The sequence below is a fragment of the Triticum urartu genome, chromosome 7A (genome assembly GCF_056163025.1).
Source record: "Triticum urartu cultivar PI428250 chromosome 7A, HENAU_Tu73, whole genome shotgun sequence".
NCBI classification, from domain to species: Eukaryota; Viridiplantae; Streptophyta; class Magnoliopsida; order Poales; family Poaceae; genus Triticum; species Triticum urartu.
Genome location: NC_141879.1, coordinates 609,255,365 through 609,326,652, shown reverse-complemented (window position 1 = coordinate 609,326,652; position 71,288 = coordinate 609,255,365). Strand labels below are relative to the sequence as shown.

The 71,288-nt window shown below is 45.2% G+C and overlaps 4 protein-coding genes across 11 annotated transcripts; 1 reads left to right on the top strand and 3 right to left on the bottom strand.

Moving 5' to 3' along the window:
- Positions 1–26,801: 26,801 nt before the first annotated feature.
- LOC147960667 (uncharacterized) lies at positions 26,802–29,978 on the bottom strand. The gene is made up of 4 exons (XM_087533473.1): positions 29,902–29,978; positions 27,482–27,770; positions 27,224–27,361; positions 26,802–27,134 (listed from the first exon to the last, which is right to left on the bottom strand). Exons 1-4 carry the CDS (start codon positions 29,976–29,978, stop codon positions 26,802–26,804), a joined length of 837 nt encoding a protein of 278 aa, XP_087389599.1.
- A 4,585-nt stretch (positions 29,979–34,563) lies between these two features.
- On the top strand, positions 34,564–36,180 carry LOC125520666 (chloroplast thylakoid lumen protein). The gene is made up of 4 exons (XM_048685626.2): positions 34,564–35,308; positions 35,402–35,541; positions 35,637–35,709; positions 35,796–36,180. The coding sequence occupies exons 1-4, from the start codon at positions 34,579–34,581 to the stop codon at positions 35,903–35,905; spliced, it is 1,053 nt and encodes a 350-aa protein (XP_048541583.2). The 5' UTR covers positions 34,564–34,578; the 3' UTR covers positions 35,906–36,180.
- Positions 36,181–36,289: 109 nt separating this feature from the next.
- On the bottom strand, positions 36,290–48,209 carry LOC125520667 (uncharacterized). Of its 6 annotated transcripts, XM_048685628.2 has the most exons (12): positions 47,815–48,209; positions 47,371–47,475; positions 46,552–46,657; positions 44,685–44,935; positions 43,898–44,017; positions 43,631–43,771; positions 43,226–43,504; positions 41,404–41,509; positions 37,947–38,129; positions 37,202–37,678; positions 37,008–37,091; positions 36,290–36,620 (listed from the first exon to the last, which is right to left on the bottom strand). In XM_048685628.2, exons 7-12 carry the CDS (start codon positions 43,346–43,348, stop codon positions 36,616–36,618), a joined length of 978 nt encoding a protein of 325 aa, XP_048541585.1. In that variant the 5' UTR covers positions 43,349–43,504; positions 43,631–43,771; positions 43,898–44,017; positions 44,685–44,935; positions 46,552–46,657; positions 47,371–47,475; positions 47,815–48,209; the 3' UTR covers positions 36,290–36,615. The 6 variants fall into 6 exon arrangements, with proteins under 6 accessions (XP_048541585.1, XP_048541586.1, XP_048541589.1 ...); XM_048685629.2 differs by having other exon boundaries at positions 43,898–44,935; positions 47,371–47,453; XM_048685632.2 differs by lacking the exon at positions 43,226–43,504 and having other exon boundaries at positions 43,898–44,935; positions 47,815–48,208.
- A 697-nt stretch (positions 48,210–48,906) lies between these two features.
- LOC125524780 (putative pentatricopeptide repeat-containing protein At5g40405) lies at positions 48,907–52,863 on the bottom strand. Of its 3 annotated transcripts, XM_048689810.2 has the most exons (4): positions 50,467–52,863; positions 50,148–50,382; positions 49,586–50,051; positions 48,907–49,152 (listed from the first exon to the last, which is right to left on the bottom strand). In XM_048689810.2, the coding sequence occupies exon 1, from the start codon at positions 52,810–52,812 to the stop codon at positions 50,584–50,586; it is 2,229 nt and encodes a 742-aa protein (XP_048545767.1). In that variant the 5' UTR covers positions 52,813–52,863; the 3' UTR covers positions 48,907–49,152; positions 49,586–50,051; positions 50,148–50,382; positions 50,467–50,583. The 3 variants fall into 3 exon arrangements, with proteins under 3 accessions (XP_048545767.1, XP_087391059.1, XP_048545766.1); XM_087534933.1 differs by having other exon boundaries at positions 49,237–50,051; positions 50,148–52,863; XM_048689809.2 differs by having other exon boundaries at positions 50,148–52,863.
- Between the last annotated feature and the right edge of the window lie 18,425 nt (positions 52,864–71,288).

The window sequence follows — 71,288 nt, the reverse complement described above, 5'->3', positions numbered from 1 at the left end:
CTAAGCATTTAGGATTGCAGGTAAGGTATCAACAGTTGTAGCAACAATGACAGGCTATGCATCAGGATAGGAATAATGGAAAGCAGTAACATGCTACATTACTCTAATGCAAGCAGTATAGAGAAGAGTAGGCGATATCTGGTGATCAAGGGGGGGCTTGCCTAGTTGCTCTGGCAAGAGAGAGGGATCGTCAACACCGTAGTCGTACTGGGTAGCAGCGGCGTCGGTCTCGGTGTCTAGCGAGAGAAGAGGGGAAGAAACAATGAATATAATGCAAACAGATGCATTGTGATGCATGACAAGACAAGTAGCGGTGCTAGGGGTGCCCTAACGCGGTATGAGGTGGTACCGGTGAAGGGGGAAACATCCAGGAAAGTATTCCCCGTGTTTCGCGTTTTCGGACAACCGAATTGGAGGAGGGAAGTTGCGTGTTCGCTATGCTAGGGATGCGTGGCAGACGAACGGCTTGTGTATCCGGATTCGTCTCGTCGTTCTGAGCAACTTTCATGTACAAAGTTTTCCCATTCGAGCTACGGTTTATTTTATATTAATTTTAAAAGATTTATATCATTTTTAGGATTTATTTAATTATTTAATTCAACATTATCCAGAACAGTGTTTGCTGACATCATCATGACGTCAGCAGTTGACCTGGTTAACCTGACAGGTGGGTCCCACTGGTCATAGACTGTTTAGTTAATTAACAGTAGTTAATTAGTCATTAGGTTAATTAATCATAATTAGTTAATTTAATCAAAATTAATTAAGTTAATTATTTATTTATTTATTTATTTTAATTATTATACATATTTATTTATTATTTTTTTATCCTTTTCGTTCTGGGGCAAGGGCCCACTAGTCAGTGGCTCTGGGGGGGCATAGCGGGCGCGGGCTTACGGGTGCGCGGGCTATAGCCCGACTGGGGCACTGGCCCAGGCCAGTCACGGCGAGGCTCGCCGGCCGGAGCAGCAGCAGTCAGCGACTGCGGCGGAGCGGAAGCAAGGGGGCGAGGCCGCAAAGCGAGGGCGGCGAACACGGGAAGCGCCGGCGAGTGTGAGGCGTGGTTCGGCGGCTTCTAGCCTCAAGCGGCGGTGCGAGTGGAGCACGACGGTGGGGACTGCACGGGAGGGGCCGCAGGCGGGTGCGGGACGGCGTGCACGGCGATGGGTGAGGCCTGCGAGGTGCGCACCGGCGCACGCGCGCGAGTGGTGGGCGATGGAGCGCGGCCAGGGGAGGCGTCGACCGGTGCGGCAGGGCGCCTACAGGGGGGCGAGCAGCAGGCACAGGGGAGGCGGGCTGGAACGGCGCGACGGGGCGGCAGCGGTTCGCGCACGGGCCAAGGCGTGCGGGTTGGCGCGGTGCAGCCGTGGTGGCAGCGCAGCAGCGGGCAGCAGCGCAGGCGGGTGGCGGCGCGGGCAAGCGCGGGCGCGCGCGAGTGCGCGCGGGCAAGCAGGGGAGCGAGGCGGCGGCTGCGGTGTGCGCACGCGGAGCGCGGGTGCGGGCGTGCGCGAGCGGGGCTGCGGCGACGAACGCGAGCGCGCGCGAGTGAGAGAGAGAGAGAGGGAGCTAGGTTCACGATGGGTCGTAGGGACGGGGGCAGCGGGGGTCGAGGTGGGGAGACGGGGACGGTACGGTGGAGCGGATGCAGGCCGGCGAGGGGGGGTCCGGCGAGGCGACATGGACTCCGGGCGGCGGTGGCGTTCGGCGACGACAAGCGGCCTCATCCTCCCGATCCAATCGGGAGAGAGGGGGAAGATATTTCGGGGGGGAGTGGGGGTGTGTCGGTGGGGGACCGGTGGAGTGGGGAGGGGATTAAGGAGAGGAGATGGGCCGGCCAGGTGGGTTGGCCCAATGGCCAACTGGGCCAGAGCCCGGGGGCAGGGGGTTCTCTTTTCCTTTTTTTCTTTTTGTTAGTTTTTTCTTTTCCCTTTTTCTTTTATTTATTTCTATTTTCTGTTTTATTTCAATTTAAATCATTTAGGCATTTTATAAAAGCATGGATCCCACACCATAAATTTCTAGGCATTTAGTTGCACACCCTGAACATTTTTGTTTTAAGTTTTGAAATAAATTTATTGTTGACAATATTTTGAATTTAAATTTTGAAAAGTTTTGATCCAACACGATATTAACAACAGTAATCGGGGAGACGTGGCACCATTAACGTGGGATTACTGTAGCTTAATTACCCGGGCGTTACACCAGGTCCCTCAATGATGGCCGGAGTGGCAAGATCCGCCGCGAGCGACGAGATCTGGCACCGCGCGCTGATGCCATCGCCCAAGCCCGCCGTCGACCGATCCCACATACATTTTCTTATGTATGTGGTTACCATCATGTTTCTTCAAGTACAGGATATTAATCCGTCGTATAGTTGGGGAACTCATGTTTCATATTTGTCTGCTTCCTTTTGTTTGTTTTTTTCAAAAAAGGAGATTAAACCCCCGGCCTCTGCATCAATCGATGCATGTAGTCGTCTTTATTAATTATTTCACAAAGGTCTGATAAAAACATACATGCATTCATCTGAAGCCATCACTCACACCTACAAACTCGATAATGTGGTGTGCTCTCACTCCCCATATCTAAAATTGGTGTCGTCGCCGATCCATCCGCATAACATATAGGGACCAACAGCCGGTGCGGCCTACCTAAAGCGCACACCACATCCACACATTTTAGAAGCCGTCATCATCATAGGACCCCTGAACCATCTTCGGGAGAGATATCTGTGTCATCGTTACCAGTCTGGACATCCGTCGACGCCACCACGGTGCCCAACGGTGTCACTGAAGGAAATATGCCCTAGAGGCAATAATAAAGTTATTATTTATTTCCTTATATCATGATAAATGTTTATTATTCATGCTAGAATTGTATTAACCGGAAACATAATACATGTGTGAATACATAGACAAAGAGATTGTCACTAGTATGCCTCTACTTGACTAGCTCATTGATCAAAGATGGTTATGTTTCCTAACCATAGACATGAGTTGTCATTTGATTAACGGGGTCACATCATTAGAGAATGATGTGATTGACTTGACCCATTCCGTTAGAATAGCACTTGATCGTTTAGTTTGTTGCTATTGCTTTCTTCATGACTTATACATGTTCCTATGACTATGAGATTATGTAACTCCCGTTTACCGGGGGAACACTTTGTGTGCCACCAAACGTCACAACATAACTGGGTGATTATAAAGCTGCTCTACAGGTGTCTCCGAAGGTACTTGTTGGGTTGGCGTATTTAGAGATTAGGATTTGTCACTCCGATTGTCGGAGAGGTATCTCTGGGCCCACTCGGTAATGCACATCACTATAAGCCTTACAAGCATTGCAACTAATGAGTTAGTTGCGGGATGATGTATTACGGAACGAGTAAAGAGACTTGCCGGTAACGAGATTGAACTAGGTATTGAGATACCGACGATCGAATCTTGGTCAAGTAACATACCGATGACAAAGGGAACAAGGTATGTTGTTATGCGGTTTGACCGATAAAGATCTTCGTAGAATATGTAGGAGCCAATATGAGCATCCAGGTTCCGCTATTGGTTATTGACCGGGGATGTGTCTCGGTCATGTCTACATAGTTCTCGAACCCGTAGGGTCCGCATGCTTAAAGTTCGATGACGGATATATTATGAATTTATGTGTTTTGATGTACCGAAGGAGTTCGGAGTCCCGGATGAGATCGGGGACATGACGAGGAGTCTCGAAATGGTTGAGACGTAAAGATTGATATATTGGACGACTATATTCGGACATCGAAAAGTTTCTGAGTGATTCGGGTATTTTCGAGAGTACCGAGGAGTTACGGGAATTCCTATTGGGCCTTAATGGGCCATACGGGAAAGGAGAGAAAGGCCTCAAAGGTTGGCCGCACCCCTCCCCATGGGCTGGTCCGAATTGGACTAGGGGGGCGCCCCCTTCCTTCCTTCTCCTTTTCCCATCCCTTTCCTTCCCTCCTACTCCTACTACTTGGAAGGGCACCTAGTTCTACTAGGAAAGGGGGAATCCTACTCCCGGTGGGAGTAGGACTCCCCTAGGGCGTGCCATAGAGAGGGCCGGCCCCTCCCCTCCTCCACTCCTTTATATACGTGGCCAGGGGCACCCCATAGACACAACAATTGATCTCTTGATCTCTTAGCCGTGTGTGGTGCCCCCCTCCACCATAATCCACCTCGATCATATCGTAGCGGTGCTTAGGTGAAGCCCTGCGTCGGTAGAACATCATCATCGTCACCACGCCGCCGTGCTGACGAAACTCTCCCTCAACACTCGGCTGGATCATAGTTCGACAGACGTCATCGAGTTGAACGTGTGCAGAACTCGAAGGTGCCATGCGTTCGGTACTTGATCAGTCGGATCGTGAAGACGTATGACTACATCAACCGTGTTGTGCTAACGCTTCCGCTTTCGGTCTACAAGGGTACGTGGACAACACTCTCCCCTCTCGTTGCTATGCATCACCATGATCTTGCGTGTGCGTAGGAAATTTTTTGAAATTACTACGTTCCCCAACAGTGGCATCCGAGCCAGGTTTTATGCGTTGATGTAATATGCACGAGTAGAACACAAGTGAGTTGTGGGCGATACAAGTCATACTGCTTACCAGCATGTCACACTTTGGTTCGGCGGTACTGTTGGATGAAGCGGCCCGGACCGACATTACGCGTACACTTACGCGAGACTTGTTTTACCGTCGTGCTATGCACACAGGTGACTAGCGGGTGTCAGTTTCTCCAACTTTATTTGAACCGAGTGTGGCTACACCCGGTCCTTGCGAAGGTTAAAACAGCACCAACTTGACAAACTATCGTTGTGGTTTTGATGTGTAGGTAAGAACGGTTCTTGCTAAGCCCGTAGCAGCCACGTAAAACTTGCAACAACAAAGTAGAGGACGTCTAACTTGTTTTTGCAGGGCATGTTGTGATGTGATATGGTCAAGACGTGATGAGATATAAGTTGTTGTATAAGATGATCATGTTTTGTTGAAGTTATCAGCAACTGGCAGAAGCCTTATGGTTGTCTCTTTATTGCATAAGATGCAAGCGCCAAATTATTGCTTTACTTTATCGCTATGCAATAGCAATAGTTGCAAGAGCAATAGTTGGCGAGACGACCATGTGATGACACATTGATATAGATCAAGATGATGGAGATCATGGTGTCATGCCGGTGACGATGGAAATCATGACGATGCTTTGGAGATGGAGATCAAAGGCACAAGATGATGATGGCCATATCATGTCACACATTTTGATTGCATGTGATGTTTATCTTTTATGCATCTTATCTTGCTTTGATTGACGGTAGCATTATAAGATGATCTCTCACTAAATTTCAAGATAAAAAGTGTTCTCCCTGAGTATGCACCGTTGCCAAAGTTCTCCGTGCCCATACACCACGTGATGATCGGGTGTGATAATCTCTACATCCATCTACAACGGGTGCAAGCCAGTTTTGCACACGCAGAATACTCAGGTTAAACTTGACGAGCCTAGCATATGCAGATATGGCCTCGGAACACTGAGACCGAAAGGTCGAGCGTGAATCATATAGTAGATATGATCAACATAGTGATGTTCACCATTGAAAACAACTCCATTTCACGTGATGATCGGTTATGGTTTAGTTGATTTCGATCACGTGATCACTTAGATGACTATAGGGATGTCTATATAAGTGGGAGTTCTTAAGTAATATGGTTAATTGAACTTTAATTTATCATGAACTTAGTCCTGGTAGTATTAGCATATCTATGTTGCAGATCAATTGCTCACGTTTAGCTCTCCTGTTTTATTTTTGATATGTTCCTAGAGAAAACTAAGTTGAAAGATGTTAGTAGCAATGATACGGATTGGATCCGTGATCTGAGGATTATCCTCATTGCTGCACAGAAGAATTATGTCCTTGATGCAGCGCTAGGTGACAGACCTATTGCAGGAGCAGATGCAGACGTTATGAACGTTTGGCTAGCTCAATTGATGACTACTTGATAGTTTAGTGCACCATGCTTAACGGCTTAGAATCGGGACTTCAAAGACGTTTTGAACACCATGGACCATATGAGATGTTCCAGGAGTTGAAGTTAATATTTCAAGCAAATACCCGAGTTGAGAGATATGAAATCTCCAACAAGTTCTATAGCTAAAAGATGGAGGAGAATAGCTCGAGCAGTGAGCATGTGCTCAGATTGTCTGGGTACTAAAATTGCTTGAATCAAGTGGGAGTTAATCTTCCAGATAAAATAGTGATTGACAGAATTCTCTAGTCACCATCACCAAGTTAGTAGAACTTCGTGATGAACTATCATATGCAAGGGATAACGGAAACGATTCCCAAGCTCTTCGTGATGCTGAAATCGACGGAGGTAGAAATCAAGAAAGAACATCAAGTGTTGATGGTTAACAAGATCACTAGTTTCAAGAAAAGGGCAAAGGGATAGAAGGGGAACTTCAAGAAGAACAGCAAGCAAGTTGCTGCTCAAGTGAAGAAGCCCAAGTCTGGACCTAAGCCTGAGACTAAGTGCTTCTACTGCAAAGGGACTGGTCACTAGAAGCGGAAACACCCCAAGTATTTGGCGGATAAGAAGGATGGCAAAGTGAACAAGCTATATTTGATATACATGTTATTGATGTGTACCTTACTAGTGTTTATAGTAGCCCCTGGGTATCTGATACTTGTTCGGTTGCTAAAAATAGTAACTCGAAACAAGAGTTACAGAATGAACAGAGACTAGTTAAGGGTGAAGTGACGATGTATGTTGGAATTGGTTCCAAGATTGATATGATCATCATCGCACACTCCCTATACTTTCGGGATTAGTGTTGAACCTAAATAAGTGTTATTTAGTGTTTGCGTTGAGCATGAATATGATTGGATCATGTTTATTGCAATACAATTATTCATGTAAGTTAGAGAATAATTGTTGTTCTGTTTACATGAATAAAACCTTCTATGGTCATACACCCAATGAAAATGGTTTGTTGGATCTCGATCGTGGTGATACACATTTTTATAATATTGAAGCCAAAAGATGCAAAGTTAATAATGATAGTGCAACTTATTTGTGACACTGCCGTTTAGGTCATATTGGTGTAAAGCGCATGAAGAAAATCCATGCTGATGGGCTTTTGGAATCACTTGATTATGAATCAGTTGATGCTTGCGAACCATGCCTCATGGGCAAGATGACTAAGACTCCGTTCTCCGGAACAATGGAGCGAGCAACAGATTTGTTGGAAATCATACATACTGATGTATGTGGTCCAATGAATATTGAGGCTCGCGGCAGGTATCATTATTTTCTGATCTTCACAGATGATTTGAGCAGATATGAGTATATCTACTTGATGAAACACAAGTCTGAAACATTTGAAAAGTTCAAAGAATTTCAGAGTGAAGTGGAGAATCATCATAACAAAAATAAAAGTTTCTACGATATGATTGCAGAAGTAAAATATTTGAGTTACGAGTTTGGCCTTCAGTTAAAACAATGTGAAATAGTTTCACTACTCAGGCCACCTGGAACACCACAGTGTAATGGTGTGTCCGAACGTCGTAACCGTACTTTATTAGATATGGTGCGATCTATGATGTGTCTTACCGATTTACCACTATTGTTTTGGGGCTATGCATTGGAGACAGCTACATTCACATTAAATAGGGAACCATCTAAATCCGTTGAGATGACACCGTATGAACTATGGTTTGGCAAGAAACCTAAGCTGTCATTTCTTAAAGTTTGAGGTTGCAATGCTTATGTGAAAAAGTTTCAACTTGATAATCTCAAACCCAAATCGGAGAAGTGCATCTTCATAGGATACCCAAAAGAAAATGTTGGGTACACCTTCTATCACAGATCCGAAGGCAAGATATTCATTGTTGAGAATGGATCCTTTCTAGAGAAGGAGTTTCTCTCAAAAGAAGTGAGTGGGAGGAAAGTAGAACTTGATGAGGTAACTGTACCTGCTCCCTTATTGGAAAGTAGTTCATCACAGAAATTTGTTCCTGTGACTACTACACCAATTAGTGAGGAAGCTAATGATGATGATCATGTAACTTCAGATCAAGTTGCTACCGAACCTCGTAGGTAAACCAGAGTGAGATCCGCACCAGAGTGGTACGGTAATCCTGTTCTGGAGGTCATGTTACTTGACTATGACGAGCCTACGAACTATGAGGAAGCGATGATGAGCCTAGATTCCGTGAAATGGCTTGAGGCCATGAAATCTGAGATGAGATCCATGTATGAGAACAAAGTATGGACTTTGATTGACTTGCCCATTGATCGGCGAGCCATTGAGATTAAATGGATCTTCAAGAGGAAGACGGACGCTGATAGTAGTGTTACTATCTACAAAGCTAGAATTGTCGCAAAAGGGTTTTCGACAAGTTCAAGGTGTTGACTACGATGAGAGTTTCTCACTCGTATCTATGCTTAAGTCTGTCCGAATCATGTTAGCAATTGCCGCATTTTATTAAATCTGGCAAATGGATAAACAAAACTACATTCCTTAATGGATTTATTAAAGAAGAGTTGTATATGATGCAACCAGAAGGTTTTTGTCAATCCTAAAGGTACTAACAAAATATGCAATCTCTAGCGATCCATCTATGGACTGGTGCAAGGATCTCGGAGTTGGAATATACGCTTTGATAAGTTGATCAAAGCATATAGTTTTATACAAACTTGCGGTGAAGCCTGTATTTACAAGAAAGTGAGTGGGAGCACTACAGCATTTCTGAGAAGTATATGTGAATGACATATTTTTGATCAGAGATAATGTAGAATTATTCTGAAAAGCATAAAGGAATGTTTGAAAGGAGTTTTTCAAATAAAGACCTCGGTGAAGCTGCTTACATATTGAGCATCAAGATCTATAGAGATAGATTAAGACGCTTGATAAGTTTTTCAATGCGTACATACCTTGACAAGATTTTGAAGTAGTTCAAAATGGAATAGTCAAAGAAGGAATTCTTGCCTGTGTTAGAAGGTGTGAAGTTGAGTAAGACTCAAAACCCGACCACGGCAGAAGATAGAGAGAGAATGAAAGTCATTCCCTATGCCTCAGCCGTAGGTTCTATAAAGTATGCCATGCTGTGTACCAGACCTATTGTATACCCTGCCCTGAGTTTGGCAAAGGGAGTACAATAGTGATCTAGGAGTAGATCACTGGACATTGGTCAAAATTATCCTTAGTGGAATAAGGATATGTTTCTCGATTATGGAGGTGACAAAAGGTTCGTCATAAAGGGTTACATCGATGCAAGTTTTGACACTGATCCAAATGACTCAAAGTCTCAATCTGGATACGTATTGAAAGTGGGAGCAATTAGCTAGAGTAGCTCCGTGCAGAGCATTGTTGACATAAAAATTTGCAAAATACATACGGATCTGAATGTGGCAGACCCGTTGACTAAACTTCCCTCACAAGCAAAACATGATCACACCTTAGTACTCTTTGGGTATTAATCACATAGCAATGTGAACTAGATTATTGACTCTAGTAAACCCTTTGGGTGTTGGTCACATGACGATGTGAACTATGGGTGTTAATCACATGGTAATGTGAACTATTGATGTTAAATCACATGGCGATGTGAACTAGATTATTGACTCTAGTGCAAGTGGGAGACTGAAGGAAATATGCCCTAGAGGCAATAATAAAGTTATTATTTATTTCCTTATATCATGATAAATGTTTATTATTCATGCTAGAATTGTATTAACCGGAAACATAATACATGTGTGAATACATAGACAAATAGATTGTCACTAGTATGCCTCTACTTGACTAGCTCGTTGATCAAAGATGGTTATGTTTCCTAACCATAGACATGAGTTGTCATTTGATTAACGGGGTCACATCATTAGAGAATGATGTGATTGACTTGACCCATTCCGTTAGCATAGCACTTGATCATTTAGTTTGTTGCTATTGCTTTCTTCATGACTTATACATGTTCCTATGACTATGAGATTATGTAACTCCCGTTTACCGGGGGAACACTTTGTTTGCCACCTAACGTCACAACGTAACTGGGTGATTATAAAGGTGCTCTACAGGTGTCTCCGAAGGTACTTGTTGGGTTGGCGTATTTCGAGATTAGGATTTGTCACTCCGATTGCCGGAGAGGTATCTCTGGGCCCACTCGGTAATGCACATCACCATAAGCCTTGCAAGCATTGCAACTAATGAGTTAGTTGCGGGATGATGTATTACGGAACGAGTAAAGAGACTTGTCGGTAACGAGATTGAACTAGGTATTGAGATACCGACTATCGAATCTCGGGCAAGTAACATACCGATGACAAAGGGAACAACGTATGTTGTTATGCGGTTTGACCGATAAAGATCTTCGTAGAATATGTAGGAGCCAATATGAGCATCCAGGTTCCGCTATTGGTTATTGACCGGAGACGTGTCTCGGTCATGTCTACATAGTTCTCGAACCCGTAGGATCCGCACGCTTAAAGTTCGATGACGGTTATATTATGAGTTTATGTATTTTGATGTACCGAAGGAGTTCGGAGTCCCGGATGAGATCGGGGACATGACAAGGAGTCTCGAAATGGTCGAGACGTAAAGATCGATATATTGGACGACTATATTCGGACATCGGAAAGGTTCCGAGTGATTCGGGTATTTTCGGGAGTACCAAGGAGTTACGGGAATTCGTACTGGGCCTTAATGGGCCATACGGGAAAGGAGAGAAAGGCCTCAAAGGTTGGCCGCACCCCTCCCCATGGGCTGGTCCGAATTGGACTAGGGGGCGCCCCCTTCCTTCCTTCTCCTTTTCCCTTCCCTTTCCTTCCCTCCTACTCCTACTACTTGGAAGGGCACCTAGTTCTACTAGGAAAGGGGGAATCCTACTCCCGGTGGGAGTAGGACTCCCCTAGGGCGCGCCATAGAGAGGGCCGGCCCCTCCCCTCCTCCACTCCTTTATATACGTGGCTAGGGGCACCCCATAGACACAACAATTGATCTCTTGATCTCTTAGCCATGTGTGGTGCCCCCCTCCACCATAATCCACCTCAATCATATCGTAGCGGTGCTTAGGCGAAGCCCTGCGTCGGTAGAACATCATCATCGTCACCACGCCGTCGTGCTGACGAAACTCTCCCTCAACACTCGGCTGGATTGGAGTTCGAGGGACGTCATCGAGTTGAACGTGTGCAGAACTCGAAGGTGCCGTGCGTTCGGTACTTGATCGATCGGATCGTGAAGACGTAGGACTACATCAACCGCGTTGTGCTAACGATTCCGCTTTCGGTCTACAAGGGTATGTGGACAACACTCTCCCCTCTCATTGCTATGCATCACCATGATCTTGTGTGTGCGTAGGAATTTTTTTGAAATTACTATGTTCCCAACAGTCACCGCCCTATGTTCATCCGCCCAGATGCGAAGACTCTGGAAGATCTGTCGTGCGTAGCACCTGCCAACCAGGCATGACTCAGCGTAGCACCTGTCGGCCAGGCATGACTTGTCAGCTCCACCGAAGCTCTGTGCAAGACGAAGCCGCTCCACCTCCTGCCTCTGTCCTCCAGCGCTGCTCCACAAATGATGCTCTCGAGAAACGACACCGTAGTACCGCCATCGTCCGATCTGGAAGACCAGATCCTAGGGTTTCCCCCGAAACAACACGAGTGGATTGACAACAGTTACACGACGATGCCTTCATCAAGGTAACGACGCAAAAACGCCGCCACCGCCCGCCATCGGCTCGGTTTTTACCGACAACTATGTCTCCCGACTCGTAGCTGGAACTAGATGACGAATCTCGAGATCCGACCACCCAGCCGCAGGTCGACCACCTCTGACGGAAGAGATGACCACCACCACCGACTGCACCGGTCAGAATAGATCTGACCGGAGGTGCCGCCGCTGTGACCACCAGGCCCTCCACGCCGTCACCGCCGATCCAAAGGCAGATGGCACGCAACCGCCGCCGCCCAAACAAGGCTGGCCGTCGCGCCCATAGCCCGCACCGCCTCCGACGCCGCTGCGCCATAGCCACCATCGTTGCAGATCGAATCGGGCGTGCCTCCACACGATTCGGGGCCCTGCACAACCCCAGATCCGTGGGAGAGAGGCGATGTCTTCCGCCACTGCCGTCGGGCCCCGGGCTTAGACCGGCGCCGTCCCTCGGCGGCGACGAAGGAAAGGGAGAGAGAGTATGCGCCCCCGGCGGCTGGGTAGGGCGCCGCCCGAGTCGCCCAGCGGGGACGACGCGAGGGCTGCGTACGGCTCTTTTCCTGGAACAACTTTTCTGTTCGACATATTGAGTCTTTCTAATATCAAATTGTACGAACTGGAATCTTACGATGCTACTTAAAGCAGTGGTACTAAATATATTTATGTAAAATGTGTTCAAATAAGTTACAACCCTTGAAACTTCATTTTATGAAGGGTTAAAGGCAAGTTACCTGTAAATATTTTTTTTGAAAAGAAGGATAATCCCCGGCCTTTGCATTAGAATGATGCATCACTGGTAGAAAAGGGCCTATAGTCCCGGTTCGTAAGGGCCTTTAGTCCCGGTTCAGGAACCGGGACTAAAGTGTCGGTACTAATACCTCCACCCTTTAGTCCCGGTTCAATCCAGAATCGGGACTAAAGGCCCTCCACGTGGGCAGTGCGCAGAGCCCAGTCAGGAGACCCTTTGGTCCCGGTTGGTGCCACCAACCGGGACCAAAGGGTCTCCTGACTGGGCTCTGCGCACTGCCCACGTGGAGACCCTTTGGTCCCGGTTGGTGGCACCAACCGGGACCAATAGGCATCCACGCGTCAGCACTTCTGTGGCTGGGGTTTTTTTTTGAAAGGGGGGGGGTTGGGGGTTTTAGGGGGTTAATTTAGGTGTTTCATATATTGTGTTAGCTAGTTATAATTAATAGAGAGAAGTGTCCTCTGTTATGTCTATGCTTGGTCGACGCTACGTACTATACATACGTATATAGAGAGGACTAGACACGCTAGCTAGCTAGTAAGCAAACGAAGGAAACAGAAGATCGTCATGAACATATATGCATATATACAGAGAGAAGTGATATCGACCACCTCTCCTTCTCCGAGAGATTGGTCGAACAACAAGTTCTCGTATATCTATCTGACACTACCGGCTACATATATACAGTAATTATCTCTTACAAATATAATCATACGGACTCAGGGTTAACATAGAATTCTCCGTCTTCAGGGATCACGTGGTCAAGAAAGAATGCCGCCAATTCCTCTTGAATTCCTCGCATGCGAGCTGGTGCTAGGAGTTCATCCCGCTTCCGAAACATCTAATTTAAAGAAGGGGGTCAATACATATATATATGAATGAATGAAACTCAACACAAATGATGGTAATAAAATAAAATTGTGAATGTTGTTATTTACGTACTTCATATTGTTCGTCAGTGTAGCCCCGCTCACAAGTCGTGTGGCGGATGGACTCGCAAACATAGTAACCACAGAAATCATTCCCTTGTTGCTGCCACAACCACTTTACAAGAAATAGAGGTTAATCAAACTGATAAGCAAGAATGCCAAATGGTATTGATGAAACTAGCGCTTGAATGACTAGTAGATGCGCTTAAAATGCTACTATAGCTAGTACTTACTTTCGGGTGTCTAAATTGCAGCTCCTTCGGCAGTCCCGGAGCTTTTCTGGTGAATTTTCTCCAAACCCTGCCGGACAAAGAAAACAATTACTTGATATATCAGGAAATGAACAAAGTTGCTGATATGGTGGATAATGATCGATTTAACTTACTTCTCGAGTATTTGAGTCATGTCTGCATAGTCCTTGGGATCTTTTCGTCTTGAGTCTAAGACGGTTACTAGTCCCTGCTCAATCTTAATATGTAGGAGAATATAGTGGAAACTGCACACGCATGCATAACTCATCAATTACATTACTATAACCTTGACTAATATATAAGGGAAACCGAATACGCACAAGATAGTAACACTCACTTGAAGTTGTAAGGAAAGAGTATTATATCTTTGTTTTGATTTATTATCAACGATTCTAGCATGCTGGCCTCGGTTTCTGCGGCATGAAATTTAACCTGAGTTGCATCTATGAGATTTGTGTTAATGAACCCAATATCACCGACTTGTCTTTTCTTCAATTCGATGATCTTCAATCTGCATAATATAGTGAGGATGATTATAAATACATGCAATGAAAGAGCTAAGCTATATAGAGAAACTTAATGACAGAAGTAGTACTACTTACAGACAGTAGCAGGTGACAGTTGCTTTATCGAGGGCCAATTGATTGAAGAACTGATAGAACTCCTCAAATGGAACAGGCAACAGATCAATTCCAACGAGGTCATGCTCCGGTTTAACTCTCGCATACAAAGTACTCCTCCCCCCAGAGTCTCTGCAGATTTTCAAGTACCAATCATGCAATCTTCACATCATCGTTGATAGAGATCTTTCATCTTTGACGAGAGGCTTCCCGTACTCGTATCTTTGTATCTGCACGTCCATGGGGTCATAATGTACTTCGTCGGGCAGGTAATATGCAGGATTGCTATAACCGGGCACCATCCTCGGATCATTATCGACGTTGTGGTTAGGCACCTTGAGCGGGGGGCATGATTGCTTCGCTTGTTCGCCGAGCTGGGCAATTTGTTTCCCAGCTCGTCGTTGTTTCAGCCTTTGATCACTGACAGTACTTCCCGACCGCTCCGCTTCGGCAAATTCCTTTCCAATAATGCGGTCATAGTTTCCTTTCGGCGAATCAGACTTCGGTGTTTTTGTCAGGGCAGCCAGAGTGCGCTTCACTTTCACCCGATCTACCTTCTCCTCCGGAGGTGGATGTTTCTTTGCTTTCACCCCTTCAAAGAATTTCTTCACTTCTTCTCGCGCGATCTCGGCGTTCTCCTCCTGGGTCCTCTCGTATGGTAACCTCTCTGGAGTCTTCAGAGAAGGACCGAATCTGTATGTCCTCCCGCCTCTGGTTGTACTGCTAGACACCGACCGAGCAGACGTAGCGGTTGTCTTCTTTACTTGCTTAAGCGGCGGAGGAGAAGGACTACGACGCGCCGGAGCAGCTGGAGCGGCGGCAGGTCTCTTCCACCCTTGCTGACGAGGCGGAGAAGGAGGAGGCGGGCTGCTCGGGCGCGTCGGCGCAGGCGGAGAAGGAGGCGGAGTGCCGCCGCGCGCCGGAGAAGGAGCCGTCCGAGGGCCCTGATCGTCACTCGCCGGAGGAGGAGGAGGCGGTGGAGGCGGAGTGCCCTGACTCGCCAGAGGAGGAGGAGGAGGCGGTGGCGTCCAGTTCGGAAGGTTGATAAGGTCCTTCCGCCATAGGCATGGAGTCTTCAGAGCAGACCCCAGCCGAGTCTCCCCTTCACCGGTAGGGTGGTCAAGCTGGAGGTCCTCAAATCCCTCCGTTATCTCATCCACCATCACCCTAGCATATCCTTCTGGAATCGGCCGGCAGTGAAAAGTTGCGCCGGGTTCAGTAGGATAAACAGAGCCAACAGCTGCCTTGACCTTCAAATTCATCCATTGCGTCATAAGGTGGCAATTTTGAGACTCCGTGATAGCATCCACGGGATAGCTGGCAGGAGCCGTCAAGGCATGCTCTAGCTGAAGCAGCTCGGTGGAAGCCACGCTGCTTCTGCGCTGAGATGGCGGGGTAGCTTCGGGGGAGGCTTCGGCAGTACGTTTGCTGCGATTTGCTTCTCGTTCCTCTACCGCGTCCACCCTTGCTTGCAGCGCCTGCATTTGGGTCTGCTGCACTTTTTTCCTCCTCTCATGGGATTTGTAACCGCCTGCGTCCGGAAACCCAACCTTCCACGGAACGGAGCCTGGCGTGCCTCGTGTCCGTCCAGGGTGCTCAGGATTCCCGAGGGCCATTGTGAGCTCGTCGTTCTCTCTGTCTGGAAAGAACGTCCCTTCCTGCGCTGCTTCGATATACTGCTTAAGCTTACTGACTGGTATGTCCATTTGATCGTTCGTCCAAATGCACTTCCCTGTTTCAGGGTCCAGGGTTCCGCCAGCCCCGAAGAACCAAGTCCGGCAACGGTCTGGCCAGTTAATTGTCTCTGGTTCGATCCCTTTATGAACCAGATCATTCTCGGTCTTGGACCACTTAGGCCGGCTACGAGGTAGCCACCTGACCCCGTGCGATGGTGAAGCTTCTTCTTCGCAGCATTTTGCTTGTTTGTCGCCGACATCTTCTTACTCTTTTCCGATGTCTTGTGGGCCACAAATGCGGGCCAGTGATCTTTGATATTCTCATATTTTCCCTTGAATTCTGGTGTCTCATTATTTTCGACAAACTTATTCAGCTCTTTCTTCCACCTCCTGAATAGTTCTGCCATCCTCTTCAGAGCAAAAGACTTGATTAATTTCTCTTTAACTGGGTTCTCTGGATTATCCTCAGGTGGTAGGGTGAAATTTGACTTCAGCTCAATCCAAAGATCATTTTTCTGCATATCATTGACATAAGAGACCTCAGGGTCTTCTGTAGCCGGCTTAAACCATTGCTGGATGCTTATCGGGATCTTGTCCCTAACCAGAACCCCGCACTGAGCAACAAATGCGCTCTTTGTCCGGAGGGGTTCAATAGGTTGGCCGTCGGGCGCGATTGCTATGATCTCAAACTTTTCATCCGAGCTCAACTTTTTCTTCGGGCCTCGTCTCTTTACCGAAGTTGTGCTCGATCCGGAGGGCTAGAAAAAAGAACAAAGACTTAATTAATATGTGTACATACCAAAACAATGAATGCATCAATCAGCATAGGCTTAACTAATATATATACCTGGCCGGACTCGGTTCGGTCACCGGAGCCGTCCTCATGTTCTTCTTCTTGCACCGGCATTAGGTCACCGTAGCCATCTTGTTCACCCTGTCCTTCCAGACCATCGGTTTCGTTGAGAAACAACGAGATGGCATCACTTCCTTCTGCGATTATGTCCCTCAACAACGCTTCTTTTGTTGCTTCGTCTAGGGCGGTGTCCATAGTTTCTACAAATATTTACAACATGGCAATTATTATTCAAACATGATAGATGGATATATTAGTGCCAAACGTAGAACTAGCTACCTAATCATAGTAAGCTATCGGGAGGGGGTATATATCGACAACGACGACACTACATCTATGTCCCTCGACGACCCTCGTTCCCGATAAAAAAAAGAGGAAGAAGAAGAAAAATAAGAGGAGAAGAAAGAATAGAGGAGAAGATCTCCTCTATTCTTTCTTCTCCTCTTTTTTTCTTCTTCCTCTTCTTTTTTTATCCTCTTCTTCCTCTCATGTTCGATAGGATCGCCGAGGGGTCAGGAGGTTGCGTAGTGTCTCAGGATTCAACAAAACCATGTCTTCATCATTAGGCGAAAGTAACATGTGCATGATGGTACGAAGCTCTTCAAAGTTGTTCTGGAACGGACTCCCAGATAGGATAATCCGCCTTTTGGTACAAAGTTCAGCAAGAGCCTTCCGAATATCGCTATTTGGAAGGCATTTGCTGAATTGGTACCAAAAGGCGGATTATTCTATCCGGGACTCCATTCCAAAACAACTTTGCAGAACTTCGTACCAACATGCCCTGGTTACTTCCGGCTAATGATGAAGGCATGGATTTCTTCAATACTTTGACACTAGGAAACCTCTCTCGGCCCCTCGGCGATCCTCGACCCCTCGAACCCTCGACGACCTTGGAACCCTCGACCCCTAGACGACCCTCTTCTTCCTCTCATGTTCGAGAGGATCGCCGAGGGGTCGGGAGGTTGCCTAGTGTCAAAGGATTCAACAAAACCATGTCTTCATCATTAGGCGAAAGTAACATGTGCATGATGGTACAAAGCTCTTCAAAGTTGTTCTGGAACGGAGTCCCAGATAGGATAATTCGCTTTTTGGTACAAAGTTCAGCAAGAGCCTTCCGAATATCGCTATTTGGAAGGCCTTTGCTGAATTCATACCAAAAAGCGGATTATTCTATCCGGGACTCCATTCCAGAATAACTTTGCAGAACTTCGTACCAACATGCCCTGGTTACTTCCGGCTAATGATGAAGGCATGGATTTCTTCAATACTTTGACACTAGGAAACCTCTCTCTACTTCCGGCTAATAATAATAATAAGAAGAAGAAGAAGAAGAAGAAGAAGAAGAAGAAGAAGAAGAAAAGAAGAAAAGAAGAAAAAAAAGAGGAGAGGAAGAAAGGAATAGAGGAGAAAAGAGAAGAATAGAATATATTCTATTCTATTTTTCTCTTCTTCTCCTCTATTCCTTTCTTCTTCTCCTCTTCTTTTTCTTCTTTTTTCTTCTTCTTATTTATTTCTCCTCTTCTTTTCGGTAGAGGAAACCCTAAATAGCTAGCAAGTATCGTGGGTGTGAGATACATGTGGCCCTCGGTGTCGGACACTACATCCACGTCCCACAAGTGACGTGGGGGTCGAAGCCCGCGCCACTTGTGGGATGTGGATGTAGTGTCCGACACCGACGGTACATGTATCTCACACCGACGATACTTTCTATTTAGGGTTTCTCCTCTACCGCTCGGCGACCCTCTCGACGACCCTCGTTCCCGATAAAATAAAGAGGAAGAAGAAGAAGAAAAAAGAAGAGAAGAAAGAATAGAGGAGAAGACTTCCTATTCTTCCTCTCCTCTTCTTCCCCTTCTTCCTCGCCTCTCTCATGAATGTCCGGCGTTCTCGACCCCCCCCCCCCACGTGTCGAAGAAAAAAAAGAAGAAGAAAAAAGAGGAGAAGAAGAAAGGAATAGAGGAGAAAAGAGAAAATAGAATATATATTCTATTTTTCTCTTCTTCTCCTCTATTCCTTTCTTCTTCTCCTCTTCTTTTTCTTCTTTTTTCTTCTTCTTATTTATTTCTCCTCGTCTTCCTCTCCCCTCTCGGCGACCCTAGACCCCCTCTCGACCCTCGACCCCTAGGCGACCGTCGACCCCTCTTTTTTTTCTTCCTCTTCTATTTTATCCTCTTCTTCCTCTACTGCTCGGCGACCCTCGACGACCCTTGTTCCCGATAAAAAAAGAGGAAGAAGAAGAAAAAAAAGAGGAGAAGAAAGAATAGAGGAGATCTTCTCCTCTATTCTTTCTTCTCCTCTTTTTTCTTTTCTTATTCCTCTTCTTTTTTATCCTCTTCCTCCTCTCATGTTCGACGACCCTCGACCCCTCGGCGACCCTAGACCCCCTCTCGACCCCCTCTTCTAAAGAACTATTTTTTCTAAAGAACTATTTTTTGCATATATACATGAACATAGATATATACACAGAGAACATATATATACATATATATAAAAAACAAGCATATATATGAAAAAAATCTATGAACAGAAAAAAATCCTAATTTTTCTAAAAAACTATTTTTTGCATATATACATGAAAAAAAAGCATATAACAGAAAAAAAAAGCATATAACAGAAAAAAAAACATATAACAGAAAAAAAAAGCATATAACAAAAAAAGCATATAGCTAGGGCGCCGCGGCCGGACCAGAGGAGGACCGCGGAGTCCGGCGACGGCGACGGCGACGGCGACGATGGGGGCGGGCGGGCGACGGCGACGGCGACGGCGACGCGGGCGACGGCGACGATGGGGGTGGGCGGGCGACGGCGACGATGGGGGCGGGCGGGCGACGGCGACGGCGGGGCGGCGCGCGGCGCGGGCGACGGCGACGATGGGCGCGGGCGACGGCGACGATGGGGGCAGGCGGCGTCGGGGCAGGGCGACGAGGGCGACGGCGACGTGGGCAGGCCGGGGCGGCACGCGGCGCGGGCGACGGCGACGATGGGGGCGGGCGGCGTCGGGGCAACTGCAAGATGAGAATGAAAAATTCCAAAGTGTGCCTTATATAGCAGAGGCTTTAGTCTCGGTTCGTGGCAGCAACCGGGACTAAAGGTTGGCATTAGTCCCGGTTGGTGCCACGAACCGAGACCAATGGCCTCTTTTCGGCAGGCCAAAGGGCGGAAAGCGAAGCGCATTGGTCCCGGTTGGTGGCACCAACCGGGACTAAAGGGGGGCAATGGTCACGGTTGGTGCCACGAACCGTGACCAATGCCCCCTTTAGTCCCGGTTGGTGCCACCAACCGGGACCAATGCCCTTGTGCTGCCCGCGCCCATAAGTTTAGTCCCACATCGCTAGTTGAGAGCGCCCGGCACTGGTTTATAAGCTCTGCTGCCTCCTCCCTCTCGAACTCCTCTGAATAGCAAGCCTATGGGCCTAATTTGACACTGCTTTGCCTGTGGGCCTATTGGGCCTTCTGCGGGCCTGGATCCTGGCCCATGTAGGGTTTCTAGTCGTATTCAGGCCGTGGAGGCCCAGTTGGTGGCATTTTTTTTGGTTTTTTATTTTTTATTTCTATATTTTTTTGGTTTTTTATTTTTTTATTTCTACTTAAAACTAAATACTTACAGTTTTTTAGTGATTTCTTTTTGCTTTTAAGTCACAAAAATTATAAACTTTCTGTTAGTGCCATTAGTTTTAAATTTTAAATAGTTTAAATTTGAATTTTTAAAAATTTGTGTGAATCACTAGTTTATGAATAACTTTACTATAAAATTAGAATTTTTTTCTTCTTTGCTATTTATTTTTTATTTATACTTACAATTAAATACTTATAGTTTGATTTTAGGTCACACAAACTATATTCTTTTTGCTATTGAAGAATATTATAGTTTTATTTTAGTTGATCATAACATAATATTTTAATTGATTGTTTTTATTTTCATAAAAGTTTTGTAGTTCATTCTGTTTGCTATTAATTCATTCTTTGAGCTAGATGACTCTGAAATTGGAAAGCATTTCAAAATGAACTCTGAAAAGGTTGAAAGTTGGCATGGTATCATCATTTCACCCACATAGCATGTTCCAAAAAGTAGAGAGGGTTACGACAAAAACTTGATGCACTTCGTGTACAAAATGGACAATCACTTTCGAAGTATCAAAGTTTCGAACCATAAGACATGAAAACATTTCAAATGAACTCTGAAAAAGTTGAAAGTTGGGATGGTATCATAATTTCACCCACATAGCATTTGCTTATTGCGGGAGGAAGTCTTCATTTTTTCTTCGCTTGTGTCATTTGCTTATTGCGCCGTAACCATGGATAATCTTCATTGTTTATCAGGATGCTTGGGTCAGCCTTGACACTGAAGGGAGGAATTTCATGAAACTTTTCATAATCTTCAGACATGTCTGTCTTGCCGTCCACTCCCAGGATGTCCCTTTTTCCTGAAAGAACTATGTGGCGCTTTGGCTCATCGTATGATGTATTCGCTTCCTTATCTTTTCTTTTTCTCGGTTTGGTAGACATGTCCTTCACATAGATAACCTGTGCCACATCATTGGCTAGGACGAACGGTTCGTCAGTGTACCCAAGATTTTTCAGATACACTGTTGTCATTCCGTACTGTGGGTCTACCTGTACCCCGCCGCCTAACAGATTGACCCATTTGCACTTAAACAAAGGGACCTTAAAATCAGGTCCGTAGTCAAGTTCCCATATGTCCACTATGTAACCATAATATGTGTCCTTTCCGCTCTCGGTTGCTGCATCAAAAGCGGACACCGCTGTTTTGGTTGGTGCTCTTTTGATCTTGGGCGATCGTGTAAAATGTATTCCCATTTATCTCGTATCCTTTGTAAGTCAATACAGTCAAAGATGGTCCCCTGGACAACAAGTACAACTCATCACAAACAGTGTTGTCACCTCTGAGACGTGTTTCCAACCAACTGCTGAAAGTCCTGATGTGTTCACATGTAATCCAGTCGTCGCACTGCTCCGGGTGTTTGGAGCGCAGACTGTTCTTGTGTTCATCGACATACGGGGTCACCAAGGTAGAGTTTTGTAGAACTGTGTAGTGTGCTTGAGACCAAGAATATCCGTCCCTGCATATTATTGAGTCTCTTCCTAGAGTGCCTTTTCAAGTCAGTCTCCCCTCATACCGCGATTTAGGGAGACCTATCTTGTTAAGGCCAGGAATGAAGTCAACACAAAACCCGATAACATCCTCTGTTTGATGGCCCATGGAGATGCTTCCTTCTGGCCTAGCGCGGTTACGGACATATTTCTTTAGGACTCCCATGAACCTCTCAAAGGGGAACATATTGTGTAGAAATACGGGCCCCAGGATGACAATCTCGTCGACTAGATGAACTAGGACGTGCGTCATGATATTGAAGAAGGATGGTGGGAACACCAACTCGAAACTGACAAGACATTGCGCCACATCACTCCTTAGCCTTGGTACGATTTCTGGATCGATCACCTTCTGAGAGATTGCATTGAGGAATGCACATAGCTTCACAATGGCTAATCGGACGTTTTCCGGTAGAAGCCCCCTCAATGCAACCGGAAGCAGTTGCGTCATAATCACGTGGCAGTCATGAGACTTTAGGTTCTGAAACTTTTTCTCTGGCATATTTATTATTCCCTTTATATTCGACGAGAAGCCAGTCGTGACCTTCATACTGAGCAGGCATTCAAAGAAGATTTCTTTCTCTTCTTTCGTAAGAGTGTAGCTGGCAGGACCTTTATACTGCTTCGGAGGCATGCCGTCTCTTTCGTGCAAACGTTGCAGGTCCTCTCGTGCCTCAGGTGTATCTTTTATCTTCCCATACACGCCCAAGAAGCCTAGCAGGTTCACGCAAAGGTTCTTCGTCACGTGCATCACGTCGATTGAGGAGCGGACCTCTAGGTCTTTCCAGTAGGGTAGGTCCCAAAATATAGATTTCTTCTTCCACATGGGTGCGTGTCCCTCAGCGTCATTCGGAACAGCTAGTCCACCGGGACCCTTTCCAAAGATTACGTAGTGTAAATCATTGACCATAGCAAGCACGTGATCACCGGTGCGCATGGCGGGCTTCTTCCGGTGATCTGCCTCGCCTTTGAAATGCTTGCCTTTCTTTCGACATTGATGGTTGGTCGGAAGAAATTGACGATGGCCCAGGTACACATTCTTCCTGCATTTGTCCAGGTATATACTTTCAGTGTCATCTAAACAGTGCGTGCATGCGTGGTATCCTTTGTTTGTCTGTCCTGAAAGTTTACTGAGAGCGGGCCAATCGTTGATGGTCACGAACAGCAACGCCTTAAGGTTAAATTCCTCCTGTCTGTGCTCATCCCACGTACGTACACCGTTTCCATTCCACAGCTGTAAAAGTTCTTCAACTAATGGCCTTAGGTACACATCAATTTCGTTGCCGGGTTGTTTAGGGCCTTGGATGAGAACTGGCATCATAATGAACTTCCGCTTCATGCACATCCAAGGAGGAAGGTTATACATACATAGAGTCACGGGCCAAGTGCTGTGATTGCTGCTCTGCTCCCCGAAAGGATTAATGCCATCCGCGCTTAAAGCAAACCATACATTCCTTGGGTCCTTTGCAAACTCATCCCAGTACTTTCTCTCGATTTTTCTCCACTGCGACCCGTCAGTGGGTGCTCTCAACTTCCCATCTTTCTTTCGGTTCTCATTGTGCCATCGCATCAACTTGGCATGCTCTTCGTTTCTGAACAGACGTTTCAACCGTGGTATCATAGGAGCATACCACATCACCTTCGCAGGAACCCTCTTCCTGAGGGGCTCGCCGTCAACATCACCAGGGTCATCTCGTCTGATCTTATACCGCAACGCACCGCATACTGGGCATTCGTTCAGATCCTTGTAGGCACCGCGGTAGAGGATGCAGTCATTAGGGCATGCATGTATCTTCTCCACCTCCAATCCTAGAGGGCATACGACCTTCTTTGCTGCGTATGTACTGTCGGGCAATTCGTTATCGTTTGGAAGCTTCTTCTTCAATATTTTCAGTAGCTTCTCAAATCCTTTGTCAGCCACAGCATTCTCTGCCTTCCACTGCAGCAATTCCAGTACGGTACCGAGCTTTGTGTTGCCATCTTCGCAATTGGGGTATAACCCTTTTTTGTGATCCTCTAACATGCGATCGAACTTCAGCTTCTCCTTTTGACTAATGCATTGCGTCCTTGCATCGACAATGACCCGGCAGAGATCATCATCATCGGGCACATCGTCTGGTTCCTCTTTATCTTCAGCAGCTTCACCCGTGGCAGCATCATTGGGCACATCGTCTGGTTCCTCTTGATCTTCACCAGCTCCCCCCGTTGCAGCATCACCGTATTCAGGGGGCACATAGTTGTCATCATACTCTTCTTCTTCGCCGTCTTCCATCATAACCCCTATTTCTCCGTGCCTCGTCCAAACATTATAGTGTGGCATGAAACCCTTGTAAAGCAGGTGGGAGTGAAGGATTTTCCGGTTAGAGTAAGACCTCGTATTCCCACATTCAGTGCATGGACAACACATAAAACCATTCTGCTTGTTTGCCTCAGCCGCATCGAGAAACTCATGCACGCCCTTAATGTACTCGCGGGTGTGTCTGTCACCGTACATCCATTGCCGGTTCATCTGCGTGCATTATATATAATTAAGTGTCCAAATTAATAGAAGTTCATCATCACATTAAAACCAAAGTGCATACATAGTTCTCATCTAACAACATATAGCTCTCCAGAGCATCTAATTAATTAAACCATACATTGAAACTATGTAAAACATTTCAATGCGAAAACAAATGCGATCATAATCGCAACCAAGGTAACAATTGATCCAACGGCATAATGATACCAAGCCTCGGTATGAATGGCATATTTTCTAATCTTTCTAATCTTCAAGCGCATTGCATCCATCTTGATCTTGTGATCATCGACGACATCCGCAACATGCAACTCCAATATCATCTTCTCCTCCTCAATTTTTTTATTTTTTCCTTCAACAAATTGTTTTCTTCTTCAACTAAATTTAACCTCTCGACAATAGGGTCGGTTGGCATTTCCGATTCACATACATCCTAGATAAATAAAATCTATGTCACGTTGGTCGGCATAATTTTCATAAACAATAAATGAACCAATAGTTATGAAGATAATATACATACCAAATCCGAATCATAGACAGGACAAGGGCCGACGGGGGCGGATACCAAAACCATCGCACTATATAAGATGCAATAATAAATGTAAGAAAATGATACAAGTATCTATCTAAACAGACAAGTAAGAATATTTTTCCTTTCAGAAAGAAGATAAGAACAAGAGGCTCACCACGGTGGTGTCGGTGATGAGATCAGCGCGGGTGATCGACGGCGGTGAAGACGGGGACGGGGCGTGACGGACCGCTAAATCTAGACAAATCTCGAGGAAAATGGAGCTTGGAGGTCGAGCTTCGAGAGGAGAAAGTTTAAGTAGTGTGGCTCGGGCATTCCATCGAACACCTCATGTGCATAGGAGGTGAGCTAGAGCACCACAAACCCCTCCCCTCGCCGGCCAGAGAAAAACAGAGCACTGGAGTGCTCTGCTCGCGGGCGAGGGTATATATAGGCACCTCATTGGTCCCGATTTGTGGCAAGAACCGGGACTAAAGGGGAGCCTTTGGTCCCGGTTCAGGCCACCAACCGGGACCAATGGTGGTGGGCCAGGAGCGAGGCCCATTGGTCCCGGTTCGTCCCACCAACCGGGACCAAAAGGTCCAGACGAACCGGGACCAATGGCCCACGTGGTACGGCCGGCCCCGTGGGCTCACGAACCGGGACCAATGCCCACATTAGTCCCGGTTCTACACTGAACCGGGACTAATGGGCTGAGCCGGCCTGGACCATAGCCCTGTTTTCTACTAGTGCATGCACAGGATCGCGGCGGCGGTTGGCGTTGTATGGGCGACAACAGCGGCTGGCGCGAGAGTGGGTGCTCCCTGTAGCGCCCGAAATCGAGGCAGCGGCCCCTCTTCATCAACAACGGCGGACTCCGGGGTCGTGTGGGCGACTCAGAGTCCGGATCTCGAGGTGGTGACGGCCTTTTCAGGCTGGTGGCGGTATGGGATGTCCGTTCCACCAACGGGTTTGATGCGGCTCAGCAGGTGACACATATGCCATTTTCGGAGTTGTCGGGCGATGCCTGTCATCAGCAGGTGAAGCCACCGGTGGATGCGCTATCGATGGATTCTACGCATGACGTCTTATACGGAGACGTCAAGTCATGTCTACTACCGGCAGGTGATGCACGATGGCTTTGGTGGAGGTGTCATGTTTAGCGTGTTGTAGTTGGATCGAAAGTGGTGCGACAGTAGCGGGAGGCAGGCGGTATGAGATGTCTTTTACTTCCGTTGTCTCCTCCAGAGGTATCCGCCTATCGAAGCATCAGTAGACGGATAAGGGCGGATATGGCTTCAACGACGAGTTTATGCACTCCAGTGGAAACACAAGATCTTGGATCGGGCTATGTCGTCGCGCGCCTGTCGTGTCCTTGCTGAAGGTGGTGGATCGAAGCCTGGCTTTGGGGATGAGAATCCGAAGTTCAACCTTGTGGTGGACTCGCCATCATCGGCGCATGTGCGGTGATTCCTTCTTGAAGGCATAGCCTAGGAGTTGTATATTTTTCGTTTATGTTCTGTCTTGTATCATAGAATTAGTGGCTATCTGGAGGAGTTACTGTTGTCGCGAGGTATACGGCTTCAGGGTTTGATTTCCGCTTTATTTCCGGACCGATGGTGTTCGGCTGCTGGATTTTACACTATTAATAATATATTGTCAAGCGTCATCGACACTGGAGGAAGCTTCGGCCTCCACGTGTGTCCCACGATGAGCCCGAACATGTGATTCCAAGATCCGCCGCCACAAGAACCCACCACCTGGCCCGTTATCCCCCGCGAAGGGGACGCCGCCACCACAATGCACGGGCATTTTTAATAGTATGATAGTAAAATGTGCCGTCGATCAATCTGTGGACTCCAAGGGCCCCTCCTAGAAGAACTGGCCATCGGCCATGTCAGTAGCCACGTAGACATTCGGATCGGTCATGTACGTCGGCAGTTGTCCCGTCACCGGCGAAGCATGGCCGCTCCGATCGATGAACTGCACGTCACTGATGGACGCGGCGGCCACGTTGGTGGGGAGGTAGCCGCTGCCCATGGGAGCCAGGTCCGTGGCGCGGGTCTGCACGAAGCCGCCGAACTGGATGCGCGACGCCCGGTCCGCCATCCCTCCGGCGAAGAGCGACCTGGGGAAACGGCCGATCAGCGCAAGGCCGTCCCCGTTGAGCCCACAGTACGCCAGCCAATCTCCCAGCTCACCGTCCTGCATTTACAGTTTATTAGACAAGTTGAATGAACGTGGAAATTAACAGATCTTGAACGGTGGTTTAGACTGGTATAATATATACGTACCTTGATGACTTTGATCGTGATGGTTTGCTTGGGTCCTCCGGGCTGGGAGACGGCCTGAATCACGTCGCCCAGAGACATGGGCGCGCCCTCTTCTGGCTGGAAGCCAATGGCGCAGTCTGCGTTGCGGCAGAAAGCTTTCTGGGATCCATCACTCGCCACAAAAGTATGTAGCATCAAGAATACGATCAGAAACCACTCAAAATCAACATAAACATTTTTTTTCGAGAAAACTTAACGAGATTCCAGTCGGTCACGCACCGTCCAAATAGCGGCCAAGCGAGTGCGGGAATCGCCGTAGACGGACGGCGCCTCCCAGCCGATCTGGATGGCGTTGTAGTTGGCCGCCGCGCCGTCTCCGTGGTCGATGAGCCAGACCGAGGCCAAGCTGTACTGCTCGGGGCTCAGAGCTAGGCCGTACACGTCCAGCGTCATGATGAAGCCGTAGTAGCCCTCGTCCGATGCTTCTGCTGCTGCCTGGTGCTGCGCAAACTGCAAAACCAGAGAGCTATAGTACTCCTTCCGTTCCAAGTGCATAAGGCATTTTAGGCTGGTCACAATGGGGAGGAATTTAAGAATAACATTATACACTCCAATACAACTTTATTTATGTGGCACATATTTAATGAAGAGAGAGGTGCTTGTGGTAATTAGCTAAGTTACCGAAACATCACACACTTCAAGAAACAATGAGTCTATAACCTAATAAACACATCGTTGTATGACACTACATAGATGTTCCTACCCACTATGAAGGTAGTAACATAATCTAGGAAAGTGTGTAAGTTACTAGCTTATGTTCTTGCCTATTGTGACCAGCCTTAGAGAATTCAGGATTTCTAAGAGTATAAGTCGCTATTGTCAATTCACAAGAGGTGGTAATTAATTACGTGACCAATCCTAGACCGCACATGAATCTGCACATCCAGTGCATGCAAATAGCCTATACATCTTCCCGTGCATGCAAAGAGCACTAATTATGTTTGCATGCAATCCACCTATTAACAAGCAAGTTGGTTGGCTGCCATGTTTGGATGGCGCCCTAGCTGCTCATAAAACAGATGATTTAATTTTCATCTGACCCAATCTCTACGCGCCTAAATCACAGTGCCACTGGCTGGTCATAGTGGGGGTAACATAAATAGTATCATATATTTGGAACTTACAAACATGCTTATGTGAGAGGTAATTAAAGAAGAGAGAGATGATTATAATAACATAGATAGATACTGTAACATAATAAATGTGATGTTACTGTGTCATGCATGGCAATAAATAAGACCACCTATGATACTAATCTATGATACTATGTACTATAAAGGTAGTAATACAGACTAGTAACATATGCATGTTACTAGTCTAAGAGCATGGTTAATAGTATAGCCAGATGCTGGCTATAAACCAGTGACATGTCATATACAACCCATCTTATAGCCAACATGTACAATAATAGATCAAAAGAGTGTACTACTTTTTTATTATGTGACCCACTTTCATTTTCATAAAGTGACTAGGAGCACGTGCTAGAGCCGGCTCTTCACGAAGAAGCCACTTACCTTCTCTCTTCTCTTCTCTTTCCTCCAACCAAGCAGAAATATACTAGTTTATTTCTTATAGCCCGCTGACTCATCTCTATTATACTTGCTCTAAGTTAGATGGTGTTTGGTTCTCTAGTCCTAGGACTTTTTATAGTCCCAACTAAAAAGTCCCTAGTCTCTAAAAAGTCCCTCCCTGTTTGTAAGTCTCTCCCTGTTTGTTTTCAGAGACTAAAAAGTCCCTAGTCCCTTCCTAGAGGTTATTAAATGACCATGTTGCCCCTAGTATATAAAAAAATAACAATCAAACAACACCATGGGGTGGCGGGCCAATGGGTGCATGGAGGGGCATTGTTGAAAAAGTCTCAAAAAGTCCTAAAATCTTCTTCATTTAGTCCCAAATGCCTAGTTTAGTCCCTAAAAAATCCCTCTCGTTTGATAAAAAAGTCTCTAAAAAAGACTTTTTCTAATCCCTACACAAAAAAATTCCTAAAAACAAACACCCTCTTATTTCTTACTATAGCCAGCCTTAGACGGCCTATGCACGTGGACGGAGGGAGTACTACTAGTAGTACTAAAAAAATGATCTACGACCAATCGACGTAGTACGTATGGCCTATCATGGCGCCATCAGATTCAGTGTCGAGTGGCGAAGCTTGACCGAGCAGCCATCTTTGGATCGTTTCGTTGCTCGACGTTTGGGCTTCCACCTGATCCGATCATCAACGAACTGACATGCAAAAATTAGAAAACTATTGTAGTAAAAGCTACTGAGGCTGGTCATAGTGGGGAGTAACTTACAGTAGTGTCATATATATGACATTAGTCTAAGTTACTATCTTCATAGTGCAAAATAACATAGTAGTAGTGTCATAGATTGCTTCATTTATTAACTCATACTCATTTGCCTCGGAAAGTGCTATGTTACAGTAACATATTATGTTACCACAACCACCTCTTTTCTCATTAAATACTTGTCACATAAGCAAAATTATGGTTTTGGTAACATGATATGCAGCTGTACGGACCTCCAAGATAGCTCACCAAAGGCGAAACCAAATCAGACCATGGCAACACACCGGGCACGCCATCGAACTCTAGATCTGGCACCACGCATGACCAAGACGTCGAAGAAGGAAACCATACCTGCCATCCACGAGCCATGAACCCAGCACACGACCCATCATTTTCCAGATGACGTCGATGCAGACCACAATCTGCATCCGCTCCTAGACTAACTCCCAAGCTCCGCGTCGGCGCTGGAGCAAACGCCATCGCAACAGTGGAACTCGAGGGCACAGTTCCACCACAAGGATGCCGCCGCCACCACGTCATCCTTACACAGACTAGTTTCCAAATTCTTTTCCAACCATAGGACCGATCACCTCGTCATGGAAGGATCTAAAGAATCTTTATTGAGCCCTACCATCACCGTCGCCGAAGCCAAGACGATAAACAACTTAAAAACCTAACTATGAGGGCCTAAAAACGATTCACACGTGTGGATCCGACGGCCCCCTTACCACCGACGACTGAGGTCATCAGCGAAGGGAAGCCGCGGAAGGACCATGGCTAGGGTCCAGCCACCAAGCACCGAGAGGAAAACTCTTCGCAATGCTGCGTGCGTCCGGGGTGTCCATGGTTCCAGCTTAATTTTTTGGGTAAAAGTTGCCCAATAACAACAATTACGGTTTCACGGATACGTGATTTTGGACTCTTCTTTGCTCGTTGCTTACTATTACCTCCATTCACAATTATAACATGTTCTAACTTTTTTCTGATTCACAATTATAACATGTTGTAATCTTTTTTTGCGGGGTAATGTGTATATAATCCATATTGAAATATTCAAAACGTCTTATAATTGTGAACAAAGAAATAGTGTTTTCGCTAAACATGAGGTAAATACATTGAAAGTGCTTAAACATGCGCTCAATGACCACTTTAATACCTAAAGTTGTAAAATACATGGTACTCAAAACTTGCATCAGCCGTGCAAATACATTGTCTCCTCCTCTATATAGGCTACTAAAGTGGCACGCCAGCATATAGCACTGGCCCACTGTCAGTGGGTGGGAGTTGGGAAGGTGTTGGTAGCTTGTTTTTTCTACGAGGAAGGCGATGGTATGTTGACCTTGGCGCGATGAAATTGGCAACCTATTGCTATCACTAGTGGTTGAAGCATCACCATGTGGTGCCGCTTAAAAGGAAGCTATGCGCATATTTCTATTTAAAAAGAATACATGGGGTCCTCGTCTTCATCTCAAAGAAATCTTAGAAAAAAAATCCTCACCTTTATCTAAAAAAAAAGAAAAAAAATTACCACCACAGCCTACCAGCGAGCGCCACTTTGCATAGCCCTCCATTCAAAAAAAACATGGGGTCCTCACCTCCATCTAAAAAGGAAAAGAAAATATTTGAAAGGAAATCCCCACATCCATCTAAAAAATAATATTTTAAAAGCTTTCTCACCGCGGCCAATTAGGTTGCGCCATGTGGCATAGCTGGTTGGCCGCCCTTCTTGTAACGCTTAATAGGTTTTATGCCCGTGTGGATAACCATCCCACCGATGACACTTGATGTCTAACGTGGATAATTATACTATTTTATATTCTTTTAGGCGAAATGTATAAATTAAGTTGGAGTTTGAATGAAAAACAGGAGCCTATGATCATGGTCTAACAACAACAACGACGACAAAAATATCTAGAATTGAGAGTTGGGCTCACGGAAAAAGAAAAAAAAAAGCAAAGAAATCATACAAATCAATGTCTTCGTTTTGCTCTTTATTTGCGCATATGATGTAAAAAGATGTTTGAATGGATTGTAAAATTTATCTGCATATGAGAAACTCAAAAACCAAAGGACAAATTCCTCAATTGTCCTATGATCCATTCCTTTAAATCACATGGATGAACAACGCCGCCATAGAAACTCCCGCAAAAAAAACGTCACCATAGAAAAATATGACATTACTCCTATATTTTTTCCTCCATGTTTCGTATGAAATCAAATAGGCCCTTAATACTCTTTTTTTAGGATAATAGGCATTAAATACTCATGAGTATGTGTGTTTAACCTTTTTCTTTTTGAACACAGTACAATGGCAGATGCTCACATACACGACCATACCTTCACCCCTATGAAACACATGCACACACACCCTATTCATGTGAGCACTTCCGAGATACTGAGCCGACATAATGTCTTGAGATTGGCAAAGTCATCACAAGTGCCTCGTAGTAGAGGGAAACGTCTCCTTCATTGAACGAACATCGCTGGAAATTCTGAAATAAATTCAAAAAAAAATGCAAGTATCAATGTCATTCTAGGATCATGATGTGTGTAAAATCTGTGAAGTATTCCGTCCGTTTTAACGGGAACATGCTACAAAGCTTTTCCCCTACACGGGGGTTAAGACAGGAAGATCCACTTTCACCATATCTCTTCCTCTTTGTGGCAGATGGACTTTCACGCCTAATAAATAGAAAGACCGAAGCGGGGGAGATCCAGGAGCTAAAAATATGTCGTCACAGCCCTGGTATCTCGCACCTGCTATTTGCAGATGATAGCTTGTTATTTTTTTAAGCAAATAGTGATCAAGCAACAAAGGTGAAGCATATTCTGAGCAATTATGAGCGAGCTACGGGCCAGATGATTAGCCCATCAAAATGCTCCCTACTTCTTGGAAATAAATGCTCAGAAGAAGATGGTCAGCAAGTCATACATATTCTGAATGTGGTGACAGTGAGTTCTGAGAAGTACTTGGGCTTGCCGGTTCCAGAAGGGCGTATGGATAAAGGTAAATTCAAGTCAACTAAGGATAAAGCAAGGAAAAAATGAATGATTGGACGGAAAAATATGCCTCCAGTGGTGCCAAGGAGACGCTAATAAAATCCGTGGCTCAGGCAATTCCCACATTTGCGATGAGCTTCTTCAAGTTTTCGGCATCCCTATGTGAGGAGCTCATGCACATGACCAGAGAATTCTGGTGGGGAGATGATAAGGATCGCTGACATATTCATTGGTTGAGTTGGGAGAAACTCACACAACGCAAAAACCAGGGAGGTATGGGGTTCAAGGACCTTAGAGTATTTAATCAGGCTCTCCTTGCTAGGCAAGCTTGGCGTCTTATTGCATATCCTCACAGTCCCTGTGCAAGAGTATTAAAGGCGAAATACTATCATGAGGCAGATCTACTGGACACAGCATTTATTCACAATGCGTCACCGGGTTGGCAGGGTATCATGGCTTAGAACTTCTTAAAAAAGGATGTGTATAGTGTATATGCAATGGTAAAAGCGTTCGCATCTGGAGAGACAACTGGATCCCAAGGAGAAATATGAAAATTAATACAAATCTAACGAACTCCCGAATCCGTTGGGTAGCGGATCTCATTGACCAGGAGACTCACTCTTGGAAGGAGGATAACATAAGACGTATTTTTACACAACAAGATGCGAATGATATCTTGAGCATTCGACTCCCAAACTTTGAGGAGGACGATTATATTGCTTGGCAGCCGGAAAAGAATGGAATTTTCACTGTGCGGAGTGCATATAGGCTAGCCATGGATGAAAAGAGATCTGAAATTATTGGACCAAGCCACAATATATCGGGGGACCGGAGTATTTGGAACTCTATTTAGAAAACAAATGTCCCCCAAAAGGTACGTATTTTTACATGAAGGCTAGCAATAGAATCCCTTGCGGTTCAAACAAATAGATTTCGACGTATTCCGGGCCTCACTCCAATCTGTAATGTTTGTGGTGTTGAGGACGAAACGGGGTTCCATGTTGCGCACCGTTGTACGTTTGCAAGAGCCCTCGCATGAATTGAAGGACGTGTGGAACCTTCCTCCTGAGCATGAAATAAGCTACACAGGAAAGGATTGGGTTCTTGTCCTACTAGATAAAGTGATTGAAGACTTACGATAAAAATTTATGTTATTCTGGTGGCGTGCCTGGCATCATAGAAATGATGCGATCTTTGCGAAAGGTAAAGCAAAAATCTCCCACTCTGCTCGGTTTTTGCAAAACTACCTTGCAAACATCCGTTTGATCGAGAACGGAAACTCTGAGATTGATCGTAAAGGAAAAAGCCCTATGATCAATTTGCCAAAAGTGAAAGAACATGATAATACAAAGGAAAAAGCTTGGCAAAAGCCTGACCACGGGTGGGCCAAGGTCAATGTGGATGGAAGTTTTTTGCAGGAGAATAGTAGTGGAGCATGGGGAGCTGTGGTACGAGAGCATGATGGGAGAATTATATTGTCGGCCTGGGACTACATTCCGCGATGCAAAGGAGCAGACTTCGCAGAAGCTATGGCTTGCCTAGAAGGACTACGGGCAGCGATGTCGGGCACAGACCTACCTTTAATTATTGAGACGGACATCAGTGTCGTGGCAAAGGCACTTGACCCCTCATACGTGGATAGATCGGAAATCAGAGTGTTTGCAAAGGAATTCCAGGTCATCAAGCAAGGAAACAGAGAAGTTAAAGTTCACAAAGCAGATAGAAGAGTCAATAGTTTAGCCCATAGTCTTTGCCAATTTAGGCGTAGAGAGTTGCGTGGAGGTGTTATGTAAGGGACATAGCCAACCTACGTGTTGAGCGTGGCCTTGCAAGATTGTAAGAACAATGTTTCCTCTTTTAATTAACACAACTCTCTATTTCAAAAAAAAATGTCATTCTAGGACTGCTAATTCCACCACAAATAACCATGTGAGCTACCCTCGGTTCCCAATGTTTAACACTGTCCTTCTTCGTATCTGCTGCGCGCTCCGCCTCCATCGCTAGCTGTGCATGTGCCGATGTGCGCGTATGCGGGACGTGACGTACTACGTACGCGCGGCGCGGAGGCAGCTGCTGTCCTGGCCACCGCGCGCACCCGACGCGGCCAAGGGGGTTCGCTCGTCGTCCGCGAGAGGCCACAGCCCACGCACGTACGCGTGTGGAAGCGTCTCCCTGCCCATACAGGCGCGGCCGACTGAGGCTAACCCGTCTGTGGCTGTGACGACCGCGGCGAGATATAGCAAGGATAAGGGGACACGGACTTCCATCCCATTCTACCATCTCATTCCGCATTTCGATTTCGCCACACGACGCCGGCCACAGCTCCCCGCCAACCTCCCCGGTGAACCAAGCGCTCTCTCTCTCTCCGTCGATCGTATGGTGCCCATGGTCACCGAGGCGTGGACGCTCGCCGGGTGCGGCGGGGCCGCGTCCAAGCCCTTGCCGGCGCAGGAGGTCCCCACGCTGCTGCATCCTACTGCCAAGAAACCCACGTCGTTCAGAGCGGTGGCCGTCGCGAGTAGCACAAGCCAGGACGGTCCCGGCCGGCGCGACGCCGCCGTCGTCGGTAGGCGCGGCGGCATCGCGTCGTGCCTGCTGGCCGCCCTCGCGCTGGCCGGCTCCTCCTCCTCTGGCGGCGCCGCGCGGGCCGCCATCCTGGAGGCTGACGACGACCTGGAGCTGCTGGAGCGCGTCAAGGAGGACAAGAAGAAACGGCTCCAGAAGCAAGGGATCATCAACTCCTCCGCCGCCGAGACAGGTCGGTCGGCTCGATCGATCAGCAAAATTAGCCATGCCTTGTACTAGTACTGATCTGTGCAAACTAGTGCTGGCAATTAATCCTTAACCACAGGGTACTTGCAGGACCTGGTGTACAAGCTGAGCAAGGTGGGGCAGGCCATTGACAAGGACGACCTCGCCGCCGCCGGCGACGTCCTCGGCCCCGCCTCCGACGCGCCGTGGGTGCAGAACGTCAATGCAGCTTTCTCCAAGGCACGCATGCTCCTACCAGAACACGACACTTACATATATATAGAACTGTTTGACTGCAATTTCATCTCATTTCTATCACTGTATGTGCACAACAGTTCAGCTCAAGCAGTGAGGAGAAGAGCGCGGTCGACACCTTCAACTCTTCGCTGTCCTCCTTATTCACATCAGGTATGTAATTCTTCATCAGTCTCTAGCACTGGAAGAATTAGGAAATGGTGTCCTCAACATCATCTCGCTTTCCATTCTTGTTGCAGTGAGCAAGAGCGACATCAACTCGTCCAAGTCGGCGTTCGTGTCGTCGGCCACGGCGCTGGAGAAATGGGTGGAGCTGGCCGGGCTCACCGGCAAGCTCAAAGGCTTCTGAATTTTCCGAGACAACTGAATTGCTGTCTGACGAGTACATACCTACCTACCTGGAGATGATGTTTTCCTTCAAGCGCTGGCTTGATGATGTTCTCCATGCCACTGATACATGCGTTGATTCTATCGTAACCACGGCTTCGACGGAAGAACAATCTGTTAGAATCACAATTCCCTCTGTTTTTCTTCCCCTTGTTGAGATGTAAGACACTGTTCGTGTCAAGAAATTGTTTGCACCGTATTAGGATATTAAGCAAAAATAAAAAGTTTCTCCATGTCTCTCTAGTGCCTGTTTGCAACATATTCATGCGTGTTTTCGCACCGAGATTCCGATGTGCCACATATATGAAACTGATGTATGTTCATGCTAAGTTCCTGACCATAGCCATCACAAATCAAACTCTCACTTCAGCATTCACTTGAAATTAATAAACTTCTGTTGTACATGCCAGACAAGAACATAACCCATTAACCCAGCAAATTTAACATCACAGCTGCTAATGCTGATCTTACAGCACAACACCAATGTACAAGGCAGGGCACAACTACAATACCTTCGGCAAGCGACCGGGGGCCAGATCTGCTGCATCTTTTGATCAAGTTACAACTCATCCCATACTCTACATTACAAGACAGCGGAACTGACAAGGGAAAAGGCTAGCACGAAAGTTGCTCAAGTTCTCCATGAATATGTACAAAATGGCGGGTAGCTGCTCAGCCTGCAGACACAGCATGAGATATTAGTAGACGAGAAGTAACTACAAGAAGCCCCATGCTCTGTGCACAAGACTAGCCAGACAAGATAATACAAGGGAGAAGAACTTCAGTTGATTAAATTAGTTCTCTCATAAGAAGTGTATAATAGTAGCTGTAATAGCACACTGCTAACATGCACCCACAGCATGTATAGTAACTGAAAAATACACATCGAGCATGCACAGTAGCAGGCGCCAAACTAATGCAAGAGGACCTTTTCTTCTCCTGCTAATAGATATGGCACGGGTCCTCTCAATTTTCAAAAAAAAAAATTACAGTGGAGGTGGTGGCATGCGCTAATATAACTCACAGCTGGCTCTCGAAAAGAAGACTGGACGAAAATGGATTACCTGTATGTTCTCCACCTGTAGAATCTGAGAAGTTATTTGGCTCAGATGAGAGAAATGGTGACCTGCCATAATTCTCCAATACTTCTGCAGACAACAAAATGGTAGATAAATATTATATAGCCAATGGACTTTAGGTAAAAAGGTGCTCAAATAAGGAAAGCAAACCAATGGAAAACTCCCTCCCATTAATGTACCTGTATTTTGGTTGAACCCCTCTGTTAAGTCTGAAAAACTGAAATTCCGGGGAATCTGGCTCAAGAAGCCAAATGACGATGACTCCATATCCAAAAGTGCATCATTCAGTGGTTGCCCGTTCAACTCTGAGCTGCTAAAGGAACCAGCCGAGGCATCGCCAATTGATTGGCATGATTCAAGGAAAGCATTCCCACAGAAAGCAAAATCAGCGTTGCTCGAATAGCTTGACTCTGTCTTTATTGTTGTACCATTATTATCTGCACCATACAGCAAAGCAGATGCATTCTGGGCTGGTAGCACGCTGGTTGAAGCATCCATACCACTATGAGGACCGTGAATGTCTTTGCCACCATAAATTGACTGATCACCAGATGATGTTCCATTTATTAAACCACCTGAACTTCCGTTGCGCATCGCACCATTTGGCATAGCAGATATGGGACCAGACTCTGGTAAAAAGCACGAGTTTTGCTTCACTGAAATAAGGCAAATAGCAGACCATGTTAAAATGTCATTGATCAGCAAGTCAATACAGTATGGAAAGCGGAGGCAACAAACATAGCCCTCTTGAGCAGCAATACCACTTTGACAAAGTAAACAGGAACTTCTTGAGAAAGTTCTCGAGACTACTTTATACTTGTTTCTACATTACTTAATTGGTGAGAGATAATTGCATTATTACACCAGATAAAGACAAACAGATACCACAGAAAGCTCTAAAGCTGGGAAAAAAACATGTCTTACATGTTGTGGAGTTGGAGCCATTAGTGAGAGGCATAGAAGGGATTCCCGAAGAATAGTCTTTGTTCATAAGCTGGAACTGATCCTCAAGAAGCTTGTTGAAGGCCGTTATTTGATTCTTAAGCATCAGCCTCAAATAGTATGCCTTAAAAAACTCACGGTTCTCTTCCTCAAGTTTTTGCCAAACTGGAAAGAACAGAGTAAGAACAAAAGATTAAGGATGAGAATGACAACAAAAAACACATGTTTCTACGAAGAGTACAATGTACAGGGGATCCTTGAAGTTGTGGGGTGGTTCGTCTAGGTCCATGAATGCCCAAAGTGCATATGTAGGTCCCTGCCTCCCTGGTGTGCCATAAATCATATGTCTTAACCCACCAATTGAGGCGATTTCATGCCAAACATGTGCAATTGAAGGTTGCACCAACACCTTCAAAAACTACAGAAGATCGTTTTGGTTTTTTTTATACAGCAGAACTATGATACACAGTTACATATCACCCACCACCCATAATCATAGCATCATGGCATCCCCATCTCGTCGCCATAACAAGGATAATACAGTCGTGGTCCCTGTCGAGGCCAAGCCGTCGACCCTCGCAACAAAACATGAATGTGGCATCGGTTACAGAGGCATCACGCCTATTTGAAATCGAAGTGGCGAGGTTGGAGTCGACTTAGGCGATTTCGCACATCACAAGCAGAGTGCACGGGAAGAGGAAGCAGGGGTGGGAGGAAATAGCAGCCAGGCACTAGAAATAGCTAGGATGGGAGGGAATGAGGCTTCTCTCTGATCCGAGGGAGGGAGGGAGGGAGGGAGGGAGGGAGAGAATCGGCCACCGGGCTTCTCTTTGACTTTGCTGTGGCGGCCAGCACGCCTCTTCCCACCACCCCGCATACAGCTCCTCCCAGTTCCAGGTCGGAGGCGCATCTTCCTGTCCATCACCTCCTCTCCGCCCAACTCCAGGACAAAGGCGAGTATCAGCTCCACCTTGCTCCGTCCCCATCCACTGATCCACAGATCGACGCAGGTGCAGCGCCTCTCCAGTCAGCTTCAGAGCCAACTCTGTCGAGGTAAGCTACCCCTCCCTCCTCCTCCTCCACTCTCTTCTTCCTGCCTCTTCCTCCACGTTTCTCTTCTTCCCCTATGCTGTGATGCCCTCTCCTCCTCTGCTGTGATGTGCTCTATTTCTTTCTCTGCAAAGCTCCTCTGTTCTGCTCTGTTCTGAACATGTTGTGCACTACTCCCTCCGTTCCAAAATAGATGACTCCACTTTGTACTAACTTTAGTCTAAAGTTAGTATAAAGTGGAGTCATCTATTTTGGAATGGAGGGAGTAGTATATAAGTAGAAATGTAGTGCTAGTGCAGTGCATATTTTAATCCTACTGCCTTTGGCTATTTAATCTTGTTCACTGCAATCCACATGTACTGCTAGTATATCTGTGGGCAGTGGCTAGTGCAGTGCATCTCCTCTGTTTATTTAATCTTGCTCATTGCTAATGCCATGTGGAGTTGTGAACTGAACACATTTAGTATACTTAGTGGTGCAAGTGAAAAGAAGATTGCTACAGCCTACATGGCCAACGACAAGGTATGCATGTAGTCATGTACAACTCAATTGGAATTAAATTGTTATCAACTTGTCATACAAAGTTAGGTTTTTCTATGTAGTCATTTAATTTTCTACCACACAAAGTCAGGACATGTATATGATGTCGCCTCACCATACACCATAAGTGTTAGTTATGAATGAGGTTGGTCACCACAAGATTCACTACGGCATAAAAATTATGCCCATAATTGGCTTGGAAAATATTTTGAAGTACGAGATTTATATCGAGCTTTGTGTCCCACTGCTTGCTAGTTACACATGTACTTTGAGTAATAAATCCTATTGCCAATTCAGAAAGTCACTGGCAGCTTGTTACATCTTACAAAGTTGATGCTATGATTTGTATTTTGTGACTTGTGTTCCACAAACAGGCTATATGTTACCAATTACTTTATGATTTATCTTTACTCAAACTGAATGTTGAATTTCCTTGTGAATGCAATTCCACTCAAACTTCACTAGCCATTGTAAGGAAAATGAGCAGTGTTCAAAATATCGGCTGATAAGCTAACTGGCCGATTAATCCCTGTTAGGTGGGTCACCAAGTAGCCGATTAACTGATTTATCAGCCAATTAACTGGCCAATTCGCCTATTAATCCCCTATTCGCCAGCTGACCGAGCAGTTACCAGTTAACGATTTCCTGAACATTTTAAATGAGCAGTCATAATAAATCAGGTGTGCTGCCTATTGGTTATTAAGGATACAGTGCTCGATTCACTCACCTAAGCCAAACTAAAACTACAACGCAGATCTCTGATAACAGGATGGGGTCAAAGAGAAGGCTTTGATGGGCTTTATGTAGGCCAGAAGGGTTTTCAGTAATTTTGCAAAAAAACATCAGTGATATATCCTCCACCAGGTGAGTCACATTGACAAAAGAAGCCACAGAAGTGGGACTGGGACGACTAATGAACAACTTATTCCACATTAGAGGTATTGAAGTGCACTTTGGGAGTGGAGGAGAGGACCCAGGTGAACTGATGCCATAAGTTTGAGGACCCATCATACAATTTACTCATTTGAAAAGAATTTAAGAGATGGAACAAGATATATTTTGGAGGGATGAAAGAGAATGCTCATGAACGTTCGGGGAATTTGTCCATGCCAGTTCCACTTGACCGGTTCAAACATTTTTCACATGTATGCTACTTGTAGGTCTGTTATCATACTAATGGAGCTACAGTCCACTGGTAAACCTTCAGCACAAAGCAGTTCGTGCAAATCAATCTTCAAACAATTGGGATGTTGAACATGAATTAGGTGGACATGAATACATGATGTCCTGTTTGTGTTATTTGCCAACAAAGTCAACATTATAAGCCTATCAACTGAATCTTCTACATCTACACAAGCTTTCTGCTAGTGCTTTGTTGTGTCGTCAAGTTGCACAATTTCAAGGCACAGACGGGAACAAAGAAATATTTCCGTTGGCATAAATACATGAGGAGCCACAACTGAAGAGAACATATTGTGGTTTGCGAGATTTTCCATTATGTTAGAAAATTGTACTAATGGATTCTCGAAGATCAAAACGAGGGGAACTGAACATTTTCTGTGAGGTTTATATTAAGAACAGAAGATTTATCTAGCCATCATATAACAATTCTTGACGCAACACTGGAGACATGGTTTAGTAATGAACTAATGATATAACAATTCTTGATGCAACATCAGAAATATGGTTTCTACCAAAAGCATTTGTTAATGCTGTGCAAACCAGAAATTACCCACAGTTTCAGTCATCCGGTCAATTATGTATGAACTATGATACTGTTTACCAATCCTGGGACCTCATAGCTAGTAGACTAAAGATATCTCTGAGTGTATAAAGTAAAGACCATTACCAAGTTCAGTAAAGCTCGGTTCTATCTTGGCCTCAAGGGAGAGGGTATCAATCACTTCTTTCTGGTTCATATACAGCTGGAGACAGCGCTCGATGAGATTCTGGACCTGCACCAGCAGTTACTAGCAACATGAGTCATCGATACATGCAAGCAACCACTTACTAATTTTAACTATCACATATGCCGAAACAAGAGCCATGAAAAGTCATTCCCCCAACCCACAAGAAAAAATAACAAATACTTGTTGCCTGCTACTTTGGGTTTTCGACATCAACAAGCAACAGCACACGCCGCGCATGATATATTGACCTAGACCGCAGCTTAGCTTGGATCGACAGGAATCAGCAGAAAAATAAACGAGAATGCAGCAGAGCAGAGGTATTGTTAGTCAGTTGTGAAATGATGATACTGACGAGCTGTATGTCCTGGCGAGAGACCTTGCGGACGTCCTCCCCCGACATGTCGCCGCCTGCGCGCTCCCTGCTCCAGCCCTAATCCCTTCCTCGGCCCCTTCCGCTCTCCCTGACAGGAACAACCGAACAAGCAACCAAGCTTGGGGGTGAGACCCGGGGCGGATCTAGACGACGCACCCAGAAATCACGAAGACCAGCGTGGAATGGACACGAGCTCATACCTCAAAACCCAACGGGCAGGGGCTGGGACGGGGTGGGGGGTAGATAGCAGGAGCGCGGCGTCCCGGCGGCGAGCAAGAGCGGGACCGGCGACGGGCGCGAGAGGCGGGGGTTGGGGCGGGACTGAGGCGGGGGTTGGGGAGACGGCGCGGTGGCGGAGTCGCAGGGGGCTCGGGCTGATCGATCCGGACTTGTTGGCTGTGCAAGGAGCTGGGAAAAGGGGGGCGGAAAAGAGGGTGGGGGAAGAAGAAAAGGGAGGAGCGATTCCAGTAGTGGTGTGGATGGGGAGAAAGCGGTCCAAAGGAGCAGAAGGGGCCCGGATTCCTAATCCGCTGCTAGTGATGAGGCTTTTCGCACCGAATCTGCTGTCAAATACAGTGCCCTATGCTTTTTCTTCAGAAATACTCCGAAAAAGGAAGGTTTCGGTGGACTGGAGATTCTCACAGATCGCTGTAAATAAATAATAACTAGATCGGAATCACGCCTTGGCGCGAGGGTGCCGGTCCTAATATTTTGATGAAGCATGTAATGCTAAGTTAGTAGAAATCCAGATTTAGCATATGCATTCATACAAGACAACTACCGAGCGATCCATTAAATAGGGATTTCATAATCTGAAACATCAATTACTGCATCATTCAGTATATATCAGGGAAAAACATAGAAACAATATAGTTCTGAAACATATGTGTCCTCTAAAATCAGAATCGACATGGACAAAAAAAGGAATTGTTGACAAACAACACTTGGATGAAGCAAATCATTCCAAGCCTACAATTGATAAGATGGTTGGGAACACATATGCCTGCCACGCAACTCTGTACAGGCCAGCCGCTGAGTGATGTATGTAAATAAGGATCTCACAAACTGCAACGATAGTTGTTGCATCAATATATAATACTTCCTCCGTTCCTATATATAGGGTGTATAGTTTTTGGCACGGAAATTAAAGAACGCACATGGAGAAAAATTTCATAAGTTTTGGGCGAGATTACACCTGACTAATTGGCATGAGAAAATAGAGGAGGTTGCCTAATATAAGGAAATATAATCAAATCCCTAAAAAAATATCCAAACGTGTGGTGCAACGCAATACACCTTATATTTCGGGTTTTTTCTTAAAAATTTATACACCATATATCAAGGAACGGAGGGAGTAGGAAAGATTTCATAAAGAGCAAGGGTATTACTAATGGCACGGGGCAAGCATTATTGGCATCTTGGCAGTCACTTAATGGATCAATCTTTTGATCGTCATCTTCAACCTCCGACATTTTCTCTTTTAAATCACATGAATGGTCTTCAAATAGCATAAGACATTCTGGACATCTTCTCTTTTAAATCACATGAATGGTCTTCAAATAGCATTGCCCACGTGGATATGCCTCATTACCGCAAGCCACGCCGACGCATACACCACAAGAAGGAGCAGCATCACATCCTCGTCCTTCTCTGTGGTGTGGTGACGGCTGTGCCCGCAGAGCGCCGAGGAGCGATGGCAACCTAGGTTAGGGCGGCACGAACATGGCGACAGCAAGAGAAATAGGGAAGGATAAGGTGCATGAAAGAGGCAGGTCAAAGCCGCGAGGACGTACCTTGAGGACGGCGCTTCCTGACGTCCTCCTCCTTGATGACGAGGAAGCACCAAGGGCAGCTTGATGCTTGTCGGCGTCTTCCCTGATGAATTGGAGCCAAGCACTACAGGGTCAGAGGTGCAGCGCCTCGTGCTTCTCCCGCTGAGCATATATAAGCAATCAAACAAGAAATGAGATGCTATATGTGAATAATATACGAATAAGGAGATGCTATATAAGTGACCAGCAGCGCGCCTTGGCGCGTGGTGCTGGGTCCGATTGTTGTACCTAAGCGTGTGTTCCAGCCACACAAGCTTAGCATGTTTAGTGGCCTATGATAAAGCAAAAGCATTTATCCTAGATCACAAATGCGTGCGATTGCCGCGCCCGTCCATGTAGAGGAAAGAACTACATAGATATAGAAAAAATGCATGAAACAATAGAAATATACAAACTGTTTCAACAGTAAATAAAAGACAAAGGGTATGTTTGGGGGTAACATCCATAAAGCCAGTAATTCAATAGCATACAATTTTTTTGGTGAGACTAAATGGTTTATTCATATAAAGAATATACACGCAAATTAAAAACTATCATTAGCATTCATGATTGCACATGGTAGTAAATACTAAGAAAATTATTTAGTTGTGATTTATATAACTGGTATCACAACTAATAAAAATTAGTAGATTACAGGTAAATTAAGTATATCACCCTACAGTGTTTCACCATCTGTGCTAGTTTCACAACATTATATAAAGACCTAATTGCCACTATCTTCAAACATGACTAAGGCAATCAACTGAAAAGTGATGCCTTGAGTGGCATGGTTCGCCACCCCAGTCGTCCATGATGGAAGCTATGGAGGCGACAATCAGTTGGGTACCGCTTATCATAGTGAAGCATGTCCAACCTGTATTTGGCTAATATCTATTTAGTCAAGCATGCACATATAAACTTCTGCATTTCTTTAGAAAGAGCAAGATTTATACGAGTATGCAGCGAAAGAAATAAAAGCAATGAAATAATAATTAGCTTGTTAGATTTTGGTATAAAATAAGAAGTTATGGCGAACCTTCACATCTACTCCCTCCGTTCCTAAATATTTGTCTTTCTAGAGGTTTCAACAAGTGACTACATACGGAGCAAAATGAGTGAATCTACACTCTAAAATATGTCTATATACATCCGTATGTGGTAGCCATTTGAAATCTCTAGAAAGACAAATATTTAGAAACGGAGGGAGTAGTAATATCTTATTTATCTGTCCAACATGATCAGGGTCGTCGATACAGCAGAGGCAACAGTCACTGCCTTTTGAATGTCCTGCATACAGTAGAAGAACTACGCGTTAGTATATATGATGTCAATTTTATTTAACTTCACAAAAACACAAAATTTATGCCGACCTACTTCTAATCTGGTTCGTGTTTGTGCAACCTTCTCGGACTCCAATGACATTTATCTAACCTAAATAGCCTTTTGTTGTTTCTAGCATCACTTTCAACAAGTATAACTTTATTAATTCCTAGCCTGACCTGCTGAAAGTATATCTTTATTAATTGCGAGCCTGACAACATATATATTTTTTCAGTTTGACATAGAAGCACATTTCCAGTTCACCATGAAGCAAATTAAGGTATTCCTTGCTGCCGCGCAACGATATTTCTTGTGCTTTCTCACAAGCCATTGCCTTATTATAAGTGCTTTTTCTTTTCTTTTTTTTTCAAATCCCTACAAAACAACAGATATTCGAGTATATCCTCTGAAACTTAAAATGGGGCCATATATATTCCGTAATCAAGACTTCTGGACGGATGCTAGGTATGTATTAGTTTGGTTTGGTTTCATCTCAAAGATTCAGCGCAACAGACCCTGCTGTTACCGCATGAATAAGCTGAATATTTCTGCTGCTAGCGAGTAACAGCCTAACATGTCATGTATTACCACGGGACGGCGACTGCTTTGATGTGCACTACATCCTCGATGATCCACCTTGTGTTGTGCCTCTGGTGCGCCCACCGACGTGGTAGCTGCGTCCACTGCCGCTAGCTCTGCTTACTCCGTATCCTACGTCAACCGCCTTGCTATCTTCTGCTCGGGCAGTACTCAACATCATAATTTGGTGGCTGACAACAGGCCTCTTTCGCCTTGTCAACCTCCAAGCCCTTAAGTGCTGCGCTGGCAGCACCATAAGTCCATCTCCCTCCAAGGGCAGAAATGAACATGGCAGCATCATAATTAATTAATATTAATAGGATGTATTAGTGTTAAGAATACGAATGGGGAAGTAGCTCAAATGATAACTGAAACTCCAGATCATTCATGTATCCCTCTAAACCTTCGTAACTGAAACAAAATCTGTCTAAAATTGGTAACTACATGAATGGTTCACGGAGCTTGTATCCAAGGAATATAAAACATCTTAGCGCAATACTCTCTCAAAAAGAGAACATCTTAGTTCAATAAAGCAAACATCTTATTTCTGAAACCTGCGAAGTTATAAAAAGAGTTGAAAAGATTACTAATTTGAATAGGAGATCCACAATTTAGAGGGAGAAGAAAATGGAAAAGAAAGAATGAGACAGGGATGCTACTATGAACACAGGTTATATATGTGAAAATCAATAATCTCTATTTTAGAAACACCACTCCTAACTGGAGCATAAAACATGATAGTACAAGCATGAGCCTCCAATGCTTCTGAATTTTCTTTTAAACTCTACTTCTAAGCTTTTTAGTCTAATGTGATTATCACTTTGTCAGATATACACACATCGACTTCTTAAAATAATAGAACTGGACAACTGCCATGCCATCCAACATCACCATGACAATTAAGGTGCGGCTCTACATTTTCTGTTGACAGAAATACAAAAGGAATGAAACATAAAAGGCCGTATGGCCACAATAAAGCATACCAGAGGAATAACTTTACATACCTAGTCCATATGGTAATGATAGATCCACATTGATTCTTCACGCCGCTTGGTCGCTGTACAATCTGTGGACACCACTCGCCAGCCTCTACTCAAATCCTCTAACGCCCTGCAACCAGATGTGTTAACTCTCCAAACTGTCAGAGTCGCTGCCTCCTCCACTAAAATGAGTAGTGTTGTTGTCTACAAAAAATATTAATTTCAAAAGGAAGAATATAGTGAAATCAAAGCTTCTCTGAATTGTGATGTCAATAATCTGTTGTGGGAGACAGTCTATAAATATCACACCAAAGACAGTTTGTGATGAAGTTTCTCTTAAATGTTATTTTCCATGGAAGTGATCATATAATTCCTAGGATAGAGAGATATGATGAGATTCTCGAAGAACACAGTGATAGAAGCACCAAACTCGCCACTAAATATGCCAGTTCAGCATGCACAAAAAACTGAATAATAACCTCGGAAGGACAAAAAAACAGGCCAATAAACTTGGGATCGAAAAAACAGGTCAACTAACTTGGAAGGAGACCTATCATGATGCAGGCATAAATATCTCTCAGTAGTGATGTCTTGCTGCTATTTTACACGATAACAACACATAACCTATCAGATTTCCTTATTGGTAAATGTCTGTTCTTATAGTTAATTTTGAACTCAGCTTGGTCAGAACAGATATTGCATTTGTTATCCTTTTGTAACAGCTTATTTGGTGGCAGAAAATACAAATAATCCTGGCAGAGCCTCTACACCATCTTAGTCACCCAAGAAACTGCATATATCTAAAAGCACATAAAAGTAACCATATGTAGAATACATGTTTACCTTCTCCAAAGTCTGACCTTAACTTTTACTGATTGTCACTTTCCTGTAGTGTGAAGGGACCTCCGCATTGTAAACCGGTTTACCTGGACATTAGAAATACATCCCCTGGAAAGTCAATATCAAGCGTTAAGATTCTAAACTGCAAACACAAACAGTATCAGTAGATGCATAAATACCATCCTGACCCCATAGTTATAAGGCACAAATTGTCGGCTCTATTTGTCATAATCCATAGCATGGATTAATATGAAGAAAAACTGGAAGACAAGATGCAGCAATCTGAATAGCTGAGTGAACATTTGACAACTAAAGAATATAAGATATGGCAAGGATCTCCATCTTGTCAACTCCATGGAGAAGAGCAGGTGTCATCAGCACACAAAAAGAAGAAGGAGCCTATGAAAACTGAAACGACCATGGGGATGGGGGTGCTGCGTTGCTTACCCGCGCTAGGAGCCATCGAGGCGGTGGTAAACGACCTCGTCGTTGGCCAACCTCGGCTGCACCACACCGGAGCAGACGAACGCGGCCATGGCGAGCACTCTTCCGTCGAGCTCGACCATGTGAGGGGCGCCGTCGTTGCTGTGGTGGTCGTCCTCGTCCATGGAGGGTGGCTGCTGCTCTAGATCGAACAAACAAGTGAGGGGGTCAGGAGAGAAGGAACAAGAGAAGAGCAGAGGAGAGGATCTGAATCGAGGTAAGGGGAGGGGATGGTAGCGCAGCTGTGGCTGGTCAGTGGCGGCGGCGGACGGGGAGGATGGCCGGCGGCGCGAGGGGAGGCAGGGAAGAGAGGAGTTTGGAAGGGGACGGGGCGGCGGCGGCTCTCCCTCGCGTGAACAGGAAGAGGGGAGGACGCCGATTGGGGAGAAACTTGCACTTTTATACATCAAAGTGAAATTACGAAAATGCCCTCGGCATGGCAAAAGAATTACATGCGGTGGCACGAGATCTTTACCACGAGACGGTAACTATTCATTGCTACAGGAGCGATGCCCCGATCTGATGGCCGACGTTCTCTCACCGCTCGATCGGACGCCCGGAAACGCATCAAGTAAACGAATCGGACGGCCAGAATCGCGTGAGCTCTGAGAGCGTCCGGGAGTGACTGGATCTCTTATTTCTTGATGGGGAAACACTATTTAAAGGGTTTGGATTGACCATTATACAGGAAAACTGGAATGTGTTTTCATTCAGCAATAGGTAGCAGAACACACACACCTTTGTGTTTCAGTGTCAACAATAATAATACTATTTGGTGTAGTACTCCCTCCGTACCTACATATAAGTCTTTATAGAGATTCCACTATGGATTAACATACGAAGCAAAATGAGTGAATCTACACCCTGGAATGCATCTATATACATCCGTATGTGGTTTATAGTGGAATCCCTACAAAGACTTATATTTAGGAACGGAGGGAGTAGTATTTAATCAAGCAAACGCACGCTATGTTCGGCCCGCGGTTATCGACTCGACCCAATCACACCGTAAAACAGAAACCAGATTGTTGGTGAAAATAAAATATAGCCTTTCACTAAAACATATACAAAAGGCGCATTATATGTGTTTCAGACACACCAGTTTTTGCAATGGACTTGCCAGCCATGCTGCGATGTATCCATCCTCCTGCATACCCCGCCACACTGAAATGCTCCATCTGATTCCCTTCCCTGCACTACCAAGCCCATTCAACTTGTGCCTCCCTCAACAGCTCAGCTCAAAGCGGTAGTCACCTTTTTTCATTTACTTCAGCAACCCAATCTGAAGCAGACGATAGTTTCCTGCAATGGTGAGGCAGGGAGCTGAATCAGTAACGAGATCAATCAGCGAAGCCAGATCGAGACAAAAGGCTAAAAATGACATACAAAGGCAACTCAAGTTCCCATCGCTGAGTCAAACATGGAAGAATTGATCAGGTTCAGAACAATCAGTGATCTGACTGGCAGGTGACGTGTTCAGATCAGGACACTCAGATTCGAGGCCCAAACTAATCCAAAATACAACTAGCATTGATAATTAAATAAAGATCAGCAAGAAGAATAATGCGGTGCGGGGATTAGATTCTTGCTAACTCGGTAGGATGACAAGAAGATTCACAATATGCTGCTGGGAGAAATGGCATCTCGAGAGAGTAACCAGCTACGGCGCCGATATGGTTTTTGATCTCATGCACTAAACTACAGGTCTCATCTTGGTTAAGCTATAGGCACTGACCTTCACTTATTGGCTTCTTTGCCCACATGGCATCTCTTTCATCCTTGCAGCACTTATTTTTCTTGTCCACAACATCGTAAAAGAAGTTTGATACCTGCAAAATGGTGTCTGGATGTTTCCCCAACATCTAGAGAAGTCACCCAGGGGGCAGGGGCTTGCTGGTTTGCACCATGGTCGATGGGTTAGCCAGCCTCGGTTCGATCCACAGCTCTACCTTAATAATATTGATGACTAGTTCCTCCTGGGTACCACTCCTTTTTCCTTCTCCCAGCATCTATCAGCATGTTTGCAGCTCTCTTTCCCAGCACATTTTCATCATGTGCTTCGTAGCTCCACAAAACTGAATTCCAGACCTTGGGACAAAGGAAGCCATAGGAATTCCACTTGGCCTCACTGAGCATGGAGCATGGAACCACGGCTGCAGGGTGCCATGGATGCGCCACCTCCTTTGTCTACATTTTCAACCCTGAAATGCCACAGAAAAGAAACCACCAGAGTTACTGGGCAGGCCTGTTCAGCAATCTATATGTCCCATCTAGACTATTGACTTCAGCCTACTTACCCTCGGTGTTACTGGGCTGGCCTGTTCATTAACATGGCAACAGGTCACAGAAACTGCAGCTTAGGAAACAAGGGCAGCCATGCAGATTACACGAGAAGAACATGGATACCATTCACTTCCATCAGTTCGATCTCCACCTGGACTATGTGTGTGCTGAATGTTATCGTGTGAAGAGGAGCTCATTTCCAGTGAGCCAACTGGTATTCATCAGTGTGACACAACTGACCTTCTTTTCCTGATAAAGTAGCCATTGCTCTCAGAGGATGAACATGAGTAATCTCTCTAACTCAAATGGCACATCGAAGAGAACAGAGGATACCTTTGGCAACTGGGAATCACGACCTGAAAGCTAATCTGAAGAAGAAATAGTATTATGTTTTAGTGTTTCCTCATCCTTCAAGCTTTACACCAGGACCAGCGCCTTACAAAGCGTTAATCACCAAAAATCATTGCAAGAACATGCTCCACCCCTGAAGTGATGGAACCGACTCCGGTCTCTAACAATGATTTCCCGGTTCCAAAGCCTTGAGATCAACTTGATTGCAGAGTGGCAGTCCTCACAGACCCGGAGATTCTTTATGATATGAACCGGTAGGTTTGGTGCTAGACTAATGAGGCCAAATGCAATGGCCAATTTCTCACTGTGTGCTAAAAGTGCCTGTTCTTTCTCTTCCTCATCGACATCCACTGTTATCTGCGACGTGATAGGTGAATATCCTACTGACTTTAAACTGCGTCTAATCTCCTCCAACATTACAATAATCTCCATTCTGCGTGGATGTGATCGGTCACCAACTACAAACTTATGCACCTCCCCAGCCACGGCAATCGAGCTGTAACCGGCAGTCTTCTTCACACCCCTTTCTTCCATCAATCTCCTTATTTTTGATGCATCTTCCCATTGTCTAGAATCAATGTAAATGTTATACATCTGGACATAGACAGCATCCTCAGCTGGCTCTAGCTTCAGAAGATGATCTGCAGCATTTTGAGCTAGATCGACGTTCTTGTAGACTCTACAAGCACTCAAGATGGAGCCCCATATCACAGCATTTGGCTGCATTGGCATGGTCCGCACAAGATCCATAGCTTCATCCAGAAGTCCACTGCGGCCCAGCAAATCTATCATGCAGCCATAGTGCTCAATTTGGGGGCGTACATTGTGCACCAATCTCATCTCGTCGAAATACAGACGGCCTTCATCCAGTAGGCATGAATGACTACATGCAGTCAAAACAGCAATGTATGTAACTGAATTGGCATGAAAGCCATCACACTTCATCCAGAAGAAGTGCTCCAGAGCAGCCATACCCATCCCATTGAATGCGAGACCTCCAATCATGGCGCTCCAAGTGTGAACATCTCTCACACTCATCTGTTTGAAAACAACAGTCGCCTCTTCCACCCTCCCACACTTCATGTACATGTCCAAGAGTGCAGTACCAAGGTAAACATCTCTTTCCACCAGCCTCTGCTCAATGCAAGCGTGCAAGGCCCTGCCCTGTGGCAATGCACCTAAACTTGCTGAAGCAGTTAGAAGGCCCACCATGGTAAAATTATCAGCACGCAAACCATGTCTCCTCATCTTTGTGAAAAGAAGTAGCGCTTCTCTAAGCCGGCCACCATGGATGTACCCAGTGATCAACGAGTTAAATGTGATGATGTCATGGTCCGCCATCTGATCAAACAGAGAGCGTGCAATGTCAACATGGCCTACCTTGCAGTATCCATCAATCATAGCATTCCATGGCTGGGGTCCTCGGCCCCTACCTAAAGCATCAAAAACCTCCCTTGCACAGGCAATGTCACCACACTTGGCATACATGTCGATGAGCGCAACTACAAGTTTGTTACTCATCAACATCCTCTTGTCCCCAACCAGCATGTGCAGTGAGCGTCCAAAATCCAAATCCTTCAGCTGAGCACATGCCGGGAGCACGCCAATCACGGTAACCTCATCCGGTGCAATGCCATCAGAAAGCATGCGGTTGAAGCAATCCACAGCCTCAGCAGCCCGACCAGCACGCGAGTACCCCGAAATCAAACCAGTCCAAGCGACCACGTTCCTCGTTGGAGCCCGCGCCAGAAGGCGCCGCGCATCATCAAGCAGCCCCGTCTTGGCCAGCCCACTGATGACCGTCGTCCAAGCAACCGCGTCCTTCACAGAAGCCTCGTCGAAAGCCCGGCGGGCATCGCCGGGGAGCTCAAGCCCAGCGTACATATGGATGAGAGGGCTCGCAATGAGCGGCACGGCGGAGGGAAGCATGGTACGGAAGCACGCGGCGTGCAGCATCCGGCACAGGAGGACCTGCGCGCGGCCGCGGGAGCAGCACTTGAAGAGGAAGTGGAACGTGAAGGCGTCGGGGGGCACGCCCCCGCGGCGCATACGCTGGTAGAGGAGGAACGGGTGCTCAGGTCCCGAGGAGGCGCGGAAGCAGGCGCGGAGCGCGGTGTCGAAGAGGAAGGTGGAGCAGGGCATTCGGTCGAACAGGCTGAGCGCGTAGCGGAGGTGGAGCGGGTCGCCGGGGGAAATGCAGCTGGCGAGGGAGTTGAGGAGGTGCGCGGCGGAGGGCTGGTGGAGGAGGCGGCCGGACGCGGTGAGGAGGGCGTGGAGCTCCGTGGCCTGCCGGACGGAGCGAGGGGTCGGCCATGGCGCCCGGGTCATCTCACGTCGCGGCTGCTCGCGACGAAGAAAGACGGCCGTGTTTATTTTGATGTAGTGGGCTCGTGCTTCTGTTTAGCTGCCCATCTAATACGTCGCTCATTGTGACACTCGACCAAACGCACAGGCCGGCCCATCTGTCTGTTTTCAACCGGACTTTTTATTTGGGGAGCCACTAGTTAACGAACGCTCCCACCTCACAACGATCAGCGTCACTCGACATGCTCTCAGCAATTTGCCATGTGTCATACTTTGGGCGCTCCCTTCGAATTTTGTTTTTTATTTTTCCGCACGTGTTTTCGGCTATTTAAACGGGTTTTTTTCTGGGTCTTTTTTTCAAAGTTTTGGTTTTTCACCGGTCTTCTTTAGCTTTTCGACAAAAAAAAATGTCAATTTTTTTCTCTTGCGAAAAACGCTTTTTCTGTTTTTTCCCTTTAGCAAGAGTCACGGTTTTACTTCCGCGAGAGGCATGGTTGTACTTTCGCAAGAGTCACGGTCGTGCCTCTCGGAAATGAAAAAACGCGTTTCTGTTTTTTTCCTTTCGCGAGAGTCACGGTTTTGCTTCCGCGAGAGGCACTGGTGTGCTTTCGCGAGAGCGTGCTTCTCGAAAACGAAAAAAACACGTTTTCTGCTTTTTTTTTTCGCGAGAGTCACGGTTTTGCTTCCGCGAGAGGCATGAGTGTGCTTTCGCGAGAGTCACGGCCGTGCCTCTCGAAAACAAAAAAACACGTTTTCTGTTTTTTTTCGTGAGAGATACGGGTGTGCTTTCGCGAGAGTCACGGCCGTGCCTCCTCAGAAATGAAAAAAAAACATATTTTCTCTTTTTTCTCCTTTTGTGAGAGTCATGGTTTTGCTTCCGCGAGAGGCACGATTGTGATTTCGTGAGAGGCACGGGCGTGCCTCTTTCGGAAAGGGGAAAAACTCGTGCTCCCGGTTTGGTTTTTTCGTTCGGTTTTTTTCATAAAAAAAAGTTCTTCAAAATATATCAACATGGGATATAGTTTTGAAGATCTTGACACGAGGAATGCAATGATGAAAACAATTTGAGATTTGAACGCACGGTTTGCAAGATAAAATATTTTGAATAAACGAATCTACGAAAAAAAGAAAAAATTTCCGGGTTGCAACAAGTGGCGCGCTGTATGTGTGCCACTTGTCGCAACCTGAGGGGTTGGGGTGATCTTTGCAACGAGTACTCCTCAACTAATGACTTCTTTTTATTTCGATATCACCAATTGCAAAGATCACCTCATCTTCTCAGGTTGTGACAAATGGGAGCGCCTATATGGCGACCTAGGCGCTGCGGAAGAAGCGAGCGCGCACCCCTCGCGCACTGCTGGGCCAGCCCATCTGCGAACCGGGACGCCGCCTTGTTTTTTTCCTTTTCTTTCAGTAATTCGGGATATCAAAAAGTTCTAAAATTTCAGAAAAATTGCTATTTTAATAAAACAATCATGATTTCGAAATGTATTCATAATTAGAGAAAAATGCTCAGGAATTCAAAACTGCTCATGAATTTGTAAAAGATGTCCACAAACTCAAAAATGTTCGCTAATTCAAAAAAGGTTTGTGAATTTGAAAAAAATGTTCATGATTCAAAAAATGCTCGCTAATTTGAAAAATGTTCAGGAATTCAAAAAAAATGTTCACTAATTCAAAAAATGTTCGTGAATTTGAAAAATAATATTCACGATTCAAAAAAAGGGTGCTAATTCAAGAAATATTCAAGAATTTCAGAAAAATATTCACGAATAAAAAAATGTTCGCTAATTCAAAAAAATGTTTGTCAATTTGAAAAAATGTCCGTGATTCAAGGAAATGTTCGCTAATTCGAAAAACGTTCATGAATTTGAAAACAAATGTTCACGATTCAAAAAAATGTTCATGATTCAAAAACAAAATTTCACAAATTCAAAAAATGTTCACAAATTTGGAAAAAATGTACAATATTTCGAAAATTTAGTCTATAATTTAAAATTTTCATTATTTAGAAAAAATGTTCATTAATTCAAAAACATGTTCATGACTTAAGAAAATGTTCACAAATTTCTAAAAATTGTTCAAAAATTTAAGAAAATGTTCACAATTTCGAAAAAATATTCGTGAGTTATAAAAAATGTTCACGGTTACAAAAAATGTTCATGATTTCGGAGATTGTACACTAATTAGTAAAAAATAAAACCACGGTTTTGATAAAATGTTCATCATTCCAAAAAAAAGTTAACGACTTAAAAAATAAATCACAAATTAATAGATTTTTGGAAATCAGAAAAAAAGAGTAAAAAATGAAAACATACAAGTAAAGAAAAAACGAAAAGAAAACGGAAAAAGGAAAAAACGAAAAACACGGTTCAGGGAAGGTTCTAGAACATTTCCAAAACCGGTTGGGGGTGAAACCCCGAAATGGACGCCCATGTTAACAACAGCGAGCGAGGGGGGGGGGGTACGCGCTACGTCGCTACACGGTACGCGCCGTATAGGAACGCGTGCCATTTGTCACAACATGTGAGTCTTCTCTTTTTTCGTAGATCCATGTATTCAAAACATCTTATCTCTTAAACCGTGCGTCCAAATCTCAAACTGTTTTCACCGTTGGATTCCTCGCGTCGAGATCTTCAAAACTAGATACCATGTTGATAGGTTTTAACGAACTTTTTTTTCACAAAAAAACTAGATGAAAAAAACGAATTGGGAGCACGGTTTTTTCCCTTTTCGAAAGAGGCATGGTCGTGCCTGTTGGGGAACGTAGTATTTCAAAATTTTGCCTACGATCACGCAAGTTCTATCTAGGAGAAGCATATCAACGAGCGGGGAGAGTGTGTCTACGTACCCTCGTAGACCGAAAGCGGAAGCGCTTAGTAACGTGGTTGATGTAGTCGAACATCTTCGTGATCCAACCGATCAAAGTACCGAACGTACGGTACCTCCGCGATCAGCACACGTTCAGCTTGGTGACGTCCCTCGTACTCTTGATCCAGCTAAGGCCGAGGGAGAGTTCCTTCAGCAAGACGGCGTGGCGACGGTGATGATGAAGTTACCGGCGCAAGGCTTCGCCTAAGCACTACGACGATATAACCGAGGTGTGTAACTGTGGAGAGGGGCACCGCACACGGCTAAAAGATCAACTTGTGTGTTCTAGGGTGCCCCCTGCCCCCGTATATAAAGGAGGGAGGGGGAGCTGGCCGGTCCTAGGGGCGTGCCCAAGGAGAGAGAGTCCTACTAGGATTACCAATCCTAGTAGGATTCCTCCACAAGGAAGAGAGGAGGAAGGAAGGAGAGGGGGAGGGAGTAGGAAAGGGGGGCGTCGCCCCCCTTCCCTTGTCCAATTCGGACTGCAAGGGGGGGGCCTGCCCTGGCTTCCCTCCTCTCTCTTCAACAAGGCCCATGGTGGCCCATTAGTTCCCCCGGGGGGTTCTGGTAACCCCTCCGGCACTTCGTTTTTACCCGAAACTATCTGGAACAATTCCGGTGTCCGAAAACATGGTCCAATATATCAATCTTTATGTCTCGACCATATAGAGACTCCTCGTCATGTCCGTGATCTCATCCGGGACTCTGAACAACCTTCGGTCATCAAATCACATCAACTCATAATACAAATCGTCATCGAACGTTAAGCGTGCGGACCCTACGGGTTCGAGAACTATGTACGCATGACCGAGACACACCTCCGGTAAATAACCAATAGCGGAACCTGGATGCTCATATTGGCTCCTACATATTCTACGAAGATCTTTATCAGTCAAACCGCATGACAACATGCGTTGTTCCCTTTGTCATCAGTATGTTACTTGCCCGAGATTCGATCGTCGGTATCATCATACCTAGTTCGATCTCGTTACCGGCAAGTCTCTTTACTCGTTCCGTAATGCATCATCCCGTGGCTAACTCATTAGACACATTGCTTGCAAGGCTCATAGTGATGTGCATTACCGAGAGGGCCCAGAGATACCTCTCTGATACACAGAGTGACAAATCCTAATCTTGATCTATGCTAACTCAACAAACACCATCGGAGACACCTGTAGAGCATCTTTATAATCACCCAGTTACGTTGTGACGTTTGATAGCACACAAGGTGTTCCTTCGGTATTCGAGAGTTGCATAATCTCATAGTCATAGGAACATGTATAAGTCATGAAGAAAGCAGTAGAAATAAACTAAACGATCATAGTGCAAAGCTAACGGATGGGTTTTGTTCATCACATCATTCTCTAATTATGTGATCTCGTTCATCAAATGACAACACATGTCTATGGTTAGGAAACTTAACCATCTTTGATTAACGATCTAGTCAAGTAGAGGCATACTAGGGACACTATGTTTGTCTATGTATCCACACATGTACTAAGTTTTTCGTTAATACAATTCTAGCATGAATAATAAACATTTATCATGATATAAGGAAATATAAATAACAACTTTATTATTGCCTCTAGGGCATATTCCCTTCAGTCTCCCACTTGCACTAGAGTCAATAATCTAGATTACACAGTAATGATTCTAACACCCATGGAGTCTTGGTGCTGATCATGTTTTGCTCGTGAGAGAGGCTTAGTCAACAGGTCTGCAACATTCAGATCCGTATGTATCTTGCAAATCTCTATGTCTCCCTCCTTGACTTGATCACGGATGGAATTGAAGCGTCTCTTGATGTGCTTGGTTCTCTTGTGAAATCTGGATTCCTTTGCCAAGGCAATTGCACCGGTATTGTCACAGAAGATTTTCATTGGACCCGATGCACTAGGTATTACACCTAGATCAGATAGATTTTCATTGGACCCGATGCACTAGGTATTACACCTAGATCAAATATGAACTCCTTCATCCAGACTCCTTCATTTGCTGCTTCCGAAGTAGCTATGTACTCCGCTTCACACGTAGATCCCTCTACGACGCTCTGCTTAGAACTGCACCAACTGACAGCTCCACCATTCAATAAAAATACGTATCCGGTTTGTGACTTAGAGTCATCGAATCAGTGTTAAAGTTTGGATCGATGTAACCGTTTATGACGAGCTCTTTATCACCTCCATAAACGAGAAACATATCCTTAGTCCTTTTCACGTATTTCAGGATGTTCTTGACCACTGTCCAGTGATCCACTCCTGGATTACTTTGGTACCTCCCTGCTGAACTAATAGCAAGGCACACATCAGGTCTGGTACACAACATTGCATACATGATAGAACCTATGACTGAAGCATAGGGAATGACTTTCATTTTCTCTCTATCTTCTGCAGTGGTCGGGCATTGAGTCTGACTCAACTTCACACCTTGTAACACAGGCAAGAACCCTTTCTTCGACTGATCCATTTTGAACTTCTTCAAAACTTTATCAAGGTATGTGCTTTGTGAAAGTCCAATTAAGCGTCTTGATGCCCAACATGTAAGCAGCTTCACCGAGGTCTTTCATTGAAAAATTCGTATTCAAGTATCCTTTTATGCTATTCAGAAATTCAGTATCATTTCTGATCGACAATATGCCATCCACATATAATATCAGAAATGCTACAAAGCTCCCACTCACTTTCTTGTAAATACATGCTTCTCCAAAAGTCTGATCACACTATCAACGCGTATATTCCAACTCCGAGAGGTTTGCACCAGTCCATAAATGGATCGCTGGAGCTTACACACTTTGTTAGCACCTTTTGGATTGACAAAACCTTCTGGTTGCATCATATATAACTCTTCCTTAAGATATCCATTAAGGAATGCGGTTTTGACATCCATTTGCCAAATTTCATAATCATAAAATGTGGCAATTGCTAACATGATTTGGACAGACTTAAGCATCGCTACAGGTGAGAAGGTCTCATCGTAGTCAACTCCTTGAACTTGTTGAAAACCTTTCACAACAAGTCAAGCTTTGTAGACAGTAACATTACCGTCAGCGTCAGTCTTCTTCTTGAAGATCCATTTATTCTCTATGGCTTGTCGATCATCGGGCAAGTCAACCAAAGTCCACACTTTGTTCTCATACATGGATCCCATCTCAGATTTCATGGCGTGAAGCCATTTTGCGGAATCTGGGCTCATCATCGCTTCCTCATAGTTCGTAGGTTCGTCATGGTCAAGTAACATGGCTTCCAGAATAGGATTACCGTACCACTATGGTGAGGATCTTGCTCTGGTTGACCTACGAGGTTCGGTAGTAACTTGACCAGAAGTTTCATGATCATCATCATTAGCTTCCTCACTAATTGGTGTAGGAATCACTGGAATTGATTTCTGTGATGAACTACTTTCCAATAAGGGAGAAGGTACAGTTACCTCATCAAGTTCTACTTTCCTCCCACTCACTTCTTTCGAGAGAAACTCCTTCTCTAGAAAGGATCCATTCTTAGCAACGAATATATTGCCTTCGGATCTGTGATAGAAGGTGTACCCAACGGTCTCCTTTGGGTATCCTATGAAGACACATTTCTCCGATTTGGGTTCGAACTTATCAGGTTGAAGCTTTTCACATAAGCATCGCAGCCCCAAACTTTAAGAAACGACAATTTGGGTTCTTGCCAAACCACGGTTCATATGGTGTCATCTCAACGGATTTCGATGGTTCCCTATTTAACATGAATGCAGCCGTCTCTAAAGCATAACCCCAAAACGATAGTGGTAAATTAGTAAGAGACATCATAGATCGCACCATATCTAATAAACTACGATTACGACGTTCGGACACACCATTACGCTGTGGTATTCCAGGTGGCGTAAGTTGTGAAACTATTCCACATTGTTTCAAATGAAGACCAAACTCATAACTCAAATATTCACCTCCACGATCATATTGTAGAAACTTTATTTTCTTGCTACAATGATTTTCCACTTCACTTTGAAATTCTTTGAACTATTCGAATGTTTCAGACTTATGTTTCATCAAGTAGATATACCCATATCTGCTCAAATCATCTGTGAAGGTCAGAAAATAACGATACCCACCGCGAGCATCAATACTCATTGGACCACATACATCAGTATGTATTATTTCCAATAAGTCTGTTGCTCGCTCCATTGTTCCGGAGAACGGAGTCTTAGTCATCTTACCCATGAGGCATGGTTCGCAAGTATCAAGTGATTCATAATCAAGTGATTCCAAAAGTCCATCAGCATGGAGTTTCTTCATGCGCTTTACACCAATATGACATAAACGGCAGTGCCACAAATAAGTTGCACTATCATTATTAAACTTATATCTTTTGGCTTCAATACTATGAATATGTGTATCACTACTATTGAGATTCAATAAAAATAGACCATGATAACCCACAAGTATAGGGGATCGCAACAGTTTTCGAGGGTAGAGGATTCAACCCAAATTTATCGATTCGACACAAGGGGAGCCAAAGAATATTCTCAAGTATTAGCAGCTGAGTTGTCAATTCAACCACACCTGGAAACTTAATATCTGCAGCAAGGTATTTAGTAGCAAAGTAATATGATAGTAGTGGTAACGGTAGCAAAAGTAATATTTTTGGGTTTTATAGTGATTGTAACAGTAGCAACGGAGAAGTAAATAAGCGAAGAACAATATATGAAAATCTCGTAGGCATTGGATCGGTGATGGAGAATTATGTCGGATGCGATCAATCATGCAACAGTTATAACATAGGATGACACAGAACTAGCTCCAGTTCATCAATGTAATCTAGGCATGTATTCCAAATATAGTCATACGTGCTTATGGAAAAGAACTTACATGACATCTTTTGTCCTACCCTCCCGTGGCAGCGGGGTCCTATTGGAAACTAAGGGATATTAAGGCCTCCTTTTAATAGAGTACCGGACCAAAGCATTAACACATAGTGAATACATGAACTCCTCAAACTACGGTCATCATCGGTAATGGTCCCGATTATTATCACTTCGGGGTTAACGGATCATAACACATAATAGGTGACTATAGACTTGCAAGATAGGATCAAGAACTCACATATATTCATGAAAACATAATAGGTTCAGATCTGAAATCATGGCACTCGGGTCCTAGTGACAAGCATTAAGCATAGCAAAGTCATAGCAACATCAATCTCAGAACATAGTGGATACTAGAGATCAAACCCTAACAAAACTAACTCGATTACATGATAAATCTCATCCAACCCATCACCGTCCAGCAAGCCTACGATGGATTTACTCACGCACGGCGGTGAGAATCATGAAATTGGTGATGGAGGAAGGTTGATGATGGCGATGGCGACGGATTCCCCTCTCCGGAGCCCCGAATGGACTCCAGATCAGCCCTCTCGGGAGAGTTTAGGGCTTGGCGGCGGCTCCGTATCGTAAAACATGATAAATCCTTCTCTCTGATTTTTTTCTCCCCAAACACGGATATATGGAGTTGGAGTTGAGGTCGGTGGAGCGTCAGGAGGCCCACGAGGCAGGGGGCGCGCCCAGGGGGTAGGCGCGCCCCCACCCTCATGGACAGGGTGTGGGCCCCTGACGTGGATTCTTCTTTCAGTATTTTTTATATATTTCAAAAATAATCTCCATTGATTTTCAGGTCATTCCGAGAACTTTTATTTATGCACAAAAATAACACCATGGCAATTCTGCTAAAAACAGCGCCAGTCCGGGTTAGTTCCATTCAAATCATGCAAGTTAGAGTCCAAAACAAGGGCAAAGTGTTTGGAAAAGTAGATATGACGGAGACGTATCAACTCCCCCAAGCTTAAACCTTTGCTTGTACTCAAGCAATTCAGTTGATAAACTGAAAGTGATAAAGAAAAACTTTTACAAACTCTGTTTGCTCTTGTTGTCGTAAATATGTAAAGCCAGCATTCAAGTTTGCAGCAAAGATTATGAACTAACCATATTCACAATAACATTTAGGTCTCATGTTTACTCATATCAATGGCATAATCAACTAGTGAGCAATAATAATAAATCTCGGATGACAACACTTTCTCAAAACAATCATAATATGATATAACAAGATGGTATCTCGCTAGCCCTTTCTAAGACCGCAAAACATAAATGCAGAGCATCTTTAAAGATCAAGGACTGACTAGACATTGTAATTCATGGTAAAAGAGATCCAGTCAAGTCATACTCAATGTAAACTAACAGTAATACATGCAAATGACAGCGGTGCTCTCCAACTGGTGCTTTTTAATAAGAAGATGACGACTCAACATAAAAGTAAATGGATCGGCCCTTCGCAGAGGGAAGCAGGGATTTGTAGAGGTGCCAGAGCTCGGTTTTGAAATAGAGATGAATAATATTTGAGCAGTATACTTTCATTGTCAACATAACAAATGAGAGATCTCAATATCTTCCATGCTACACACATTATAGGCGGTTCCCAAGCAAAATGGTAAAGTTTATACTCCCCCACCACCAACAAGCATCAATCCATGGCTTGCCCGAAACAACGGGTGCCTCCAACTAACAACAATCCCGGGGGAGTTTTGTTTGCAATTATTTTGATTTGATTTGAGCATGGGACTGGGCATCCCGGTGACCAGCCATTTTCTCATGAATGAGGAGCGGAGTCCACTCCTCTCAAGAATAACCCGCCTAGCATGGAGGATACAGACAACCCTAGTTGATACATGAGCTATTCGAGCATACAAAACATAATGTTTATTTGAAGGTTTAGAGTTTGGCACATAAAAATTTACTTGGAATGGCAGGTAGATACAATATATAGGAAGGTATGGTGGACTCATATGGAATAACTTTGGGGTTTATGGAATTGGATGCACAAGCAGTATTCCCGCTTAGTACAAGTGAAGGCTAGAAAGAGACTGGGAAGCGACCAGCTAGAGAGCGGCAACAGTCATGAACATGCGTTAAAATTAATCAACACCGAATGCAAGCATGAGTAGGATATAATGCACCATGAACAGAAATATTGTAGAGGCTATGTTGATTTTGTTTCAACTACATGCGTGAACATGTGCCAAGTCAAGCCACTTGAATCGTTCAAAGGAGGATACCACCCTATCATACCACATCACAACCATTTTAATAGCATGTTGGAACGCAAGGTAAACCATTATAAACTCCTAGCTAATTAAGCATGGCATAAGCAACTACAATCTCTAATTGTCATTGCAAACATGTTTCTTTCATAATAGGCTGAATCAGGAACAATGTGTTGGGGATCGTAGCAGAAATTCAAAATTTTCTACGCATCACCAAGATCAATCTATGGAGTAATCTAGCAACGAGGGGAAGGAGAGTGCATCTACATACCCTTGTAGATCGCTAAGCGGAAGCGTTCAAGTGAACGGGGTTGATGGAGTCGTACTCATCGTGATCCAAATCACCGATGATCCTTGCGCCGAACGGACAGCACCTCCGCGTTCAACACGCGTATGGTTGGGAGACGTCTCCTCCTTCTTGATCCAGCAAGGTGAGAGGAGAAGTTGAGGGAAAACTCCGACAGCACGATGATGTGGTGGTGATGGAGCTCGTGGTTCTCCGGCAGGGCTTCGCCAAGCACTACGGAGGAGGATGAGGTGTTGGAGGAGGAAGAGGGCTGCGCCAGGGGAAGGGTGCGGCTTCCCTCTCTCTCCCTCACTATATATAGGGGGAAGGGAGGAGGGGGAGGCGCCCTAGGGTTCCCTAGGGGAGGGGCGGCGGCCACAGGGGAAACCCTAGATGGGTTTGGGCGCCCCACCCCCTAGGAAACTTGCCCCCCAAGCCGGGAGGGGCGGCTGCCCTAGGGGTGGCGCCCCCACCTCTCCTGGTTACGTGAGATGGGGTGGGAGGGGCGCTCAGCCCCTTAGTGGGCTGATGTGCCCTCTCCCCTTGGCCCATAAGGCACCCCAACGCTTGCCGGGGCCTCCGAAAACCCCTTTCGAACACGCTGGTCATCACCTGGTACCCCCGGAACAATTCCTTACTCCAATACCCTTCATCCAATATACTGATCTTCACCTCCGGACCATTCCAGAGCTCCTCGTCATGTCCGGGATCTCATCCGGGACTCCGAACAACCTTCGGTAACCACATACTATTTCCCATAACAACTCTAGCGTCACCGAACCTTAAGTGTGTAGACCCTACGGGTTCGGGAACCATGCAGACATGACCGAGACAACTCTCTGGCCAATTACCAACAGCGGGATCTGGATACCCATGTTGGCTCCCACATGTTCCACGATGATCTCATCGGATGAACCACGATGTCGAGGATTCAATCAATCCCGTATTCAATTCCCTTTGTCCAGCGGTATTGTACTTGCCCGAGATTCGATCGTCGGTATCTCGATACCTTGTTCAATCTCGTTACTGGCAAGTCTCTTTACTCGTTCCGTAACACATCATCCCGTGATCAACTCCTTGGTCACATTGTGCACATTATGATGATGTCCTACCGAGTGGGCCCAGAGATACCTCTCCGTTTACACGGAGTGACAAATCCCAGTCTCGATTCGTGCCAACCCAACAGACACTTTCGGAGATACCTGTAGTGTACCTTTATAGCCACCCAGTTACGTTGTGACGTTTGGCACACCCAAAGCACTCCTACGGTATCCGGGAGTTGCACAATCTCATGGTCTAAGGAAATGATACTTGACATTAAAAAAGCTTTAGCAAACGAACTACACGATCTTGTGCTACGCTTAGGATTGGGTCTTGTCCATCACATCATTCTCCTAATGATGTGATCCCGTTATAAATGACATCCAATGTCCATGGTCAGGAAACCGTAACCATCTATTGATCAATGAGCTAGTCAACTAGAGGCTTACTAGGGACATGGTGTTGTCTATGTATCCACACATGTATCTGAGTTTCCTATTAATACAATTCTAGCATGGATAATAAACGATTATCATGAACAATGAAATATGATATAATAATAACTAATTTATTATTTCCTCTAGGGCATATTTCCAACAGTCTCCCACTTGCACTAGAGTCAATAATCTAGTTCACATCGCCATGTGATTAACACTCACAGGTCACATCGCCATGTGACCAACATCCAAGAGTCTACTAGACTCAATGATCTAGTTCACATCACTATGTGATAAACACTCAAAGAGTTTTGGGTTTGATCATGTTATGCTTGTGAGAGAGGTTGTAGTCAACGGGTCTTGCCATATTCAGATCCCTATGTATTTCGCAAAACTTTATGTCATATCATAGATGATGCTACCACGTTCCACTTGGAGCTATTCCAAATTGTTGCTCCATTATACATATCCGGTATCTCTACTCAGAGCTATCCAGATAGGTGTTAAGCTTGCATCGACGTAACTCTTTATGTCGAACTCTTTATCACCTCCATAACCGAGAAACATTTCCTTATTCCTCTAAGGATAATTTTGACTGCTATCTGGTGTTCCACTCCTAGATCACCTTTGTACCCTCTTGCGAGACATGTGTCAAGGCACACATCTGGTGCGGTACTCAGCATGGCATACCGTATAGAGCCTATGACAAAAGCATAGGGGAAGACCTTCGTCCTTCCTCTTTCTTCTGCCGTGGTCAATCTTTGAGTCTTACTCAACTTCACACCTTACAACTCAGGCAAGAACCCCTTCTTTGACTGATCTATTTTGAACTCCTTCAAAAGCATGTCAAGGTGTGCATTCTTTGAAAGTATCATCAGGCGTTTTGATCTATCTCTATAGATCTTGATGCCCAGTATGTAAGCAGCTTTATCCAGGTCTTTCTTTGAAAAACACTCTTCAAACAACCGTTTATGCTTTCCAGAAATTCTACATCATTTCGAATCAACAATATGTCATCCACATATACTTATTAGAAATGTTGTAGTGCTCCCACTCACTTTCTTGTAAATACAAGTTTCTAGCAAACATTGTATAACCTAAAAGCTTTGATCACTCCATCAAAACATATATTCCGATTCCGAGATGCTTGCTCTAGTCCATAGAAGGACTGCTGGAGCCAGCATACCTTTTAGCATCCTTAGGATCGACAAAACCTTTTATTGTATCACATACAACTTTTCTTACGAAAACTTGGTAAGAAAACTTGTTTTGACATCCATTTGTAAGATTTCATAATCGAAAAATACAACTAGTGCTAACATGATTCCGACGGACTTAAGCATCGCTACGGGTGAGAAATTCTCATCGTAGTCAACTCCTTGAACTTGTGAAAAGACTCTTTCCCACAAGTCGAGCTTCATAGACGGTAACATTACCGCCCACGTCCGTCTTCTTCTTAAAGATCCATTTATCTCAATGGCTTGCCGATCATCGGGCAAGTCCACCAAAGTCCATACTTTGTTCTCATATATGGATCCTATCTCGGATTTCATGGCTTCTAACCATTTGTCGGAATACGGGCCCACCATCGCTTCTCCATAGCTCGTAGGTTCATTGTTGTCTAACAACATGATATCTAAGACAGGATTACCGTACCACTCAGGAGTAGTACATATCCTTGTCGACCTACGAGGTTCGTTAGCAACTTGATCCGAAGCTTTATGATCACTATCATTAACTTCCTATTCAACAGACGTAGGCTCCACAGAAAACATCTTTCTGTGTTGCATCACTCTCTGGTTGAAATAAAGGTTCGACAACCTCATCAAGTTCTATCTTCCCCCCACTCAATTCTTTCGAGAGAAACTCCTTCTCGAGAAAGGACCCGTTCTTAGCGACAAACAATTTGCCCTCGGATCTGAGATAGAAGGTATACCCAACTGTCACCTTTGGGTATCCTATGAAGAAGTGTTTGTCCGCTTTGGGTTCGAGCTTCTCCGGCTGAAGCCTTAAGCATCGCAGCCCCAAACATTAAGAAACGACAACTTTGGTTTCTTGCCAAACCAATGTTCATATGACGTCGTCTCAACGGACTTAGATGGTGTCCTATCTAAAGTTAATGCAGGTGTCTCTAACGCATAACCTCAAAATGAAAACGGTAGATTGGTAAGAGACATCATAGATCGCACCATATCTCATAGTGTTCGATTACGACGTCCGGACACACCATTACCTTGTGGTGTTCCAGGTGGCTTCAACTGCGAAACAATTCCACAATGTCTTAAGTGATTGCCAAACTCATAACTCAGAAAATCCCCTTTTGATCAGATCGTAGGAACATGATCTTATTGTTATGATGATTCTTAACTTCACTCTGAAATCGCTTGAACTTTTCAAACGTTTCAGACTTGTGCTTCATTAGGTAGATATACCTATATCTACCCAAATCATCAGTGAAGATGAGAAAATAGTGATATCCACCGCACGCTTCAATTCTCATTGGATCACACACATCAGCATGCATGATTTCCAACAAGTCACTTGCCTGTTTCATTGTACCTGAAAACGGGGTCTTAGTCATCCTGCCCATGAGGCATGGCTCGCATGTGTCAAGTGATTCAAAATCAAGTGACTCCAAACATCCATCGACATGGAGTTTCTTCATGCATTTTATGCCAATATGACCTAAGCGGCAGTGCCACGAGAAAGTGGTACTATCATTATTAACTCTACATCTTTTGGCGTGAACATGTGTATTACCACGACCGAGATTCAATGAACCATTCACATAGGGTGCATGACCATGAAAGGTATCATTCATGTAAACGGAATAACCATCATTCTCTAATTTAAATGAATAACCGTATTGCAATGAACATGATCTAATCATATTCATGCTCAACGTAGACACCTGATAACATTTATCTAGGTTCAATACTAATCCCGAAGGCAGATGGAGCGTGCGATGGTGATCTCATCAACTTTGGAAACACTTCCAACACACATCGTCACCTCGCCCTTAGCCAGTCTCCGTTTAGTCCGTAGCTTTTGCTTCAAGTCACCAATAATAGCAACTGAACCGGTATCCAATACCCAGGTGCTACCAGGAGTACTAGTGAGGTACACATTAATAACACGCATATACTTTGTTGAAGTTGCCAACCTTCTTATCTACCATGCATTTGGGGTAATTCCGCTACCAGTGACCATTCCCCTTACAATAGAAGCACTCAGTCTCGGGTTTGGGTTCAACCTTGGGTTCCTTCACTGGAGCGGCAACTGGTTTGCCATCCATGAAGTTTCCCTTCTAGCCCTTGCCCTTCTTGAAACCAGTGGTCTTGTTAAACCATCAACACTTGATGCTCCTTCTTTGATTTCTACCTTTTGCGGTCTTAAGCACCGCGAACAGCTCCGGGATCAACTCCATCCCTTGCATGTCATAGTTCATCACGAAGATCTAGTAGCTTAGTGATAGTGGCTAGAGAACTCTATCAATCACTATCTTATCTGGAAGTTTAACTCCCACTTGATTTAAGTGATCGTAGCACCCAGACATTCTGAGCACATGCTTATTAGCTGAGCTATTCTCCTCCATATTGTTGGCAAAAGAACTTGTCAGAGGTCTCACACCTCTCAACACGGGCATGAGCCTGAAATCCCAATTTCAGCTCTTGGAACATCTCATATGTTCTATGGCATTCAAAACGTCATTGGAATCCCGATTCTAAGCCGTAAAGTATGGTGCACTAAACTATCATGTAGTCATCAGGATGTGTCTGTCAGGTGTTCACAACATCCACAGACGATGTTGTAGGGGTTTGCACATCGAGCGGTGCATCAAAGACGTAAGCCTTCTGTGTAGCAGTGAGGACACTCCTCGGACTACGGACCTAGTCCGCATCATTGCTTACAATATATTTCAACTTAATCTTTCTCTAGGAACGTATTGAAATAGGGAGCTACAACGTGAGCTATTTATCTACAACATATTTGCGAAGACAATTTAGACTATGTTCATGATAATTGAGTTCATCTAATCAAATTATTTAATGAACTCCCACCCAGATAGAAATCCCTCTAGTCATCTAAGTGAAACATGATCCGAATTGACTAGGCCGTGTCCGATCATCACGTGAGACGAACTAGTCATCAACGGTGAACATCTCATGTTTATCGTATCTTCTATACGACTCATGTTCGACCTTTCGGTCTTCCGTGTTTCGAGGCCATGTCTGTACATGCTAGGCTCGTCAAGTCAACCTAAGTGTATTGCGTGTGTAAATCTGGCTTACACCCGTTGTATTCGAACGTTAGAATCTATCACACCCGATCATCACGTGGTGCTTCGAAACAATGAACCTTCGCAACGGTGCACAATTAGGGGGAACACTTTTCTTGAAATTTTAGTGAGGGATCATCTTATTTAAGCTACCGTCGTTCTAAGCAAATAAGATGTAAAACATAATAAACATCACATGCAATCAAATAGTGACATGATATGGCCAATATCATTTTGCTCCTTTTGATCTCCATCTTCGGGGCTCCATGATCATCGTTGTCACCGGCATGACACCATGATCTCCATCATCATGATCTCCATCATCGTGTCTTCTTGAAGTTGTCTCGTCATCTATTACTTCTACTACTATGGCTAATGCTTTAGCAATAAAGTAAAGTAATTACATGATGTTTATGTTGACACGCAGGTCATAAATAAATTAAGACAACTCCTATGGCTCCTGCCGGTTGTCATACTCGTCGACATGCAAGTTGTGATTCCTATTACAAGAACATGATCAATCTCATACATCACATATATCATTCATCACATCCTTTTGGCCATATCACATCACAAGGCATATGCTGTAAAAACAAGTTAGACGTCCTCTAATTGTTGTTGCAAGTTTTTACGTGGCTGCTATAGGTTTCTAGCAAGAACGTTTCTTACCTACGCGAAAACCACAACGTGATATGCCAATTTCTATTTATCCTTCATAAGGACCCTTTTCATCGAATCCGATCCGACTAAAGTGGGAGAGACAGACACCCGCTAGCCACCTTATGCAACTAGTGCATGTCAGTCGGTGGAACCAGTCTCACGTAAGAGTACGTGTAAGGTCGGTCCAGGCCGCTTCATCCCACGATGCTGCCGAATCAAGATAAGACTAGTAACGGCAAGTAAATTGATAATATCGACGCCCACAACTGCTTTGTGTTCTACTCGTGCATAGAAACTACGCATAAACCTAGCTCTGATACCACTGTTGGGGATCGTAGCAGAAATTCAAAATTTTCTACGCATCACCGAGATCAATCTATGGAGTAATCTAGCAATGAGAGGAAGGAGAGTGCATCTACATACCCTTGTAGATCGCTAAGCGGAAGCGTTCAAGTGAACGGGGTTGATGGAGTCGTACTCGTCGTGATCCAAATCACCGATGATCCTTGCGCCGAACGGACGGCACCTCCGCGTTCAACACACGTATGGTTGGGAGACGTCTCCTCCTTCTTGATCCAGCAAGGTGAGAGGAGAAGTTGAGGGAAAACTCCGACAGCACGACGGCGTGGTGGTGATGGAGCTCATGGTTCTCCGGCAGGGCTTCGCCAAGCACTACGGAGGAGGATGAGGTGTTGGAGGAGGAAGAGGGCTGCGCCAGGGGAAGGGTGCGGCTGCCCTCACTCTCCCTCACTATATATAGGGGGAAGGGAAGAGGGGGAGGCGCCCTAGGGTTCCCTAGGGGAGGGGCGGCGGCCACAGGGGAAACCCTAGATGGGTTTGGGCGCCCCACCCCCTAGGAAACTTGCCCCCCAAGCCGGGAGGGGCGGCTGCCCTAGGGGTGGCGCCCCCACCTCTCCTGGTTACGTGAGATGGGGTGGGAGGGGCGCTCAGCCCGTTAGTGGGCTGATGTGCCCTCTCCCCTTGGCCCATAAGGCCCCCCAACGCTTGTCGGGGCCTCCGAAAACGCCTTTCGAACACGCTGGTCATCACCTGGTACCCCCGGAACAATTCCGGACTCCAATACCCTTCGTCCAATATACCGATCTTCACCTCCGGACCATTCCGGAGCTCCTCGTCATGTCCGGGATCTCATCCGGGACTCCGAACAACCTTCGGTAACCACATACTATTTCCCATAACAACTTTAGCGTCACCGGACCTTAAGTGTGTAGACCCTACGGGTTCGGGAACCATGCAGACATGACCGAGACAACTCTCCGGCCAATAACCAACAGCGGGATCTGGATACCCATGTTGGCTCCCACATGTTCCACGATGATCTCATCGGATGAACCATGATGTCGAGGATTCAATCAATCCCGTATTCAATTCCCTTTGTCAAGCGGTATTGTACTTGCCCGAGATTCGATCATCGGTATCCCGATACCTTGTTCAATCTCGTTACTGGAAAGTCTCTTTACTCGTTCCGTAACACATCATCCCATGATCAACTCCTTGGTCACATTGTGCACATTATGATGATGTCCTACCGAGTGGGCCCAGAGATACCTCTCCGTTTACACGGAGTGACAAATCTCAGTCTCGATTCGTGCCAACCCAACAGACACTTTCGGAGATACCTGTAGTGTACCTTTATAGCCACCCAGTTACGCTGTGACGTTTGGCACACCCAAAGCACTCCTACGGTATCCGGGAGTTGCACAATCTCATGGTCTAAGGAAATGATACTTGACATTAGAAAAGCTTTAGCAAACGAACTACACGATCTTGTGCTACGCTTAGGATTGGGTCTTGTCCATCACATCATTCTCCTAATGATGTGATCC

Excerpts from the sequence above, each read along its gene's own strand:
- LOC125520666 (XM_048685626.2), top strand. The coding sequence starts at position 34,579 with ATGCGGGACGTGACGTACTACGTACGCGCGGCGCGGAGGCAGCTGCTG. Across the intron at positions 35,309-35,401 it reads CTCCTCCGCCGCCGAGACAG|GGTACTTGCAGGACCTGGTG; the intron begins GTCGGTCGGCTC and ends CCTTAACCACAG. Across the intron at positions 35,542-35,636 it reads TCAATGCAGCTTTCTCCAAG|TTCAGCTCAAGCAGTGAGGA; the intron begins GCACGCATGCTC and ends TGTGCACAACAG.
- LOC147960667 (XM_087533473.1), bottom strand. The coding sequence starts at position 29,978 with ATGCAGATTGTGGTCTGCATCGACGTCATCTGGAAAATGATGGGTCGT. Across the intron at positions 27,771-29,901 it reads TCATGGCTCGTGGATGGCAG|CCTAAAATGCCTTATGCACT; the intron begins GTATGGTTTCCT and ends CATTGTGACCAG. Across the intron at positions 27,362-27,481 it reads GCTTGGCCGCTATTTGGACG|AAAGCTTTCTGCCGCAACGC; the intron begins GTGCGTGACCGA and ends GATGGATCCCAG.
- LOC125520667 (XM_048685628.2), bottom strand. The coding sequence starts at position 43,348 with ATGCTATTTGAAGACCATTCATGTGATTTAAAAGAGAAAATGTCGGAG. Across the intron at positions 41,510-43,225 it reads ATGCTTGCCCCGTGCCATTA|GTCCAGAATCTCATCGAGCG; the intron begins GTAATACCCTTG and ends CTGCTGGTGCAG. Across the intron at positions 38,130-41,403 it reads ACCGAGCTTTACTGAACTTG|TTTGGCAAAAACTTGAGGAA; the intron begins GTAATGGTCTTT and ends TGTTCTTTCCAG.
- LOC125524780 (XM_087534933.1), bottom strand. The coding sequence starts at position 52,812 with ATGACCCGGGCGCCATGGCCGACCCCTCGCTCCGTCCGGCAGGCCACG.